This window comes from Phaseolus vulgaris, chromosome 4, assembly GCF_000499845.2.
Source record: "Phaseolus vulgaris cultivar G19833 chromosome 4, P. vulgaris v2.0, whole genome shotgun sequence".
Classification (NCBI taxonomy): domain Eukaryota; kingdom Viridiplantae; phylum Streptophyta; class Magnoliopsida; order Fabales; family Fabaceae; genus Phaseolus; species Phaseolus vulgaris.
In genome coordinates, this window is record NC_023756.2 from 19,656,708 (window position 1) to 19,728,796 (window position 72,089).

General features: G+C 36.1%; 2 protein-coding genes, 3 long non-coding RNA genes and 2 pseudogenes across 5 annotated transcripts in view; 2 read left to right on the forward strand and 5 right to left on the reverse strand.

The window, feature by feature from the left end:
• Positions 1-12,888: 12,888 nt before the first annotated feature.
• LOC137838433 (probable CCR4-associated factor 1 homolog 9) lies at positions 12,889-13,846 on the reverse strand. The gene has a single exon (XM_068647679.1). It carries the CDS (start codon positions 13,816-13,818, stop codon positions 12,889-12,891), a length of 930 nt encoding a protein of 309 aa, XP_068503780.1. The 5' UTR covers positions 13,819-13,846.
• Positions 13,847-23,835: 9,989 nt separating this feature from the next.
• LOC137837402 (uncharacterized) lies at positions 23,836-24,913 on the reverse strand. Its single transcript, XR_011085450.1, has 2 exons — positions 24,768-24,913; positions 23,836-23,990 (listed from the first exon to the last, which is right to left on the reverse strand). It is a non-coding gene; the product is annotated as an uncharacterized lncRNA (long non-coding RNA).
• Positions 24,914-29,940: 5,027 nt separating this feature from the next.
• LOC137837403 (uncharacterized) lies at positions 29,941-31,031 on the reverse strand. Its single transcript, XR_011085451.1, has 2 exons — positions 30,886-31,031; positions 29,941-30,109 (listed from the first exon to the last, which is right to left on the reverse strand). It is a non-coding gene; the product is annotated as an uncharacterized lncRNA (long non-coding RNA).
• Positions 31,032-37,612: 6,581 nt separating this feature from the next.
• Positions 37,613-38,440, reverse strand: LOC137838434 (probable CCR4-associated factor 1 homolog 9; annotated as a pseudogene).
• Positions 38,441-43,336: 4,896 nt separating this feature from the next.
• LOC137838435 (uncharacterized) lies at positions 43,337-44,470 on the forward strand. Its single transcript, XM_068647681.1, has one exon. The coding sequence runs from the start codon at positions 43,337-43,339 to the stop codon at positions 44,468-44,470; it is 1,134 nt and encodes a 377-aa protein (XP_068503782.1).
• A 24,859-nt stretch (positions 44,471-69,329) lies between these two features.
• LOC137836554 (probable CCR4-associated factor 1 homolog 9) lies at positions 69,330-70,155 on the reverse strand (annotated as a pseudogene).
• A 1,669-nt stretch (positions 70,156-71,824) lies between these two features.
• LOC137836458 (uncharacterized) overlaps positions 71,825-72,089 on the forward strand; it is a 1,442-nt gene continuing 1,177 nt past the window's right edge. Inside the window, exon 1 of the long non-coding RNA XR_011085286.1 lies at positions 71,825-72,078. This is a non-coding gene — a long non-coding RNA (uncharacterized lncRNA). The remainder of the gene's footprint in view (positions 72,079-72,089) is intronic.

The window sequence follows — 72,089 nt, forward strand, 5'->3', positions numbered from 1 at the left end:
TTTTAGCAAGGAGACCATAGTTTCTCCCCCTATCTTTTCTTCATCCAACAGTTCAAGTTGGTCAAATGATTGCTCAAGAGGTGGATTTGGTAGAAATATTATTTCTTCTGTCAAGAGCAAACCTTCCAGACGTTCCAAAGATACATTCACAAATATCCATCAACCCCATGACCACCAATGTGGTTGTCATTCATAAAAAGCTTTGAATTTCAAGGAAAACAAAGAATATATCTCTTTATGATCTAATTCGGAAGCACAAAAAATGCATATTTGACTCATAATGGGTTATGAAAGAAAAGAAACAGCTGTAATCATGCACAAGAAATTATAACAGCTTTATTCAAATGTGTCAGAGGTAAAACAATCGGTTGATTCGTGAAAACAATCGGTTGTTTTTCTGAGACAGCAAGAAAATGTTATTTTTCAAACCAAATCATCTTTCAAAGTGATGGGAAATGCATAATGAAATACATTTATACCTTTGCATTACCTCAAGCATGATTAGAATTTCATTTGGTCTTATGAAGCCAAAAGCATAGGAAGAACATATACAACTTACTTTACATAGGTCATGAATTTTGACTTGTCAAGAATTTGAGTAAGGTGTCTGCTCTTGAACCATAAGCATCACTTTGATTATTCTTCATCATAGCACATATACTTGAAAGGTTATGCAACACAGAATTGGTGCATATATAAAGCATGTATAGTAGTAAGATAACAAGACACACACAAACTGGTTTTCTGCATATACAACATTTGTAGAAAAACCAGAAAAAGTGAAATCTTCAAGTGCTTTCAAGTGCAGAAAAGCAACAACATAATGCACAGTTTTAAAGCTATCTATACAACCAAATCAAGCATAGACTTCTTCCCCTATTTGTTCTCACAAATAGACAATGAGAAGGGTTGTACAAAGCAGAAATCAGAATGATAAAACAGTAGTTCAGCAGTACAAACAATGTTGACATTTTAAGAATAGAACATGACATAGAGCTTTCAAAGTGGATATAATCTTTTATTATCAGATTCTGAGGCACATTCAATGTATATTTGTCCAAATAAAAGATTTCAAAAAGAGGAATGGTTTAATCATGCATAAGCAAACTTGGCAGCATTATACAAAGATGCCAGAGGAAAAACAATCGGTTGTTTCGAAAAAACAATCAGTTGTTTTACTGTGACAACAAAAAGAACATTTTTCATAACCAAAAATTACCTTTTAAATTGATGAAAATGCAGTATGCAATTTGTTCATACCTTTGCACAGAGAACCCCAATAGATTCACTCAAAAAGAAGACTTTCAGATGTTCATATGGTCACAAGGCATACTTACATAAATTGAGAAAAAACAACACATACTCTCTTTGAAGTTTCTTTTGATCAACACTATGCATGTGGAAAGGATGTCTCTTGACATTCAAAGAACCTTCAAAACATATACAATTGAAAAGTGTACGTACAAAAATTGTCTTTGCTCTTGATATTCTTCCCTTTAGCAGTCATTCTTCAAGTCCAAAAATGATTTTTGGCTGCCAAGGATACCTACAAGAAAAAATTAAGAAGCAAGATTTGCTCCCCTGATGAATTTGGGTCCAATGATGTTAGTAGGAACCTTAGTGATGGAGGAAGGCCCAAGCTCACCACACTATGAAAGCCAAGCTTCCAAGACCAAGACCGTCTAGCCTTCCAAAAGGAGCGTCTAGCCTCACAAGGAGCGTCTAGCCTCACAAAGGGAGCGTCTAGCCATGATGAGGAGCGTCTAGGCCAAGGCTACATGAGGAGCATCTATGAAGAGTCCTAGACCGTCTAGCTTCACACACACAAGGGCCAAAGCTACGGTTTGGGAGAGAAGAGGCTTTGTTGCATAAAAGGCCCATTAGGGGTACTTAGTAAAATAGGTAGTGTAGAAAGAACTTTGTGAAGGAAACCTTCTAGAACCTAGGGTTGTGTGGCCGGTCATTGCATGGCACATGGCTTAGAATTTAGATTTAATTTTGGTTTTCTTTTCCTTAGAAATGTAGCTTAACATTTAAGCCCAAATAGCCTATAAATAGGAAGGCTATCTCTTTGTATTTGACAAGTTTATTTGAGTATTGTTATGCTGCCCATTTTGTGCACTAGCTTTACTTCTCCTAGAAATCTAGGCTATAAACTTCACTCCCTTCACCTTTCTTCATAGAGCTGGCCGAACCTCTCTAATCCATACTCATCATGCACCTTCAAAGCCATCACAACTCCTAGGAGGGCTTTGTTTCACTCACCCATTGCTTCCGCATCCATTTTACTACTTTGATTCAAGAAGAACACATGAAATGCCATCATTTGGTATCATGAGCTTTTGGTTCTTCAAGATGAGTAGCTTGTCTTTTTAATTTCAGTTCTTCTTTATTTTCATCTTTGTCATTTCAATTCCTTACTTGTCTTGCTGTTTTTATATTTTAATTTGTTCTTGGTGTGCTTTGTGGAAGATCCAACCCAAGCACTCTTGTTCATTTGATCTTGAACAAGTTCTTGTGCAATTTGTGATAGGATTCCATACACCTTTGTGTTGCTATTTTGTTTTAGGCTTTGAGTCTTTATTGCTTTCATTATTTTGCTTCATATTATGCTTTGAGTTTTTAATTTTCTGAATCTATACATGTTTTGTCAAGTCATGTTCATCCATATTGTCATCAATTCTTAGTAGTCCTATTTTTTTGGCTTGATTGTTTCTTGTTTTGGGTCTCTTTATATTGCTTTAATCTGCTGTTATTTTGATCCTTTGGTGCTTTTTATTTTTAGTTTGAGTTCATAATTGTGTCTTAGTTCATACACAATTTCCTTTCTCACATTTTCCATTGTGTTAATTTTGGTTATCTTGCTGTTTTCTTCCAGTTTTCCAGATTTCCCCTGTATCACCTCTCTGTTCTGGGCTGTTTTGTTTAGCAAAATTTTTCTACCCATAGGAAAATTCTGAATTTCTGGAAAATGCAAGTTTAAGGTGTTATAGAAAAGACAAAAAAATAATGAGGTCAAAAGGAGCAACAGAAAAAAAATGATAAATCTCACAAAATCAGAGTGCAAATCTTGAGCGTTACAGCTGGCCTAACTGCACACCAAATTTGCAAAAATTATTAAAAAAAAATGGTGCATGCGTTTTAGGTGATTCCAAAGCCAAAATTTAGCTAAGATCCTGAATTTTCTTGTATCCAAATTTTAGAAACAAATCTTACAATTACAGCTCAGCATAAATCGGGGAACAAAACTGTTTTCTGGCCCACAACATTTTCCAGTGGTGCTGTTTTTTTATTTGGTCATCTAATCTAGTGCTTTTCTTTAGGAATTCCTTTTGTGTGCCAACTTTTATTGAGTACCTTTAATTGTTTGATTTAATTTCTTGAATCTCTTTCTAAGTTGTCATATTATAAATCCTTTTGGTGGTACTGTTTTCTTTCAATTAAATTTGTTTCTTGCTTTTGTTTCTTGACCTCTCTTTTATGGGTGCTGGAAATTAATTCTCTCTTGGTGCTTATGTGCATGGAAATTGACTTGATTTAAGGGTAAGCCCTTGTGAATAGGTGCTGGAAATTGGAGAATTAAAACCAACTTTCTAAGGAGGAGTCAAAGCTAAGGCGAAACAAGCTTCTTGAAACAAACACTACAAACACCTAGAAGATCAACAAACAAGACAACAAAGAAAGTGCACTAACCAAAAAGAGGAACAACAAAGGGGGTTTTCTTATCTCCTTTACAACTTGGTTTATTGTTAATTACCTCTTTTAAATTACGTTTTAGACGGTGAGTGTGTCTTCAAGGGCTCAAAGTGTCCAAGAAGCCTCACCTAGGGCCGAATAGCATAGTAAATTTTGCTTAGTAATTTGTGGTTGTTTAAACTTGTCTTTCTTTGTTTCGGTAGAAACGTTTTGCATGTTTAGCTTTGTTTAATTTTGTGCTATACCAACTAGTTTGCTGCATATCTAGCTTACATAGTTTTCTTGCTTTTTGATTTCTCAACTTCTTGTGTTCTAAGTGTTCTACTAAGAGAAAATTTTGTGTGAAGTCATTGGAGGAAAAGTTTTTGGCAAGGAAAAGGCTTGGTACTTAAGTAGTCCATTGTGACTCACCTCCCTTACCTGGAAAACTCCCTTCTCTAACTTTCCTAAACTTTCTCCAAGTAAAACACCTATATACACAAAGTTTTAGCCATGTCTTCTTCTTCTCACTCTCCAAAGTCTATAGAAAGTGAAGTAAAATCTTTGAAAACTCTTTTAAAAGAAGTATCCCAAGCGGTACAATTAATATCTTTTAGACAATTGGAGAATGAGAACAAAATCAATGAGTTGGCTAAAGCTCAAGAAGAGAAGTCACAAAAATCACAAAAATAAAAAAAAAACTCATGCATCCCAATCGCAAAGTATTGAATCTCTAGGGGAGGGAAGCCGTAGAATCAATGATTATTACCAACCACCCCCTAGAAGAACTAGGCAAAGGGAACAAGAGGTGCCAAGGGAAACAAGAGTAGACCTACCTCATTTTCATGGAAAGGAAAATGTAGAAATATATCTAGATTGGGAGATGAAGGTAGAGCAACTCTTTGCTTGCCATAGGGTAAGTGAGGAACGTAAGGTACCCTTAGCCACCCTTAGTTTCCAAGGAAATGCTATGTATTGGTGGACCTCTTTAGAGAGAGACCGACGTCTTCATAGGGAACCTCCCATAGAATATTGGAATGACCTTAGGGGAGCCCTAAGACGTCGACATATACCTTCTTACTACCATAGGGAGTTGATGGACAAGCTCCAAAGACTCCAACAAAAGAATATGAGCGTAGAAGAGTATAGACAAAAGATGGAGCTCTACATGATGAGAGCCTCCATTAGAGAAGAGGAGGAAACCACCATATCTAGGTTCCTTAGTGGCCTATCACTTTAGATAAGAGATAGAGTAGAACTATTACCCTATCAAGACTTGAATGATTTGGTTCAACTTTGCATTAAAGTTGAACAACAAAATTTGCGCAAAACTTCAAGTCAAATGGTAGGTTCTTACTCCAACTCTTATCCCAAGAAAGACTTTAAAAGGGAGGGTAGTACACCTAGAGACGAATCCAAAGAGACTACCAAACCCTTAGTGAAAGATGCCTCCACCCCATACATCCGTACTAGGGACACCAAATGTTTTAAATGTTTTGGAAGAGGGCATGTGCAAGCACAATGTCCAAACCAAAGAGTTTTGTTTTTAAAAGGAGAAAATGAATACACAAGTGGTGAAGATGAACCTAGTACCCAAGAAAAAGGGGAAGGAGAAAGGATAAATCCTTTGGAGGGGGACTTATTGATGATTCAAAGAATCCTCCACAATCAACCTAGTGCATCCATTGAAACACAACGAGAGAACATTTTTCATACTAGATGCAATGTTTTAGAAAATATATGCTCTCTTATTGTGGATGGTGGGTCATGTTGCAATTGTTGTAGCACTAGATTGATTGAAAAATTAAAACTACAAGTAGTTCCTCATCCAAAACCTTACAATTTACAATGGATCAATGAGGATGGAGAACTACGTGTAGACAAACAAGTGGAGATCGAGTTTTCTATAGGCAACTACAAAGACAATGTTTTATGTGATGTAGTACCTATGGAAGCTTGCCACATCTTATTAGGTAGACCATGGCAATTTGATAAGAAAACCACGCATAATGGTCTAACTAACGAGATTTCTTTCATCCACAAGCATAAAAGGTTTGTACTTAGCCCTTTACCACATTCTCAAGTGGTAAAAGACCAAATGCAAATGAAACACAAAAGGGATGAAGAAAAAATAGAAAAAGAACAAAATTTTGGGAAACAAAAGGCGTGGGAGAATAGTGTTCCTTCCCACAAGGTCATCCAACAAGACAAGCACCTTGAAAATACCATTACAAACATGCTTCTTGTTGAACAACCTAGCCTTCCTTTTTGTAAAGGAACACCTGCAAGCATGAGCACAAAAGAAAAGTCTTTAAAAGAAGCTTGCATAGATCAAGAAGGAGAACTCATGGGGCCAAAGAGAGTTGACCAAAATCTAGAGCTTTTAAGAGGAAAACTTTTGTCACCCATGAGCAACAAAGTTCAAAGACATTACTTTAGGTACCACCCTTGTTTTCAAACTACACCTAAAGCAACGTCCCACGAACTCTATCCTCCTTCACCTTTTGTAAAAGATCTTTGGGAAGACACACATTCCATTTTGGCGCTTCCTAGGACAACAAAGGGTTTTTCTTTCTTTAAGGATGTGGATAACCTCTTCCTAAGAAATGTGACAAGCCTCCATGATTTATTTTCCAACATAATAGATAGAGCTCCAAAATTTGAAAACATAGCTCTTTCTTCTATGTTTCACGAAATCATGAGAGACACTCACAAATCTTGGGATAAGAATCCTTTCCCTTATAAGCATGCATACAAAGGAGTAATCCACAAAATTACTCATATTTCTCCATTCGAAGTTGTATGTGTTCTATGTCCTCTTGCCTTTATAAAGTTGTTACTCTGTCTTAAAAAGATTATGCCTAAGGGAAAAGTAACTCCTTTTGAACATTTTAGAAAACATAAGAGGATTAGAGGGCACCTACAACCCTCAAAAGGGAGGTATAGTGAGAAGTTGGCCACAACAAGAGAAAAACAAAAATGGCAACTTCCCACATTTATTTGTTTTTCAAAAGATCACCCTCACTCCTTTGCTTTGTTTCAAGGGTCACATAGATTGACATTTGATCCGGGAGGACACACCTTGACGAAGCAAGAGGCTGCTATCCGAGATCAAGAATGCAAATCTGAGGATAGATCTTCTCAAGCCGGAGGAGATGATGGACACCATCCAGCCACAACCACCCCCTAAGCAAAGCCTTGGATTTGAGGACAAATCCTTTTCAAGAGGGAGGGGATGATGGAGGAAGGCCCAAGCTCACCACACTATGAAAGCCAAGCTTCCAAGACCAAGACCGTCTAGCCTTCCAAAAGGAGCGTCTAGCCTCACAAGGAGCGTCTAGCCTCACAAAGGGAACGTCTAGCCATGATGAGGAGCGTCTAGGCCAAGGCTACATGAGGAGCATCTATGAAGAGTCCTAGACCGTCTAGCTTCACACACACAAGGGCCAAAGCTACGGTTTGGGAGAGAAGAGGCTTTGTTGCATAAAAGGCCCATTAGGGGTACTTAGTAAAATAGGTAGTGTAGAAAGAACTTTGTGAAGGAAACCTTCTAGAACCTAGGGTTGTGTGGCCGGTCATTGCATGGCACATGGCTTAGAATTTAGATTTAATTTTGGTTTTCTTTTCCTTAGAAATGTAGCTTAACATTTAAGCCCAAATAGCCTATAAATAGGAAGGCTATCTCTTTGTATTTGACAAGTTTATTTGAGTATTGTTATGCTGCCCATTTTGTGCACTAGCTTTACTTCTCCTAGAAATCTAGGCTATAAACTTCACTCCCTTCACCTTTCTTCATAGAGCTGGCCGAACCTCTCTAATCCATACTCATCATGCACCTTCAAAGCCATCACAACTCCTAGGAGGGCTTTGTTTCACTCACCCATTGCTTCCGCATCCATTTTACTACTTTGATTCAAGAAGAACACATGAAATGCCATCACTTAGGAACCTCAGAAACCTTAGGAACCCATTTCAAAATACCTTTAGGAACAGAAAAATTCCTTATATTGCAGAATCTAATTGAGTGGTCTCTCTTAATGCAATAAAAAACATGTAACAACCGTGTTTCGATTTTTCAATCGGTTGTTTTTCTTACAGTTTTGAAAAAGACTTTGAAAACTCAGTTTTCTTGCTATGTGGATTAAAACCTAAACTTGTTTTTCCAAAAGCAAAATTTTGAGATGGCAAGAAGTCTCAAAGTTAGATTTACCCTTTGAAAGTTTATCCACAGTTTTCACAAGGTAGTGAACCTTCTTTTCAAGAGATTCACAATTTTCAAAAACAAGTGAGTCACACTTGCAAGAAGAGTTCTTGTAAAGCATTTCTAGATTTTCAAAATCAGTTTTTGAATTCTCCAACTCTTCTTCTAGTGCCTTGACTTTGTTTTCAAGCCAGTTATTCAACCCTTTTAACCAGTTGTTCAAGATTGCCAATCGGTTAGCTTCCTCGTGTGTTTCTTTAAAAGCTTAAAGAAGTTGACTATAATTTTCAGCATTTAAAGAAGTACGAGAACTTACACTACTTGCATCATCTTCTTCCTTGTCCATCAAACATAGATTGACTTCTTTTTTATTTTGTTTTCTTTTCTTTCTTGCTTGACTTCTTCTCCTTGCTCTCTTTATTTCATTGGTTCCCTCGTGAGTTACTTCAAGTGTATCCCACATCTCTTTAGCAAATCCACATTTTGAGACCCCGAAAAACTCATTAGAATTTAAGGCAGAGGTGATAATATATTTTGCAATGCAATCAAGCTTTGCTCTTTTACTTTCGCTCTCAGTCCATTGGGACCAAGGTTTTTCAAAGAAAACATTATCTTTTTCAAACATAGGAATAAAAGAACCCTTTTCTATTGCATCCCAAATTCCTCTATCTAGTGATTCAACAAAAATTTTCATTCTAACCTTCCAAAACTGATAGTTCAAACCACAAAATAAAGGTGACCTGTTTATTGAGGCACCCTGCCCAAAAGGTAATTTTTTAGCCATAAGAAAAAGGTTTTTAGGATCAAACTTGAATATCTTTTAAGAACCAAGCTCTTGATGCCAATTGTTAGAATATATGACCTTAAATAAGAAGGGGCGTGAATTTTTTATAAAAGATTTTCGAAAACTTTGAAGGTATAATGAAAGATAATGAAGAATCACCGAGAAAGAAACTAAGGAAAGCAAAACACAAAGTTGTTTTAGTTGATTTCCAGAAAATAAACCGGTTGTTTTTGCAATTCAACCGGTTGTTTTTATCAACAGTTAATAAAAAACAACTTAAAACAGATATATGGGAGATCAGGGAAAGAGAGAATCACACAAACAAATTTATACTGGTTCACTCTTACACCAAGAGCTACATCCAGTCCTCAGAAACCATTGGGTAATCCACTATGCAATCAAAACCAGATTACAAACACCACACACCAAAGTAATGACCTTGAACTCCTCAAGAAACACACTACCTTTGGCAAACCACACTAAGAGTGTTGATCTTGAACACCTCAAAAACACACAACACTCCTTAGCAACACAAATACAGAAATACAGTAATCAAGGAAGAAGAGAATGGAATACACCTGGGTATTACAAAGCTTAAAGTTCAGAATACAACCCAATCTTATTCCACACACTTAATAATGATCCAAAGCTCTTTCAAATCTTGGAAAAACTATTTTTGATAAACTTTTTTTTACTTCCATATTAAGAGCATAAAACCACCTTTATATAGACCAACCAAGTGGTCAAAAACATTTAATAAAAGAGCCAAGGTAGTTAGGATCATTTAAAACATATTAAAACCACTTAACAAAATTTGGTTAAGGTTTTCAGAAAAAACAATCGATTGTTTTGTCGAAACAATCGATTGATTTGGTTTGACAGCAAAGTCAACCAAGTCAAACAACTTTCAATCTTTTTCAAAAACCTCTAAGAGCAAAACAACCTGTTGTTTTGAAATTTCAACCTGTTGAAATTTCAACAACTTTTTATAAAACCCATATTTTGAAAAGGTTAAAGATTCAAATGGACTTGGATCATCTTAAGGAGTGAATTAACAAGTTTCAAACAACTAGACACACACTCAACAACAACAAGGTCATCAAGCTTTCCACTTGGATTTGGAGACATCTAAACATCTTGTTCAACAAACAAACCTTATGGTAGCATCTAGAAAAACAATATTTCTTATTTTGTATGGGAAAGTGAACACAAGACATATTAATGGGCCAAACTAAAATAGCATAAACATATTCACTAAGAAAATTTTCCAACACCTACGAATTTTAATTTGTATATAAATTTTAACTTACCTAAGAATTATTATTAGTAGATAAAATTGAGTTATTTATGGATTTTTTTTTGTACATAAAAGTGAAGTAGTTTGGTGGAAAAAAATTGTAAGTAAAATTCATGCGTAATTTTGACGGATCAGGATAAGAAATTGTTTCCTACGGATATTACCTACGGATATTACGTACAACCTTTTACCTATAGATATTATCCATATATTTATATGTAGGTAATAATGCACGAATTTAAATATGTAGATAATTACATATTGATATTATTAGTATTATATTATTATTAATATTATAAATATAATTATTAGTATTATTAATTTATTACAATATTATTATAAATATAATATTAATAAATATTATTATAAATATAATATTAATAAATATTATTATAAATATAATAATAATAATAATTAATATTATTATTATTAGGATTTTTTTCTGTAGGTAACGTTATCTAAGCCGAATTTACTTACGTATAGTTTTTATAGGGAAAATGTAGATAACACTATTTTACCTACCAATTTCGGCAGTAGGTCGTTTGTAAAAAAATAATTAGTGATTGCTTATCATTAACTAAATCAAAGGCATAAAATAAACTTGGCAAAGATGATGGAGTTATTATTGTTGTACTCCAACCATGTAATCTTAAGTGTTGATACTTTCGTCTCCTCGTAACTTTAATCATATGCAACAACATTGTTTTTTCCAAGATAATACTTCCACTAAAATTAATAATCTTTTCAAGCTCCATCCATCTTCTCCAAAAGGAATTTTGCATATTTCATTCCTCAGTCTACCACAATCCAAATTCGATTATGTACTCTCATTGTTTGTGGAAAAGGAACCACACATAAACAACACAACTCTATTTATACTTAGTCATGTCCAATGATTGTAACATTATCTCAGGTCTTTGATACTCCACTTCAGTCTTTTATAAGCCAAACAAACAAGGACATATGGAGTCATTTTTTCTTCATGTTCAACCATACAAAAACTTATTCAAATATTATATTAGTTATGCTTGATGTACATTAAATCATTTTTATAACTTTTATACTAGATTATATTCTCTAACTTCTTGTTTACAAATACAAACGACTTATCCTAAACCTCATAACTCCCCATTTACTTTCATCATGAAATTCTCAAACCACTTAGTTGTTAACACTTCATTAATTTGAGTTTTTAACCATTACATTTGACACTTGAATTGTCTTCTTGCTCATGCTAGTTCAACCAAATTTTCCTTTCTTGGATGACACATAAACTTGAAATCTTACTCCCTTAATAACTTCACCAATATCTTTGTCTTGTGTCTAGTCTCTTCTGATCAAACAAGTACTTAAGATTCTTACAATATTGAATGTAACTAATCAACCTCTTGTAACAATAAATTAAATCCACATAACTTTTCGTTTCCATGATAGTCTTGTAACGACATTGTTATTCACTCTTATCGATCATTTGGATTTATAGGTTGTTTTATACACACCTTCACTATTTTCTTGTTTTGGATACCCAAATCTCATGTCTACTTAGAAAACATTGATGTTTCATGCAACTTTTTTTTTAATCAACAATGTTTCATGCAACTTGATCCATCATCACTCAACAATCTCGTTTTTCTTTCGAAAATCCACACATAATCTAGATTCTTTCGATAAGAGTGTTTTCAAGGGATGGTTCTGAATGCGTGAAATGCTGTGCCTCCAAAATTGTTAAAAGCAGTATCCGGTGCCTCCCAAACTCAATGTTAAAAAACGCCGAAAATGAAAATAAAGTGAGGAATTAATAAAATATGTTCCCATTTTTTAAAAACTACCAATACTTACTAGGGGTTTAAAAAACCTCTTCTGTACACTTATCTTATTAGAGATTTTTTAAACCTCAGTTAACAAACCTCTCTTAAAAATAAGATTTTCTGTATTGTAATTATTTTATCTATTTTATGTTCCATTTCTTTTTGTCAATTTTTAAAATTTTAAAAAAATTCTATAACCAAAATTTTAGTCATATGATAAAATAAACAAATACATGTACACTCTACACATATAATCAGATAGTCTGTTAGCTACATATTACAATTTATTAGACAATCGTATAATTATCAATCTGTCATCTTATTATATTATCACTTAATTTTGACTATAAACTCCATAACAGAATAAAAAAAATGTCATTACATATTTTTAACTTTAATTTAAATTATGAGATTTGAATAACTGTTTTTACGTTGGTGAATGTTAAAAAATAAAAATAACCAAAAAATATATAGTTAAGTAATTGTTAAATAACATTAGAAACAAATATAAAATAAAGTGCGGGATGGGTAAGATAACCTTTATATCTTTAAAATCTTTTTTTTTTTCACTCCCGTAATTTTTTCATAGTCTCATATCTAAAAAAAATTAAAATTATTTATTCAAAATTCCACTATCTGTAATATGTGAGGGCCACACACAGCAAAAAGATAGTCCATGCATGGTGCGTATTCAAAGTTTAACACTTTTAACATTTCACAATGAGAATTTTCGTCTTCGTTTCTACTGCTTATTTGAAGTCAAATAATTAGTTTTAAATAAACTAAAATTAATTGAGAAATAAAAATAAAATATGATATATTGAATCGTCATCTACCTAGAAGCAATCAATTTCATAGGTTGGTTGAATGTATTTAGAAGACACCGAGAGAACCCAACACTCATTTCAATTACTTGGCCACTGTACAATGAGTTTTCAAAAGAGTATACATTTCTTGATTGATTCTATCACAACATAAATGTATTACTAAAGAAGAAACATATATAAGGGGAAAAAAAAAAAGAGAGATAGTTAGAATAAAATGGAGTGATATATATTATTGTAGAATCTGGAAATATATTGTATTGCAAAGAATAGAAGTACAAAGATGGTAAAAAAAATAATCAAGGCATCTCTAAGCCATAGAATACACCTGCATGTTCTGGTAAGTCAGGTTGTGTATGAAAATAGAGAGTTTTAATTTTATTAAAAACATGGAGAGTGACTAAGCTATCGGAGCCTGCATGATGACTTTTTCTGGCATTATTATCCAAACCTAGGAACTCAGAAACTCTGTCTAAACTACCATGAAGGTTGGGACAAAATCTGATGAGATGTTTGACGTCGTATACTCTGTATCCAAAGAAGAATTTAACAAGTTGAAGAAAGTCACCTAAGTTGGGAGGTAAAAATGGTTGCATATAAAAAAAGCGTTGGCTCAATATCTTCACCATGTACCCAAAATCATAGGCACTGTGAAAAGCAATCCACTGAATATTATTGTTGCAGAGGAGTCCTGAGAGCATCATCAACTCGGCAAATCGCACAATGCTCACTCCATACTTTCGATTCTTGTCAAAATCCATGCCTTGACTTCGGAGGAGGGTGATGGAGTCAGGAGCATGAGCATGGCGTGCCACATCAAACTCACAAAAGTTGAATTCCCAAATGAAGCGGTTTGAGGTTCCAAAGGTTGGAAGGTTGCCCTGACTGTCTGAAAAGGTGAGACCCACTTGGATGAGATGCATACCGTCTACATTAGCTTTCATCACTGCGTAGTTATTTTGTGGTTGTCGGAATCCTGGATGCGATTGAAAGATGACGCCGGGGAACTCTGTATCCATAGAGATGAAAGGATACAAGGCAATGATGGAACGAATCAACTCGAACTCCAATTCAAGGTTGTAAGACCATACTGATCTCGTTATTACAGAACCGCAAGGGAATGCCATGTTGCTTTCTCTTTCTGTCTCTCTTTCTCTTCTTATATCTCTTTCTCTTTTGATCTCTTTTTCTCTTCCCTTCAAGAACAACAAAACAACCACACCAACCATCCTGACTATACTATTTTTATAGCCCAAATCACACACAACTTACAAAAGATATAATTGGTTTCTGCAATCTTATCTTATAATCACATTTATTATTTCTTTATGGTATGATTCAATATATTAATTAAATATATCAAGATAAGATTAAGATTGCATTTTCCCTTTTCCAGTTTCTCAGATTTAAAAAAATATTAGATTACATTCCTCAAATCTAATCTTACTTCATCCACTCTACTCTTTATTTCATATTTATTTACAAACTTTTATTTTTTTAATACATATTTTAGGTGTTGAAAATTTCAGAATCAACCCACAATTAGATTTAATTATCTTATTTATTTTTAAACTAGATATAAATAAAATATAAATATTTTTTTTAAGGATATGATTATAAATTAATCATAACTAGCTTATCTATTTTATGAGATTGATATATTTAAATTGCAGAATACTCATTTTATCTATTTTATGTTATTTTTTTAAATTTTTTTGAAAATATTAAAATATAATACCAAAATTTTAGATATATGATAAAATGAAGAAGTTATATGATAAAATAAAAGAAAAATGTTGTAATGTTTTTCTGTTATATTTGTTGTGCATCCTACCTCTGTTTAGGTATATCAATTTAATTGACAGGAATTAATTTATTATGAATTAATTTGTTATTAAGCTAAAACATTGCATGGATTCGTTATTAAAAAAAACCCCAGACTTTTTATTCTATGAATAATTAAACTTTCGACACTTTATTTATTTATTTATTTTTATTATGAAAGATGTTTAATATGTTTAACTATATCTAAATAAATTATTGTTTGTCGACAAAAAATAAAATTCCCTTTAAAAGATATAATTGATTGATAATATATAATATCTCACATATTTTCCCATTTTTAATAAGGTATATTATTTATAAATTGTCAATAAAATAAAATTTTAATTATTAAAGTATTTGTGACATATAAAACTAATTTAAATACTTTTAATACCTTTATTCATTTTATCAACAAAAATAATTTAATATAAAAAAAACTAAAAATATTTGTATTATATAAATACAGATTTTTAAAGATGTGTAAATATAGTTTATATTTTACAAAATAATTAATTTTAAATAAACTAAAAGTTAAGTTGTATAAAAATACGAAATTGATGTATTAAAATTAAGATTTGAAAGTGCAAATACTTAAGTCTGACCGAATTAAATTCTAGATAATTATTTTATCTATTTTATGTTACTTATTAATAGAGTTTGATAGACAATAAAAAGTCCTTTTTTGCTGAATAAGGGTTAACAGGTTTCATTTAATTTCATTGTTATTTGTCAATAAAAAAAACTATTTATATTATATTATTTTTCTCAATTTTTAAAATTTTAAAATCTAAAACTAAAGTTTATATTTAAAATATTATACATTATCGATCTTTAACCAATTAAAGAATTTTTTATAACTCAATAATATTGATGTGGTTAATAAAATAAAGAAATCCATGTAAACCTACACATATAAATCAGATAGTTTGTTATCCACATATTACAGTTCATACTAGAGAATCATATAATTATCAACCTGTCATCTTATTATCAACATAATTTTGACTATATATTTTTAATTCCACAATATTTCATATTAATTATATACTATATTATAAAAATTATAGAATTAGTAAAAAAGAAAAAAGAATACATATATATCAGATCAATTAACAACATTTTTGTGTTTTAACAGAGATCATATCAAAATGATTAACAGAATGTATATTTGTGACAATTGTATTAAAATATTCTCTAATTGACAGGAAACTAACGTAAGTAACTATTTTTATTTATTTATTTGTTATCAAGGCTTTTAATCTGAATAAACTTTTCTCCTGATTTTGCTTAAAGATATTATTGATCAATAATATATAATCACTAAAATATTTTACAATTTTAATTCAAATATATTATTTATAAATTGCCAATAAAATAAAATTGTAAGAATAAAAGTAACTTTAACATCTAAAGTAAATTTAAATACTAGTACGGTAATACTTTTATCATCGCCAAAATAATTAAATTTAATATAAATTAAATAAAATGGAATGCCCGGTGTCCTGTTTTGAATATATTTTATTTTTCTTAAAGTGATCTATTTTTAGAACAAACCAACCACAATAAGAATTGAAATCTATCAATATAAGTTATAATAACAAGTACTTAAAATAAGAGGATAAAATTAGTTTTTATTTTGAAAAGATAAGTGAGGAAGAAAAAAATACCGATGAATTGCGGAAATTAATTCGAATAAGATAAATTAGTTATGATTTTTAATTATCCATAATTCAAATATAATTAGTTCTAAACATAAAGATAATATATTTAAATTTCTAAAGTAACATTATCCGTAATTCTAATATATCCTAATATTAGATATAATATTAAGATTATCTACCTTCAAACAAATACTTCTAAAATCTCTTAGATAACTGATATTATAAATGATGAAAACGATAAAAACATGATTTTTTATTTTAAAATATCTTAATTTCTACTTTAACTTTTTATTTTCACTAACCCTTCGTCGTTACATCCAAAAGTCTTCAATTATCTTAAAACATTGGATTTTTGGAAGGTAGTACTAAAAAAATGACGAGGTTCCTAAACGTTTTGAAAATCTAACTCAAATAAAGTATAATAAAGAAGACAAAAATATGTCTTTATATATATATATAAATATTTTTACAATAACTATAAACTTCAAATCTATACTTTGTAAGTAAAAGAATCAAAGACTTTTAAGTGCAAGGAGACAAAAATAATTAAAAGTTATATGGATAAACTTTTGAGTATAACAAATAAAGTTAAACTTCTCAAGAACCCTTTTTCTGATGAAATAATATTGTTAAAAAATTATGATTACTATATTAGAAAAGTAAGAGTAAAAAATCTCCACTTTTGAGTGAAAGATATGTTAACTATCAATTTGTAAATGCCTTATAGGCTAGAGAACAAAAAAATGATATGATGAGATGAGACTATACAATGTGTTTTTCATGTAAAAGCACAAATTTTTAAAGGTGGAAATAACAAAGAACAATAAATGGAAGAAAAAGATGAAAGAAGGTTCCAAAAATCAATAATGTGAGAACTTTCTCTCTTATCCAAATCGCAAAAAGATAATTTAATGTTGGTGGAGGCTAGATGTCAAGTGTAAAAACTACAGTGATTTGGGATGTGTAAAATGAATCTGCAAGTCTAAATCAAAAGGGGTAAAAGTTATTGTGGAGGAGCAAGAAGATAAGCAACTCTTTGTTTCAACATGTTTTGCTACAACCAACACTTTTAATAACTAATGGTTAATAGACAGTGGTTGCAGAAACTATTTGACCAACGATGAAAAGCTATTTAGAGAGCATGACAAAATCATTATTTTTAAAAGTGAAAATTGGAAATGATTATTACATCATAGTTAAAGGAAAATGGATCATTGTTATTGAAAGCTTAACAAATTTGAATTATATATTTGATGTTTTATGTGTATCTAACAATCATCAAAAATTCCTTAGTGTTGCACATATTGTTGAAAATGGGCTTCAAAGTCTTATTTGAATTGAACTGGTGTTTGACTAAAGATGTAAGGATTGAGAAAAATAGTCTTAGAGTAGAAGTGGTAAAATTAAAATGACACCTCAATATTTTATTATTAAATTTAAAAGAGCATATAAATAGAAATTTTGTTATTCAGGTTTCATTTTAAAAAGAACCACCATCTCTCTAGAAAGTTCTTTTCCTTTCCTCTCCCTTCTCTCTAAGATTCTGACTTCCTCGTTCATCAATTCGACGATCAGAGTCCACCATCAGACTCCTGGCAGTGAGTACTACAAGACTGCCCGATCAGAATCTCTGATAGAGTAAGTTCATTTTTGCTCTTCTCTTTGAGTCAAATTTGGAACTTGTTAGGTTGTTTTTGTCATTGCTTGCATGTGACCCTTTTAGCTTTAGGGTTAATCTCTGTTAGCTTAGGGTCCTAGTGATATAGTTAGATTTTTTATTAGGACTCTGTGTTACAGGTTAAGTTACCTTTGGGTTCTTGATGGTTTTGGAGCTCTTAGCGAATATCTACTAATTTTCAGGTAAGGGAAGCTAGCCTTAATCTCCAATAGAACACTAGGCTAGAAGATTTGAAGGTGAAATTTGATATATGGTTGCTGTTATACAATTATAATGTTGTTGAGTCTGGGTTGTTTGATGTTGATTAGAGTAATTTTAGCTATAGCAGGGTCTTTGTTAATTTGAGTGCTCTCTGATGTGTTTTCGATCAACATAAAATATTTTCGTTCAATCCAAAATTTCTGGGTGCTCTCTGGTGTGATTTCGATTAACCTAAAATATTTTCGTTCAAACCAAAATTCCTGGGTGCTCTCTGGTGTGATTTCGATCAACCTAAAATATTTTCGTTCAATCCAAAAATTTGTATACATATTTGAATATTGCTATTTTATTATTTTAGCATAGTTTATTTTAGATTACTATTGTTAAATAACTTTTTGGATATATTTGGATTGTTAGAAAGTTTAAATTATATATTATGATTGAATGGTGTATTGATGTGTTAAATGAAGTGTGCAATGATTTGAAAGTGTGATCAAGACATAGTATTTTCAGGAAAGGAAATCCCGTGTTGAGATTGTTGTTAGGGTGTATTGATCTGTCAGGCCCGTAATAAGACATCCTGACTCTACTGATATAATGGAATCACATAGATGAAGTTATTCAGTTGGTGAGAGTCGATGGAGGTTCATATGACTTTGTCTGGGGTTTGAAATATAATCTGGTCTTTCAGGTCATATGAATTTACCCTGTCATACGAGATAATGAGATATTGAGATGTTTATGCGCATGGTTGTGTGGATTCACAACGAGTAGTATGACAGGTGCAGGTCTCAGGATTCTAATTTCAATACACGAGTCTTCCGGAAGTAGAGTCAAGTGTCTGTGATATGAGTCAGTGGAAGTCTGACATGTGAAAAATGAATATTGAATGTTAATAGACACTTGATGATTTGAGAATTTGTGTGACACTTGATGATTTGAGAATTTGTGTGACACTTGATGATTTAAGAATTTGTGTTGATTTGAGAAATTGTATGAAACTTAATAATTTATGTGTATTAATTTCAAATTGAAATTTTATATAGAATTTTGTTTTATATAGCTAGCTTACCCTGTTATTTGTTTGTGTTGTTTCTTATCTGTGATGATCGTGTATTTACACGGGAGCAGATGATGTTACAGGTGTTTGAGCTCCTCCTTACTGAGAAGCTGGATGATGAAATTATTTTAGATGAAATTTGAATATTTGTTTTAATTTTATGTGGATATTGAAGTTTTATAAAGAGAGTTATGTTTGTAATATTTTAAGAAAGAGTGGTGGACATATTTGTATTATGTTTATATTTTATTTTTAATATTTTATACAGATTTTAGTTTTTAGATGTGTGAAAATCTAGGGATGTTACAAAAGACACTAAACGTAAAGATGTGTTTAGAGTTAAAATGAGATCTAAACAATATGCTTTAAATCTAATTGATCTATGACATAAAAGACTTAAACATTTTCGTCTTATGCAACTGTTATATATTTCGAAACATGCCTTGGTCAAAGGTGTCTTGGTGATTGAAGACAAGTTGGTAGGTTGTGTGGCTTGCCAATTTTGTAAGCCAATAAGAAAAACATTTCCTCAAACCATCGAAAACCATTTCCTCATACAAATGTTGGGGGACCTCAAAGAGTATTGTTTGTAACTGGTAATAAGTGTTATGTTACTTTTACTGATGATTATATCAGATATTGTTGGATTTATATTTTTATATCCATGACTAAGGTTTCCAGTATCTTCTAGAAATATAAAACATTTGTAGAGAATCAAAGTGATTGCATTTTAAAAGTAATAAGGTTTAACAATGCAAAAAGAATATGCAATTGATTTTTTTTATAAATATTATGAAGAATCTAGCATTGAACATCAACTTACACTGTCATATCCCCCACAACAAAATGGTGTAAGTAGAGGGAAAATAGAAGCATAGCGGGATAACAAGGTGTATGTTACATGAGAAGGATTTGTCAAACAAGTTGTGAGTGGAGGCTGCAAGCACAATTGTATTTTTTCTGAACAGGTTATCAACTATAGTTTTAAACAAAACAATCGATTTGAAGACTGGTTTGGGTACACACCAGATTTACAAAATTTGAGATTTTTCTGGATGTGTTTGTTTTTCTTATGTTCCATATGTTAAAAGAGACAAACTTGACAAAAAAGTTGAAACCAAATTTTTCATTGGATATATAGCATCTCTAAAGCTTACAAAATTTTCTAACCATAAAATGAAAAAAAATATTGTGAGTATAGATGTAAAGTTCATGGAAGATCAACAATGGAATTGGGATGAGCAATAAGAAAGCAATTTCCGAAAACTCCACACTTCTTTGATGTTGAAGTTGATGAAATTCTTGTTAGAGGGACAAGATCTCTATGTGATATTTATCAAAGGCGTAATGTGGATGTTTTAGAACCTATTGAATTTGAAGAAGCTGAAAAAGATGAGAAGTGGATTAATGATATCAAGAAAGAATTAAAGATGATTGTAAAAAATTGACACTTGAGAGCTAGTGAATTGACCTCAAAATAAACAATCCGTAGAGTGAAATGGGTTTATAGAACTAAACTAAATGCAAATGGTTCTATACAATAAATACATGGTCAGATTGGTGGTGAAAGGATATGCTCAAGTGTTTGGAGTAGATTTTTCAGAAATATCTAGATATCTAAGTCCAAGTTTGTGTTCTTGATATCTAGATATCTAAGAAAGCTAAACTTATTACTCCAATTTAGTTTTCTTTATGTAACGATCGAGGCCAGATGAACTACGTCACCCAGTATCGGAGGTTTTCTGACTGTATAGAGTTAATGCAACAAGGTAAAATAGGGAGATACACGATAAATCAGGTAATGCCCTTTTAGGAAAGATACACATTAAATACAACCCATAAACGAGATAACCCATTATAAACACTATAAATAAGCACGATTGTACAAGAATAAAGTACGTTTCATCGGTATATTACTCACTCTCATGCAAAACATTTACTTGATTGTCGGAGAATCTTTTGCAGGTCCACTCCTGACCGACAGCTAAGGAGCGAGTAAGAGAAGGGAAGAGAAAGAGGAATGACCGAGGGATGAACATCAATTGTTCAACCAATAGTAGTTACTATCTAGGCCTTATACAAGTACAATTGGCACTCACCGTGGGACCGAGATAGAATTGAAAGACAACAAATGGTACCAACAAGGTTGATGGTAAACAAGAGAATGACTAACGCCGAGCAGATGGCTATGTTCCAAACCTTGCATAGAAAGATCGCGGAGAGGCACCAAAAGAACAAAAGGGAGATACGAATCATGCGTGAAAAGAATGAGGAGGAGATATGAATCCTTTGAGAAAAAAATGAGCAAATGAGGCAACAACTAACCAAGATCATACTTGAAACAAGGCATAAAGGGTCCGAACCAAAGGCCAGAAGGCCACCTTCACTGGAGAAATCCGATGACACACAAAATCAGGAGAAGACATCCACTTTGAAGACCAATCCATACTTAGAACTTACTGAGAATGACTCATGCATCATCGAGACTCAACCATTTGATACATATTGTTATCTTGGAATAGGAACCCAATGGGCATCCCTTCACTGATCACATTGTGAGACACAATATCCACCAACTTGGAAAGGGTTAAAAATTGACTGGTATGACGGAACTACGGATCTGGACGAACATGTGGATGTGTATACCACCCAGATGCGCCTATATGCATCTGACAATTTGGTGCTCTGCCAAGTGTTTCCCACTTCACTGAAAGGAGAGGCGCTTAGTTCGTTTACAAGTCTCACTCCCAATTTAGTGGATTGCTTTTAAAAAACTATTGTCCAAATTCGAAACCCAATTTGCTACCAGCCAATCACACCACTTAACATCCATTGCACTTATCAACATACAAAAATAGAAAAATAAGTCACTTCAAGCTTTCATGGAGAGATTTAGCAAAGTATCTTTGAATATCCAAAATCTAAGCCTTAAACTAGACATGGATCATATGGTAACAACATTAATGTCAATACTATTCACCGATAGTTTGTATAAGAAACCGGCAACACACTTGGACGAATTATGGCAAAAGGAAACAAAATTTATGCAGTTGGAAGAGTTACTTGATTACTGAAATCAAGTCCGAGCAGAGAATGGCGGTGAAAAGGGGAAAGAATAAGAAAAAAGTGGTCATAATATGTTCGAAAAAAATGATAAATACAGAGAGAATCGAAGACCTCGATTCCATAGTTACACCTCGTTAAATGCTGACAGGGGAAAGATTAGGGACAAGGCTTTGAATGCTGATCTAACTCCTATACTCAGAAAGTTACAAACTCCTAAAGATGCCAATACATATAGGAATTGTCGATACCATCACAACTTCAGACGATCGAAGAGATGCAGGCATTAAAAGATAATATTAAAGAGCTCATTCAAGTCGGGGACTTGCACTAGTTTATACAAACCGACAACACAAGTTCAAATAAATCTCCTCAGTAGAGAGAAAAATATTATGAATGAAAGGTGTATTATCCTTGTCAACATCACAATGATGACCGATGATCAGGGAAACAACCATGAACGAGTGAACCTTTAAGAAGAGATGAGTCTTTACGTCATAGTGGTAGACAAGTGATTAACACAATTGGTGGTGGTTTTGCATGCGGAGGATGCTCAGGATCTGTTTCGAAGAAGCATCTTCGATCTATTCAGTCAGTGAATTCAACTTCGATCATTCCCTAATCGAGGATCCCTCTGATACTCTTCACAAGTGATGACGTTTAAACAATCGACCCGACACAAGATGATCCTATGGTCTTCACAGTGGAATTCGATAATTTAGGAATCATGAAACACTTGTGGATCAAGAAAGTCCAGTGAATATCCTTTATTGGAAGACTTTTAAAAAAGTGAGGATTCTGGAGACCAAAATCCAAGCATATGATGATCAAATTGTTGGCTTTTCTAGGAATGACTGGACACTCAGGGGTATATTGATCTATATACCATGTCTGGTGAAGAGAAACATCTAAGTGGAACTATCAAAATAAGATATTCGAAAGTCAAAGGTAACACTTCCTATATTATCTTGCTTGGCAGACCCTCCCTCAACATCATTTAGGCAATCGTGTCAACTCCAATTCTGGCTATGAAGTTTTCATCCACATCCGGTGATATAGTCACAATGCACGTAGACCAAAAGGTGGCTCGAGAATGCTTTATAGTCAGCCTAAGGGTAGAACCTACCAATAGGGCACAATATTGAGAACTGCACAGGGATCGTTCCCCAAGAACCTCAAGGGAAACAATATCGATGGTCTCTTAAAGAAAAATCACGAGTTAAGCAGAAAATGACCTCGAAAGTCAGGGCCCCCAAGAAAAAACACATGGTCGCCCTTCTTCACCTAGACCCCAAAATGAATGATGCTCGTATAGAACCAGTTCGGTACCGCTACAGGATGATAAGTGATATGTGCCATAATTTAGAAATATTTCATACAAAAAGATATGTAGTTATGGGCTTTAATTGATAAAACAGTATAATTCAATCCCTAATTAAGGTATTTGAACCTTTATACATATTTTTGGATTATAAGATGAATGTGAATCAGAGACAAATGTCTGATTCTAACCCATTGATAATAGCAGTCCTCAATAATATTGAAGATTTAGAAGAATGGGAAGAAAAGAAGTCAAAGATTGCATACAAGACTTAGAGAAAGCAATATCTCAATTGAGCGACATGTCACTTAGCCCAAGCCTAATTAGGTTAAATAAAAGGTGTGAGGCCTAACCCTAGACACCATTGGGAGGATATTGAGAGATAGAAAACCACAAATAAGGCAACCATTGTAACACCCCATAATTTACGTATAACTATTACAATAAAAGTTCTACCAGTTTCTATACAAACTTGGAGTTTTTCAAAAACATTCCTAATACATGATTAGGATTTATAGAAATACAATTTACATATCCACAACTCAAAATAAGACTCTGAACCCTCTAAGGCTCTCCTGCACCTGTATGGTCATCTGCTCGTGTACATAGTACAATCATTGCAGTTCAAACACAACAAGAAAAGCAAGGGTAAGCTAGTGAAAATAGAATTTTATAATATACACAATTAAATCAAAAGAGAAAACCAAATTACATGATCAATTTCTCAAATTATTCAACTTTCTTCAAATCTCAACAATAAACAATCACATAGATCTCACATGGATCTACACATCCAGAATATTCAACAAACAACGTCTTCCGGAAGACCAGTATTAAGTAAGTCCTACCAGAGACTAACACCTGATCCAAAGATTACCAGCGAATCCAACAGAAAGGATCAGGGTAAGTTCAATACAACCCAAGCCGTGCATCTCATATGTCACGGTGTGCATGAACTCCCCCATCAGCTTCTCACCACCTGATATCTTAGTCTATGTGACTTAGATCATCAGTGAAGCTCGGAGATCTCTGTTACCACATAGGCATCAATACTTAATACACAGCAAACATCAGTCCATACATTATCCCAAATGCATGAATTCAATTCCATGCCATCCCGTCATACAATATCATTCCAAACACGATCCACAACATTCAAAAACGTAATTAAAATTAAAAAAACAACACTTAAATATTAAACCATTAAAATATAATATTTTTACAAATTTAAATAATATATAAACAAACAACCTAATATATATAACACACAACATCCCTGCAAGAAAAATTGAATATTGGGACCACGTCCCTTCCGCAGTCAGATCTTCTATCCTAGGGTGCTATAAAAAATTAAATTTAGCTTCCCTTACCTCAATTGCTTGCTTTCCAAGCAACTTTTAGAATTTTATTCCCCGCCGTTTGGATAAGCTTCAAGATTTACGGGCTCTGTTTGAAAATCTGATCGGGTAGAAATGTTCCTTAACTCCTCTGCTACAGCGTGGTATGATCAGATTCTAAAATAGATGAAGATTGGGAGAGAAATTAAGAGAGAGAGAGAAGAGAATTGGAGAGAGAGAGATAGAAGAGAAAATGGCATGGGGGGAGGGGGTCTGTAGCTTTTTCTAAAAAAAGCGTCGTTACATTATCTCCAACTACAAAAATTTTCGTCCTCGAAAATGAACTTACCAAGAAAGAGATTAGGGTATGATGCTCGTATCACTTCTTCAATTTCCCAAGTGGAATCTCCAGAGGTGAGATCCCACAATACTTTCACCATGGGAATACTCCTTCCACGAAGTTGTTTCACTTGTGAATCTAAAATTCTGATTGGCTTCACTTCAAACGACAAATTTTCTTTGACCTGGATGGAATCAGACTCTAGAATGTGGCTAGGATCAGGTACATACTTTCTTAGCTGGGATACATGGAAAATATCGTGAATGTTAGCTAAAGAAGGAGGCAAAGCAATTTCATAAGCCACAGGGCCTATTCTCCTGAGAATTTGATAAGGTCCTATGAACTTAGGAGTCAATTTCTTGGATTTTAGTGCTCTTCCTACACCAGTGAATGGTGTAACTCCTAAAAAGACATGTTCACCCGCAGAGAATTCTAAAGGTCTTCTTCTTTGATCTGCATAAGATTTTTGCCTGCTGAGAGATGTTTTCAATCTTTCCTGAATCATTTTGATTTTCTCATTGGTTTGTTGTATTAATTCTGGTCCAATTAACACACTTTCACCATCCTGAAACCAACACAGAGGTGTCCTACACTTTCTTCCATATAATGCCTCGAAAGGAGCCATTCCTATGCTAGCTTGGTAACTTTTATTGTAAGTGAACTCTACCAAAGGTAGAATTTCATCCCAACTGCCCAAATGATCTAACACACAAGTCCTAAGAAAATCCTCTAAGGAATGGATAGTTCTCTCTGATTGTCCATCAGTTTGAGGATGATACGCTGAACTAAGTCTGAGTTTAGTCCCCAAAGCTTCTTGAAGTGTTTGCCAGAATCTAGAGGTGAATCTGGGATCTCTATCTGAAACTATGCTGGAGGGTACACCATGCAATCTGACTATTTCATCTATGTAAATTTGGGCCAACTTCCGTATAGAGATTCTCAAGTCTATAGGTAGGAAGTGTGCCGTCTTTGTTAGCCTGTCCACTATGACCCAAACAGAGTCATGCTTCCGCAAAGTACGTGGTAAGTGGGTAACAAAATCCATTGAGATATTGTCCCACTTCCACACTGGAATGTTTAACTGAGTTAACATGCCTCCAGGTCATTGATGTTCAATCTTTGATTTCTGACAAGTCAAGCAAGCAGCTACAAACTTGGCTACATCATTCTCCATGCCATGCCACCAATAAGACTTCTTCAAATCTTGATACATCTTGGTCATTCCTGGATGTAAACTGAGTTTGCTTTTATGACCTTCAGATAATATTGTTTGCTTTAGTTCATTATCTTCTGGTATACATATTCTATTTTTGAATCTCAAAATACCATCCACTCCTAAAGAGAAGTCTTTAGCTTTGTCAGTATTTAGTAAGCCCATGAAGTTCTTCAATTTTGAATCTTCCAACTGCTTCTCCTTCACCTTCTCCAGAAATTCATTAGTTATAACAAGTGTATTACAACTAATGCAATTTGAAGACATGGAAACCTCCAAATTCATACTCCTGAAATCTTCAATCAATGCTAGCTCTCTAATCATAAGCGACGACATTTGTATCTTTTTACGACTCAACGCATATGTAACAACATTTGCTTTCCCAGGATGATATATTAGCTGGAAATCATAGTCTTTTAAAAATTCAATCCATCTCCTCTGCCTCATATTTAACTCCTTCTGATCAAACAAATACTTCAAGCTTTTATGATCACTGAACACATTAAAACTAACTCCGTAAAGAAAATGTCTCCATATTTTTAAAGCAAAGACAACTGCTGCCAATTCTAGATCATGAGTTGGATAATTTCTTTCATGCACCTTTAACTGACGAGAAGCGTAGGCAACAACTTTCTTATTCTGCATCAAAACACAACCCAATCCCTGATAGGAAGCATCACAGAAAACTTTAAAAGACTGATTGGTATCAGGGATTGTCAATACAGGAGCATTAGTCAACCTTCTTTTCAACTCTTCAAAGCTTTTCTCACATTGTTCAGTCCATGCAAAAGGATGATCCTTTCTAGTCAATTGGGCCAAAGGAGCCACTATTTTAGAAAAGCCTTCTATAAATCTCCTGTAATATCCTGCTAACCCGACAAAGCTTCTAATTTTTGTAACTGTTTTAGGACGTTCCCACTGAAGTACAACCTCCACTTTAGAAGGATCTACTGATATTCCCTGTGCAGAGATGACATGTCCTAAAAATTGTATTTCTGACATCCAGAAGTCACATTTTGAAAGTTTAGCATATAACTGTTTTTCTCTCAAAATGTCCAGGACGATTCTAAGATGTTCTGCATGTTCTTCCCTTGTACGAGAATAGATCAAGATATCATCTATGAACACTACCACAAACTTATCAAGAAAAGGTCTGAATATCCGATTCATATAATCCATGAAAATAGCTGGAGCATTAGTCACCCCAAATGGCATAACCAGAAATTCATAGTGACCATACCTTGATCTAAAAGCAGTCTTCTGAACATCTTCCGCTTTCACTGAAATTTGGTGATAACCTGAGCGCAAATCTATCTTAGAAAAGACAACTGCCCCATGCAACTGATCCATCAAGTCATCAATTCTAGGAAGAGGATATTTATTCTTTATTGTTAACTTGTTTAATTGTCTGTAATCTATGCATAGACGTGACGAACCATCTTTCTTCTTCACTAATAGCACTAGAGCTCCCCATGGAGAAACACTAGGTCGAATGAATTGCTTCTCCAATAAGTCTTCTAGTTGTTTCTTCAATTCACCTAACTCCGCTGGTGCCATCCGATATGGAGAAATTGACACGGGGCCTGCTCCGGGAATCAAGTCTATTGCAAACTCTATCTCTCTTTTAGGTGGAAGTCCAGGAATCTCATCAGGAAATACATCCATAAACTCCTGAACTACAAACATATCTTTTTGTACTTTATCAGTAACTATAGAACAAGCCAAGAGCATAAAACATTCTGCACCTTCTTGTATCTCTCTCTCAAACTGATGAGCTGAGATAACCTGCATTCCTTCTAATTTAGGGAAAATTAACTTCTTCCGACCACAATCTATAAGGATATGATTAGCAGACAACCAATCCATTCCCAATATAACCTCCAAATCTTTTAGAGGTATACAAATCATGTTGATCTTGTATCTCTGCCCATCTATAATTACTGGACACTCAGCACACATGGAAGAAGTTACTATAATACCTTCTGTTGGTGTAGATACCACCAACTCAAATTCTAATTCTCGGACTGGCAACTTAAGTTTCTTAGCACAATCAAAAGATATAAAAGAATGGGTTGCCCCAGAATCAAACAATACAGATAATTGTGTTCCAAGGATAGAACAAATACCTCTAACAAGGCTATCAGACTGTGAAGCTTCAGCTCCACTAATATCAAAAACTCTGCCAGCAGCTTTGGGTTTTTGATTACTATTTTGTCGTACTTGCTGCACTCCGCCAGAATTTGGAGCTCCCAATTGGACACGACAGTCTTTTGTTGCATGACCCTACCTGTGACATCTATCACATGTCACATTTGACACTGGATAAGGGCAAAATCTAACAACATGTGGCCCACCGCATCTAAAACATCTGAAACTAGGTGGTGATTGAGAACTGGATCTTCCACTGCTATAAGATTGAGGTTTGAAATAAGGTTTCTTTCTATCTTCATATTTAGGCATGCTTTTAGAAGGTCCTCCCACTTGAGGCTTAGCAAGTCTGCTACTATTTTTCGAACTCTCCACTACTTTTGCTTTCTCCACTAGAGCAGGGAAATCTGTAATGGACATAGGAATCACCACTTCTTTAAGTTCTTGCTTCAATCCAAACTCAAATTTTCTACATCTCCAAGCCTCGATCATGGTCTGGGTGTAGAATCTAGCTAGGTGTTTGAACCTAGTAGCATATTCAGTGACTGAAAGATTTCCTTGTTCCAGCTGCATGAATTCAATTTCTTTTGCATACCTGACACTATCAGGAAAATACTCCTCTAGGAATCTTACTTTGAAGTTCTCCCAAGTAGCATCTTCACCTTTGTCTTCCATCATTTGCTTCATGCCTATCCACCAAAACTCAGCTTCTTCAATAAGCATATAGATGGCATAAGATAACTTTCTCTCTTCAGGGCATTGAGTAGCTTCAAAGATTCTTTCTATGTCTCTCACCCACTGGTCTGCTCCATCTGGATTTACCTTGCCATTAAATTTGGGTGGATTGTGTCTCAAAAAATCCTCCAGACTAAAGGTATGGGGTTGTTGATGAAGTTGAGATGCTTCTGCTGCTAATCTAGCTGTTTCTAATTGATGAAGGGCGGCCTGAAGCTGTTGTGCCATAGTAGCACTCTGTTGTTGCAAGGCTGTTGCCATCATCTCTATTGCCCGAGCTAAGTTGGGCATATCTACTGGTGGAGGAGGAGTAGGTGGTCTACGTGCCATCTTCTAAGCACATAAAGAATTGGATTAGAAATTACTAAAAATTTCCAACTACATCTTTAAGACAAATTAACTTCAAAGAAATAATCATATGAAACAAGTAAAAACCAATCAAAACTTATCCCTAAAATGTACTCTAGCTACTTAGAATTAAGATAGAAAATAATCTTGATCTAGTCATGAGTGTGCACCCTCACCACTCTATCAAGATTCTTTTCATTCTTAATACTTTCATCTTTATTCATAACAATTAACTTGACTCGAACACAAACAAGATTTCAGGAAAAACAACTTTGTCAAACATCTTATTAGAAACTTTTAACTAAGTCTTGAGGCTAGACGTAAACAAAAATCTACACGCAGGAGAAACAGAATAAACCCACTACCCTCAGGTTATCCTAAGGATGAACCGCTCTAATACCATTAAATGTAACACCCCATAATTTACATATAACTATTACAATAAAAGTTCTACCAGTTTCTATACAAACTTGGAGTTTTTCAAAAACATTCCTAATACATGATTAGGATTTATAGAAATACAATTTACATATCCACAACTCAAAATAAGACTCTGAACCCTCTAAGGCTCTCCTGCACCTGTATGGTCATCTGCTCGTGTACATAGTACAGTCATTGCAGTTCAAACACAACAAGAAAAGCAAGGGTAAGCTAGTGAAAATAGAATTTTATAATATACACAATTAAATCAAAAGAGAAAACCAAATTACATGATCAATTTCTCAAATTATTCAACTTTCTTCAAATCTCAACAATAAACAATCACATAGATCTCACATGGATCTACACATCCAGAATATTCAACAAACAACGTCTTCCGGAAGACCCGTATTAAGTAAGTCCTACCAGAGACTAACACCTGATCCAAAGATTACCAGTGAATCCAACAGAAAGGATCAGGGTAAGTTCAATACAACCCAAGCCGTGCATCTCATATGTCACGGTGTGCATGAACTCCCCCATCAGCTTCTCACCACCTGATATCTTAGTCTATGTGACTTAGATCATCAGTGAAGCTCGGAGATCTCTGTTACCACATAGGCATCAATACTTAATACACAGCAAACATCAGTCCATACATTATCCCAAATGCATGAATTCAATTCCATGCCATCCCGTCATACAATATCATTCCAAACACGATCCACAACATTCAAAAACGTAATTAAAATTAAAAAAACAACACTTAAATATTAAACCATTAAAATATAATATTTTTACAAATTTAAATAATATATAAACAAACAACCTAATATATATAACACACAACATCCCTGCAAGAAAAATGAATATTGGGACCACGTCCCTTCCACATTCAGATCTTCTATCCTAGGGTGCTATAAAAAATTAAATTTAGCTTCCCTTACCTCAATTGCTTGCTTTCCAAGCAACTTTTAGAATTTTATTCCCCGCCGTTTGGATAAGCTTCAAGATTTACGGGCTCTGTTTGAAAATCTGATCGGGTAGAAATGTTCCTTAACTCCTCTGCTACAGCGTGGTATGATCAGATTCTAAAATAGATGAAGATTGGGAGAGAAATTAAGAGAGAGAGAGAGAAGAGAATTGGAGAGAGAGAGAGAGAAGAGAAAATGGCATGGGGGGAGGGGGTCTGTAGCTTTTTCTAAAAAAAGCGCCGTTACAACCATCAAGGAGAAATATCTTGGATCTTCTTTTCTTGATTTCCATGCTTGTAATGGCCAATATAAGTGACTAATTATTCCTTTTGGGGTTGAGAGTAATTTTTTAAACTCTTATGTATTGAGGTGATATTTATTTATAATATTTTGTTCTTGATTGATGATTGGTATTGTCATTTTATTATTAAGGTTTGAATCTTTATTCATCATTTTGATCCTTAGATTTAATTGAAAAAGTTCTTTATTCCTTATACAAACAACCATTCAAACAAACTTTTACATATATTTTCATATTTAGTGAGTTCAATATCCGTCCTTAAGGAAAAATTACCAATTTTGACTTTGTACACTTACCGTAAAATAGTCATAAAGTTTTCGGCGCCGTTCTTGGGGAACTGTTTTAAATTTTAGAGTATGAATTCCTAGATATTGTTAATATTTTAATGGTTTATTTTTTTAAGTTTTTTATTTGATTTGATTTGATTGATTTTTTATTTGTTTTAAATTTGATAGTTTCTAAATTTTATTATTTTTATTGCTAGTTACTCCTTGTGCTAGTCCTTGAGTAAATTGTCTTATATGATACTAAGAGGACAGGTTTCTAAAGATCAATTGCAATTTGAATCGGAGATTGAAAAGGCTACTCGAAAGAAAAGGGTTAAAAAGAGAAAGAAAAACAAAGAGAAATTAGAGAAGAATCATCAACGACCTATACTCTTCACATTGAAATTTTTCAGAAAAAAAACATGGTTGAAGAGCAACCACCACAGCCCAAAAGAACACTTGGAGATTACGCTATGCAGCAAGGGCTAAGGCATTTTTCTAGTATTGCAATACCTACTATCACTAAGGACTTGGAGATGAAACATGCATTCCTCAATTTGATAAGTACCCATCATTTTAACACAATGGACCATGAGGATCCATATACACATTTGTTTACACTATATGAATTGGTAGGAACAATAGGATCCATATACGTATCCTTATCTGGGAGTAGAGCTTTATCATCCCTAAATGAGTTAGCCCTTAGAGGAGAGGTATGACGTGATGGAGATGGTACATCCACAATAGTGGAGACCTCCACACGATGACCATCAATAGGAGTCGTGACGTCCTGTGAATCTACGACAAGTTGTAAATCTAAGCCCTTGGGTTGCATAGCAGCCTGTGAATCCCCTACCATCCCCGATTTTGAAACCCTAACTATATCAGAAGTGGGACTGGACAATCCCTGCATGGGTGATGACCTCTCATGATCTGAGGCATCCTCAAGAAGAAACATATCTGCAAAATCATCCTCACCTCCATCAGTTTTATCAGAATCAAGTGGACCCAAGTGTGACCCTACATTAGTCCCTCCAGGAACATCAATTGTCAGATTACCGATAGGGCCTTCCACGAGCATCTGCTGCGGATCTTTCTTCCGATACTCTTTATGTTTTTTAGGAACCACGGGGTCCCCCACAACCTTCACATGTTCCCGTTCATTAGGAATTTTCTTTTGAGAAGACTTATGTTGAGGTCCAGTAACACGATCCTGAGAATGAATCACGCAACACTAAGCAAGTTCATGTCCAATCATCTTATAGTGAGAGCACAATGGAGGGAACCATTCATATTCCACGTCTGCTATAAATGCAAAGCCTAAACCTTCAACCAATAGCTGATTTGGAAGAGAGGACAAAAGATTAATATCCACCAACACTCTAGTAAACAAACTCTTATTCGTTTTCATGGTATGATCATCCAAAGACAAAAGAGTACCAATGCCTCTAGTGATGGAAAATATCGCCCTTGGTCTCCAATATTCCAAAGGCAAATTGTAGATTTGAACCCGTACTCTTCATAGTAGATGGAACAAAGTCTTTTGTCCAGGCAAACAATCTCAAGAAGTCAAGAGATAATTGCTAGGAACCCATCCCGGGTACCCATCCATGTCTTCTAAAGAAGAAAAGTTAAACTCATAAAATCTCTTCCTAAGAGGGATTGCTTTCCACGGTCCAATAGCCTTCCACACAAGTTGCAACTTTTTAGTTAAATCAAGATGTGTGAGAGGTTTATCCCCTTTAGATAGAATAGTCAGACCATGTAGATGGGTCTTACAATCCTCAAGACCAGCCAAATAATCTTCCAAGTCAACTCGAACAACAACCATGTCTCCCTTAATACAAAGAGTAAGTAGCTGGGACAAAGGAATGTCACATGTATTTCCCAAAGTCTGAGCAAATATCTTCCTTTAACTTGCCATGGCAGATGTTTTCTTATCCATTAAACAACCTCATTGGATGAGGAAACCTGTAAAGTCCTCCACCATCCTCAAAGGCTAACCTAACCGCTCTGAAACCTTCGAAGGAGAGAGAACGAATACTTTTCTGTATAACAAAGCTTCCCCAAACAAGATTGAAAACAAAGAGTAACACATTTTGCACTCCGACCCGTTTGAAAAACGCAAGTGTCTCTGCACACGTCCACAAACCTAGCTGCAATAAAAAGAATCCACTGCACCCAGAACAAAGCAGAACACCACAATCTGCAACCGCTTGGAAGAACCGCCTCACGCACTCCAATCCAGTAACCCCCACACTCATGAAGTCATCGCTCCCGCAATTCAAAGCAAAACTGCAGTGACCACACCCTCACTGCACCGCTCAAGAATAGAAGGCACTGAACCACCAATTCCAGACCTCAAAAAGAAAGTTGACTACACCAAACCAGGCACACCTAGCGCTCCACTCCAGTACCAACCTGCACAAAAACGTTGATTCTCAATCCCGCACCAAACCCACCACGAAATAGGACTAACACCACAACGCCACCTGCATAAATATGTAACACTGCGCATCAACCCTCCACGAAACAGCCCCCAACACCACAGTGTCACCAGAGGAATACTGCAACAAACACACCAAGAACCACCAAACAAGATACGATCAGCAGCCAAGAGACGTTTTATTTATTTTAAGTAAGTTTTTATTTTTTTAATATTTTTCTTATTTTGTTTTCATTTTTTTTAGTTTTATTATTTTCTTTTATTTTATTCTTAGTTTTATTTGACATAAGTTTTTGTTTTTTTATATTTCTTATTTTTTATTTTTCTGAATTTTTTTTCTCTTATTTCTTATTTTCTTTTTTTAAGATTTTTTTAGCTAATTTTAATTATACGCTTCTGGTTTTATTTTTCTTTTTTTCTAAATTTTTAAAAAAGATTATTTATCTTTCATCTTCTTTATTCTAAATTTTCTATTTTTATTTATTTTTTGAAAAAAATAATAATATTGTACCGACCCGTCTTCGGGCGTTGACCATAGTCAACATTTGGTAGGACCCACTAGGGGCTCCAAGAGGAAAAGGCAATATGTTGACCGCCTTGGGTGTCGCCAGCTTTGGGCATCGCCAAGTATGGGCGTCGCCAGCTTTGGGCGTCGATAGGTTTAGGCGTCGCCCACCTTGAAGGTGTAACCCGTTGTCCTAAGAGCGTGATTTGGCCCAGATGGTGCCACTCCCCCCGATACCCACAAGTAGGAGTGACCGTGGAGGGGGCGGCATAGACGGAGGCGGCACGGTAGAAGCCTGGATGCCTCGGGCCTCGCTATGTCAGGAAGTGAGCATAGCTGTGAAAGGTGGATTTAAAGTCACACCTTCAGTACTAGCAAGAAGAGCCCCAATCCACGACTTATCCGCGCATGAGGTGTAGGAATGCGGCAGAACGCACCACCGCTGATGCCCTCTGGAGCAGATGCGACCTATAAGAGGCCACGCCCCAGAGGGGCGTCTACATGCAGGGTACGTGAGCAACTCAGGGGACTCCAAGGGGAAGTGACTCAGAGACGGGTGCATCAGTTGGCTCCCATGCAGTCACCCCTGGGTGCGCCAGCACTCCAACAGGGCTACCGCACGCGCTAGGATATTCCTAAGTCTGGAATGCAGCGTCGTGGGGTGCGCTCGTTAGTAAGCTTAAGTCAAAGAAGCCACGTGGCAGAGACGCGAGCAAAAGTATATAAGGCACAAAGAGAAACAACAAAAGGTACGTTTTCCAGATACTCTGTCATTTGGCAAACTGTACGCATTTGTCAACTTGAGAGAGAATAGGAGAGAATTCAGTTACGCAGCTCCAGAGCACGGTTGTTGCCCAGTTCTGATACGAAGGTGCACAGTGTTTTCTGCCTCGTTTACTAACTTGAGCGTCGGAGTGCAAACGGTCGCGAGCGCGCTATTTTGCCTCTGTGTTGCAGGAAATCTTCACAGGAGGAGGAGTGGTCTCGAAGATCCGCGTTCCACCGTTAGAAGATACGCACGAAGGTGCTCGAGTTTATGGAAGGAACAAATATATTTTTTCTTTACTTTTGTGCTAATACTTACTTGAGTTGTCTTATAATATATATGATATTAAGAGAAAAAGTTTCTAGAGATCAAGGTGAGAAGACAACTAGGAAAAATGTAAGTAAGAAAAGAAAAGAAAGAAGAAGTGAGAGAGGAGTCCTCTACATCTACCCATCAACTTGAGATAATTTATAAAGAAAGTAACATGGCTGAGGAATGACAACCACCATCTAGAAAAACACTTGTAAATTATATGGATCGGTGGGATTGGAGGACCCAGGAAAAAATGCATCAAGCTATATGACATTAAACAAGCGGTTGCTGAGAGACAATCCAGTATTTTAATTACTATGTTTTGTTTTTGTGTTTTTTGTTTAGTTTTTGTTTAATGTTATGTGTTGTGTGGTGAAACTGAGTTTGATGACCCCAGAACATGTATAACCTAGGGACATGTATTCTTTTCCTAGAGTATGTCCAACAGATGAAACAAGACCATCTACAACTGTAGATGGAGATTTAAATACAGCTGGATGAGTTGCTAGGAAGAGATGATTGAGCACAAAGTATGGTTATCTTTCTAGTTATTATTTCCTTTTAGTTTGTTTTATTTACTTTTTTTAGTTGTTTAATTTTCTTATATTTTTAGTTTTATTTTATTTGTTGAATTTTCTTTCTAGTTTTATTTTGTTTTTAAATATTATTGTGAGAACTGGAATATTAATTTTGAATTGAAAAATTATTAAACAGACTTTGTGTCTAAAGATTAAAACAATGAAATGATATAAACACGGGTTGAAAATTCAAATGTGTTGAATCCATATTCAAATGTGGTTGATATTGTAGTACATGAAAATTAGATTGGATGATTAGTTGGAACATATAATGACAACAATAAAGAATTAGACTAATTAAGCTAATAAGTGTGTACGGAACTTAAACAGTTGAGAGTTTCACTGATTAATCGACAATTATGATTGCTTGATTTTTATTTTTTTTTATGTTACATCATAAAAGAGCATGAAAATCAGTTACAAAATTTGTAAACAAATTTAGAACAATTTTTTACACTTCACATCAAAATTCCCAAATATTAGACATACATCTTGAACTAATTGAGAAATTGAGAATGCGTGAAATGATATGCCTCCAAAATTGTTAAAAGCAATATGTGGTGCCAACTCAATGTTAAAAAACGCGGAAGTGGGAAATTAATAAAATTTGTTGGATTTCTAAAAAACTGCCATTACTTACTTGGGGTTTAGAAAACCTCTTTTGTACACTTATCTTATTGGAGAGGTTTTTTAAACCTTTGTTAGCAAACCTCTCTTTAAAAATAAGAGTTTTTGTATTGTAATTATTTTATCTATTTTATGTCCCATTTCTTTTTATCAATTTAAAAAAAAAAATCTATAACCAAAATTTTAGTTATATGATAAAATAAAGAAATACATGTACACTCTACATATATAGTTAAGCAATAAAATAATTGTTAAATAACATTAGAAACAAAATATAAAATAAAGTGCGGGATCGGGGTAAGATAACCTATATATCTTTAAAATCTATTTTTTTTTCACTCCCGTAATTACCGAAAATTTTATTTTATGTAGTCTCATATTTCTAAAAAAATAAAATTATTTATTCAAAATTCACTATCTGTAATATGTGAGGGCCACACACAGCAAAAAGAGAGTCCATGCAAGGTGCGTATTCAAAGGCTAACACTTTGAACATTTCACAATGAGAATTTTCGTCACCGTTTCTACTGCTTATTTGAAGTCAAATAATTAGTTTTAAATAAACGAAAATTAATTGAGAAATAAAAATAAAAGTTGATATATTGAATGGTCATGCACCTAAAAGCAATCAATTTCATAGGTTTGTTGAGTGTATTTAGAAGACACGGAGAAAACCCAACACTCATTTCAATGTACAATGAGTTTTCAAAAGGGAATACATTTCTTGATTGATTCCATCACAACATAAATGTATTACTAAAGAAGAAACATATATAAGGGGAAAAAAAGAAAGAGAGATACCTAGAATAAAATGGAGTGATATATATTATTGTAGAATCTGAAAATTCTATCGTATTGAAAGAGAATACAAGTAGAAAGATGGTAAAAAAGAAAAATCAAGGCATCTCTAAGCCATAGAACACACCTGCATGTTCTAGTAAGTCAGGCTATGTATGAAAATAGAGAGTTTTAATTTTATTAAAAACATGGAGAGTGACTAAGCTATCGGAGCCTGCATGATGACTTTTTCTGGCATTATTATCCAAACCTAGGGACTCAGAAACTCTATCTAAACTGCCATGAAGGTTGGGACAAAATCTGATGAGATGTTTGACGTCATATACTCTGTATCCAAAGAAGAATTTAACAAGTTGAAGAAAGTCACCTAAGTTGGGAGGTAAATATGGTTGCATATAAAAAAAGCGTTGGCTCAATATCTTCAACATGTACCCAAAATCATAGGCACTGTGAAAAGCAATCCACTAAATATTATTGTTGCAGAGGAGTTCTGAGATCATCATCAACTCGGCAAATCGCACAATGCTCACTCCATACTTTCGATTCTTGTCAAAATCCATGCCTTGACTTCGGAGGAGGGTGATGGAGTCAGGAGCATGAGCATGGCGTGTCACATCAAACTCACAGAAGTTGAATTCCCAAATGAAGCGGTTCGAGGTTCCAAAGGTTGGAAGGTTGTCGTGGCTGTCTGAAAAGGTGAGACCCACTTGGATGAGATGCATACCGTCTATATTAGCTTTCATCACTGCGTAATTATTTTGTGGATGTTGGAATCCTGGATGCGATTGAAAGATGACGCCGGGGAACTCTGTGTCCATAGAGATGAAAGGATACAAGGCAATGATGGAACGAATCAACTCGAACTCCAATTCAAGGTTGTAAGACCACACTGATCTCGTCATTACAGAACCGCAAGAAAATGTCATGTTGCTTTCTCTTTTTGTCTCTCTTTCTCTTCCAATATCTCTTTCTCTTCTTATATCTCTTTCTCTTTTGATCTCTCTTTCTCTTCCCTTCAAGAACAACAAAACAACCACACCAACCATCCTGACTACACTACTTTTATAGCCCAAATCACACACCACTTACAAAACATAATTGGTTCATGCAATCTTATCTTATAATCACACTTATTATTTCTTTATGGTATGATTCAATATATTAATTAAATATATCAGGATAAGATTAAGATTTCATTTTCTTTATTACATTCCTCAAATCTAATCTTACTTCTTGCACTCTACTCTTATTTCATATTTATTTACAAACTTTTATTTTTAATACATATTTCAAGAGTTGATCATTTCAGAATCAATGATAGTTATCTTTTATATCTCAACCCACAATTAGATTTAACTATCTTATTTATTTTTGAAATATATATATATATACATTATAAATATTTTTTTGTTAGGATATGATTATAAGTAAATCATAACTAGCTTATCTATTTTATGAGATTGATATATTTAAATTGCAGATAATTATTTTATATATTTTACGTTCCATTTTTTTTTCAATTTTTAAAATTTTAAAATATAATACCAAAGTTTTAGCTATATGATAAAATGAAGAAGTTATATGATAAATTAACTATCTTATTTATTTTTGAAATATATATATATATATATATATAAATTATAAATATATTTTTTGTTAGGATATGATTATAGGTAAATCATAACTAACTTATCTATTTTATGAGATTGATATATTTAAATTGCATATAATAAGTTTATCTATTTTATGTTCCATTTTTTTTTCAATTTTTAAAATTTTAAAATATAATACCAAAGTTTTAGTTATATGATAAAATGAAGAAGTTATATGATAAAAGAAAAGAAAAATGTTTTAATGTTTTTCTGTTATATTTGTTGTGCACCCTACCTCTGTTTAGTATCCTGCCTCGCTATATCAATTTAATTGACAGGAATTAATTTAGTATTAAGCTATAACATTGTAGGGATTCGTTATTAAGAAAAACCCAGACCTTTTATTCTATGAATAATTAAATTTTCCACACTTTATTTATTTATTTATTTTTATTATGAAAGATGTTTAATATTTTTAACTATATCTAAATAAATTATTTTTTATCAACAAAAAATAAAATACCCTTTATTTGATTAAAGATATAATTTTTCGATAATATATAATATCTTACTTATTTCCCCATTTTTAATAAGGTATATTATTTGTAAATTGTTAATAAAATAAAATTTTAATTATTAAAGTAATTGTGACATATAAAATTAATTTAAATACTTGTAATACTTTTATTAATTTTTATCAACAAAAATAATTTAATATAAACAAAAAAAAATTAAAAATATTTGTATTATATAAATACAGAGTTTTAAATATGTATAAATATAGCTTATATTTTACAAAATAATTAGTTTTAAATAAACTAAAAGTTAAGTTGTATAAAAAATACGAAATTGATGTATTAAAAATTAAGATTTGAAAGTGCAAATACACAGAATTAAATTGCAAATAATTATTTTATCTATTTTATGTTACATTTTTTTATCAATTTTTAAAATTTTAAAATCTAAAACTAACGTTTATATTTAAAATATTATACATTGTCGATCTTTAATCAATTAAAGAATTTTTTTATATCAAAATATAACTCAATAATATTAAAGTGGTTAATAAAATAAAGAAATCCATGTAAACTTACACATATAAATCAGATAGTTTGTTATCCACATATTACAGTTTGTACTAAAGAATCATATAATTATCAACTTGTCATCTTATTATCAACTTAATTTTGACTATATATTTTTAATTTTTAATTCCACAATATTTCATATTAATTATATACTATATTATAAAAATTATAGAATTAGTAGAAAACTAATAATTAAATATACATATATATATATATATATATATATATATATATCATCAATTAACAACATTTATGTGTTTTAACGGAGACCATATATATCAAAATGATTAACAGAATGTATATTTGTGACACTTGTATTAAAATATTCTCCAATTGATAGGAAATTAGCGTAAGTAACTATTTTTATTTATTTATTTGTTATCAATATTTTTAATCTGGATAAACTTTTCTCCTATTTTTTGCTTAAAGATATTATTGATCAATAATATATAATATCTGAAATATTTCACAATTTTAATTCAAATATATTATTTATAAATTGTCAATAAAATAAAATTGTATGAATGAAAGTAACTTTGACATGTAAAGTAAATTTAAATAACTTGTACTGTAATACTTTTATCATCGACAAAATAATTAAATTTAATATAAATTAAATAAAATGGAATGCGCAGTATCTCGTTTTGAATATATTTTATTTTTCTTAAAGCGATCTATTTTTAGAACAAACCAACTACAATAACAATGAAAATCTATCAATAACTTATAATAACAAGTACTTAAAATAAGAGGATATAATTAGTTTTTTATTTTGAAAAATTAAAACAAAAGTAAAAATATAAATTATACATAATCATCAATATATTTTTATGATAAAAGATAAGATTAAATAAGATTAAAGAGAAATGAGGAAGAAAAAGATACCGATGAAGTGCGGAAATTAATTAGAATAAGATAAATTAGTTATGATCTCAATTATCCATAATTTAAATATAATTAGTTCTAAACATAAAGATAATATATTTAAATTCTTAAAGTAACATTATCCGCAATTCTAATATATCCTAATACTAGATATGATATTAAGATTATCTACCTTCAAATAAATACTTCTAAAATCTCTCGAGACACTGATATTATAAATGATGAAAACGATAAAAACAAGATTTTTTATTTTAAAATTTCTTAATTTCAAACTTAATTTTTCATTTTCAATAACCCTTCGTCGTTACATCCAAAAGTCTCTTCAATTATCTTAAAACATTGGATTTTTGGAAGGTAGTACCAAAAAATGACGAGGTTCCCGAACGTTTTGAAAATCTAACTCAAATAAAGTATTATAAAGAAGAAGACAAAAAAAAAAACAAAGAGATGTATTTTTTTTATATATCAAAAATTATTTTCACAATAACTTTAAACTTCAAATCTATACTTTTCATTAAAAGAATCAAAGACATGTAAGTGCATGAAGGAGACAGAAATTGTACCGACCAGATCATCAGTTGTGATGACGTGTCTGGCACGTGACCGTGTGGGGCGTGCTCAGCAGAACACGTGGACAAGAGAGAGATGAATGGTTCAGGAGTGAGCATAGTCGCCGACTCATGGAAGTGGCGTGTCGCAATGAACATAGCCGGTTGTCGCCGGGTTTGTATGACATCGACGTGTTAGACAATGGAAGACCGGGTGGTCAGACATCGCCAATGGGGGCACACCGCTGGATCTTCCAGGAAACCTAGTTAAAACTGTTGGAGGCTCAGAAGAGTAGTTTCAAGCGAGTAAGTCCAGTAAGATGGTTGTTGCACCAGCATGGGGAACAAAGGTCGAGTAAGCTGGGGGGAACACCTTGCTCATCGGCGACGGGACTCCCAGAGTGGACATTCGTTGGTGGCAAGGCTTCCCCAGCTAGAACGTGTACGGCGTAGCAATAAGGAGGGTGGCACTCACGACAAGCGATATCACAGAGATGATGCACTTTGTTGCATCTGATACTCGCCTTGTCATGTGGTGTTTCATAGCGTAGTACGTGCTAGATTACTCCTCGAATAGGGGACTTGGTCGTGCGGCTGGTCACTACGCACAAATAATATTCAAGTTACCTCAACCCAGATGATGACACGTGTAGGGTTGGGTGCTTCCTGTCATTCCAACCCAGATGATGACACGTGTAGGGTTGGATACAGTGTAGAAATGACGCTCGAGTTACCTTAGCTCAGATGATGACACGTGTAGGGCTGGGTGCTACCTGCTACCCCGGCCCAGATAGCGACACGTGCTGGGTTGGATGCGAGCCACGCGTCCAAAGCGTAACTGCCTGGAGAGAGAAAAAACCTAGCTATAAAGGTAAACTTAACAGAATTTGCAGAGGTACATTTTTCATTACGGCTCATTGCTACGGTTGCGTGCACTTTAGTACGATCCTACAGAGTATAGTTTTCTCTCAGTTTTTGGGTGTTCTTGTTACTGACTTGAGCGTCGGAGCGCCACCGGCCGCAGAGGCGCCATCTTGTGTTTTCAGGTTCTCAGAGAGACTATCTGTGGTGTGGACTTGAAGGGCACGTGGTGTCAAGCTGGTGAGGAAGATCGAGACGAGGCCACGCTCTTGCGCTAGGTCAACCGGCAGGATCATCTGGCGCCCACCGTGGGGTCGTATAAAAGGTGATTCCCAACCACAGTTCGTGTTTGCTGATGTGTTGGTGTTTTCTGTTCGACTGCTTGTTGTCGCAGTCGGTTTTCGAAGTTTTACTGTTCGTTCGGAGTTCCTTTGAGTTGCTGAGCTTGCTGGGAAAGGATGAGGACGACGCGGTCTAGTTCAGGCGCGCCGTCAACAGATGAGGATGTTGTGTCTATGACGCAGGTGATGGACATGATGAGGACGCTGCAGGAGAACGTAGCTGCATCACGTTCTGAACAAGAAAGAATGCACGAGGCGCTAGTGGCCTCGCAAGCTAGGAATGAGGAGCTCAACAGGATCAACGAAGAGTTGCGTAAAGCTCTTCAAGAACGGGAGGAGCGCGCGGTTGGGGACGGATCTGCACCCCCATCCCCATCGCGTAGCTTTCCCATGCCATTTTCTCAAGAGATCATCGACTCGGTGGTTCCGGCAAATACGGTGGTGGTGAAGGCGTCTTTCACCGGAGTGGAGGACCCTGAGGCTCATCTCACGGCATTCCACACCTAGATGATGCTCTCGGGGGGTCGGACGCAGTCTACTGTCAGTTTGCCTACTCGCCACATTACCACGTTTCAGCAGTTTTCCAAGATGTTCGTTGAGCAGTACATAGTGAATAAGGCACCGCCGTTGGTGTCTTATGATTTGTTCGACGTAAGGCAGTACCAGGGGGAATCCCTGAAGGATTTCTTGAACAGGTTCGGAGCTCAAATAGTCCGCTTGCCAGGTAAAGATGAAGAGATGTTTGTACATACCTTCAAAAAGGGCGTTTTGCCTGGGCCCTTTAGTGAGTCGCTTATTAGGTCTCACCCAGCCACGTTCGCTGAAATCCGGCGACGTGCCGTGGCTCACATCGCCACTGAGAGCGAAGTCTCCGAGAAAAGGGGAAACGTGGCCCCAGCTAAACCACGCGCTCAGACAAGGATCCAGCCGCAGAGGGTGATGGAAGCGGTGGCGGGAAAGAGGGATCAGAGGACGCGCCATCCTTATAACCCAAGGAAGGGTAAGGGAAAGGGGCCAGGGAAGCCCAGAGAGGCTAATCGCCCGCCAAGGTATGAATTCGTGATGGGGTTGGCGGACCTGATCGCCATCCCAAATATCGCGGCCAGGCTCAAAGTACCCGAGAAAACAACAGACAAGGTGTTGGGACCAAAACCAGACGCATGGTGTGAGTTCCACAAGAGCTTTGGCCACTCTCTCAACTCGTGTTTGGCTTTGGGGCACCAGCTCGCTAAGTTGGTCAAATGTGGGTTCTTGAAGGATTACTTGCTGGAGAAGCAAGCGGGCCAGTCATCAGGCTCCCAAACGGCGGGTGGCGAGGGACAACAGCACGAGGTACCCATCCACAGCGAGATCCACACCATAGCTGGTGGATTTTCGGGTGGCGGGTGCACCGCGTCACAGCGAAAGAAGTACGCAAGGTCTGTGATGTCAGTGGAGGTTTTTGAAGACCACTCGCCCGACGTGGACATCACGTTCACAAAGGACGACCTTAGGGAGGTCGTGCCTCACGACAATGACCCTATCGTAATCTCGCTCGTCACGGCAAGAAGGACTGTTCATCGAGTGCTGGTCGATCAAGGAAGTTCGACATATGTGATGTTTTGGCCGACCTTTGAGAAGTTACCACTATCCCCTGACTAGCTAAGGCCCTATGGGGGTTGCCTGTACGGTTTCGCCGGTGACCAGGTGGAAGTCAGGGGGTATATTGAGTTAAGGACGACGTTCACAGATGGCCTGGCCTCGCGCACAGAGAAGATCAGGTATCTCGTCGTGAATGCTCCGTCGGCATACAACATCCTGTTGGGGAGGCCAACACTCAACGGGACAGGAGCTGTGCCTTCAACAAGGCACATGAAGGTCAAACTACCATCAATGGAAGGGATGATCATCACCATCTGTTCTGACCAAAAGGAGGCGAAGAAGTGCTATGAAAACAGCCTCAAGAACAAGAGATCTGTATGCCACGTAACCACAACGCCACCCCCGGGCGTGGAGCCTGAGCCGGGGAACCGGCGAGTTGTGGATGTGGCGTTGGAGATGGCAGTCTGAGAGCGCCGCTCGGGTGGGGGAAGAGAGAAGCTGCCCCGAGACCGCCAGGGAGTCAGGTATCGCAAGGGCGCTGATCGCCAGCGAGAGGAGGCCTCAGCCGGTGGAGGAATGGCTTGAGAAGAAGATCAACGGCAAGACGTTCAAACTGGGGAAAACCTTAGACAGTGAGACACAAGACCAAATTGCCCGGGTTATAAGTAGACATCTGGATGCGTTTGCATGGTCTACTTCTGACATGCCGGGGATTGATCCCGATTTCTTGTGCCATCGTTTAGCTATGGATCCCAAAGTCAGGCCAATCCGCCAAAGAAGGAGAAAGTTCAATGAAGAGAAGAGGCAGACGATCAAGGACGAGACGCAGAAACTCGTGGCAGCAGGCCATATCAGGGAGATCCAGTTCTAGAATAGCTCGCTAACGTCGTTCTGGTCAAGAAGAGCAGCGGGAAATGGCGGATGTGTGTTGACTTCACGAATCTGAATAAAGCCTGCCCAAAGGATTCTTATCCTTTGCCAAGTATAGACGCCCTGGTAGACAGTGCGTCAGGGTGTAAGTTGCTCAGGTTCTTGGACGCCTTCTCAGGATACAACCAGATTAAGATGCATCCCATGGATGAGGAAAAGACTGATTTCATGACAGAAAGGTCATGCTACTGCTACAAAGTGATGCCCTTCAGGCTGAAGAATGCGGGGGCCACGTACCAAAGGCTAATGGACAAGGTGCTCGCCCCTATGCTCAGAAGGAATGTGCAAGCGTACGTTGACGACATGGTCGTAACATCCCTGGAGAAGAGCAGGCACGTCACTGACCTAGAAGAATTGTTCACATTTCGGCGTAAATCTTGAGAAGTGCATTTTCGGCGTGGAGGCAGGAAAATTTCTGGGTTTCCTCTTGTCGGAGAGGGGAATCGAGGCAAACCCCGACAAATGTGCCGCCATTCTGGCGATGAGGAGTCCTGCCACTGTAAAGGAGGTGCAGCAGCTCACAGGTCGGATGGCCGCCCTGTCTCGGTTCGTGTCCACCAATGGAGAGAAGGGTCACCCATACTTCCAATGCTTAAAGAGGAATAACAGGTTTGTCTGGACGAAGGAGTGCGAAGAAGCTTTTGTGAGGCTCAAAGAATACTTGGCGAGCCCGCCGGTCCTGTGTAAACCCCAAGTGGCAACGCCCCTCAGGTTGTACTTTGCCATAACTGAGAGGGCGATAAGCGCAGTCCTTGTCCAGGATCAAGATCAGGTCCAAAAACCCATCTATTTTGTTAGCAAGGTGTTGCAGGGCCCAGAGGTGAGATATCAGGCTTTAGAGAAGGCGGCTCTGGCAGTCGTATTTTCGGCGAGGAGGCTGCGCCATTACTTTCAGAGCTTTACAGTGTTGGTAATGACTGACCTACCCATCCAGAAGGTTTTGAAGAAACCGGATGTGGCTGGGAGAATGGTGAAATGGGCGGTGGAGTTGTCGGAATTCGACATCAAGTATGAGCCCCGAGGACCGATCAAGGGTCAAATCTTCGCTGACTTTGTGGTCGAGCTATCCTCCGAGGCCGTGCAGAACGCCGGAGATTATTTTCGTTGGGTGCTCTCGGTGGATGGGTCGTCTAACCAGCTGGGTAGCAGGGCCGGAGTTATTCTGGAGGGACCCAACGGTGTGTTGATAGAGCAGTCCCTGAGGTTCGCTTTCAAAGCCAGCAACAATCAGGCAGAATATGAAGCTTTGATCGCCGGCATTCTGTTGGCAAAGGAAATGGGGGCAAAGGTGCTGATGGCCAAGAGTGATTCATTGTTGGTCACTGGGCAAGTAACCGGCGAGTTTCAGGCCAAAGATCTGCAGATGGCAGCTTACTTGGAGTATGTGCAAGAGTTGAGGAGGTCCTTTGTTTTGTTTGAAGTGGTGCACGTGCTAAGAGAGCAGAATGCCCGAGCTGACCTGCTAGCCAAGCTCGCCAGTTCAGGCAACGGGGGCAGACAGAGGACCGTTATACAAGAAACTTTGAAGACACCTCGGGCTTTTGTCGCGGATCACCAGGTCCTTCACATTTGCAGATCGATGGAAAGGACGGCGAGGAGCCATAGATCTCTAACACAGGAGACTTTGAGGACGCCGAGGGTCAGAGCGCGCCGAGCGGAAGAGGTAAAAATGATGCAAGTTTGCGCTATCCACGAACCAGATACGTGGATAACGCCATACCAGCGCTACTTGGCAGATGGCGTGCTCCCAATGGACTCAACAGAGGCCAGAAAGATAAAGAAGAGCTCCAGCAAGTTTACCCTCATCGATGGCGAGCTGTACAGGTTCAGATTTACACACCCTCTTCTTGTATGTGTACACGGAGAGAAGTGCACGAGAATTATGGCTGAGCTCCACGAAGGGATTTGTGGGAGCCACATCGGGGGTCGAGCTCTGGCAACAAGGACTGTCCGCGCAGGATATTACTGGCCCACAATGAGGGAAGATTGCAAGAGATATGCCCATTGTTGCAAGCAATGCCAGCAGCACGCCGATTGGCACAAGGCGCCCCCAGAAGAGCTAAAGTCCATCTATAGCCCCTGGCCTTTCCACACGTGGGGAATTGATATTTTGGGACCCTTCCCGTTGGCGATCAGGCAAGTGAAGTATTTGGTTGTGGCGATCGAGTACTTCACGAAGTGGATTGAAGCAGAACCAGTAGCCCAGATCACCGCGCACAAAATCCAGAGTTTCGTGTGGAAGAATATTGTGTGTCGTTTTGGTGTGCCCAAGCGTTTGGTATCAGATAATGGGACTCAGTTTGCAAGTCACCTGTTGAAGAAGCTGTGTGAGGACATCGGAACACAACAGGTGTTTGCTTCTGTGGAGCACCCACAAACGAATGGGCAAGTGGAGTCGGCCAATCGGGTTCTGCTGAGAGGTCTGAAGAGAAGGTTGGAAAAGGCCAAGGGGTCTTGGGCTGAAGAAGTTCCCCGCATAGTGTGGGCATATCATACCACTGAGCAGTCGGGAACCCATGAAACCCCGTTTAGCTTAGTGTATGGATGCGATGCGATGATTCCAGTCGAAATCCAGGAAAGCTCGCCGAGATTCCAGAACTTCGTGGCGGAAGACTCGAACGAAGAAAGGAGAATGAACTTGGATTTGCTGGATGAGGTCAGGGAGGAAACACGGGTGAAGGCTGAAGCGGTAAAAAGAAGAGTTGAACGCAAGTACAACTCTAGAGTAAGACCAAGGCAATTCAGAGGTGGCGACCTGGTAATGAGGAAGGCCCACCAGTATGAGATGGAGAACAAATTATCGCCCAAGTGGACAGGACCGTTCAGAATAACCGAAGCACTCGGGAACGGCGCCTACCGCTTGGAGACGTTGGAAGGAGGGGCGATTCCTCGCACTTGGAACGCCACCCATCTCAAGTTTTATTACAGTTAAAAGCATTGTAAGTAGCGGTTACTTTGAACAGTTAAGAATGTTTCAGTTTGAACAGTTTTTCAAGGGGGCACTATTTTTCCCTAAGGAGGGTTTTTAACGAGGCCACCCAATAAAGAAGTTTTCGAAGTTTATCAAAGTTTCCCAGTTATTAAGTTTGCATGATCATCGTTTTTTAAGCTTTTAGAAAGAGACTTTATCGCCCTTGTGTAGTTTTAAACAATGGTGAATCCAAATTGCATGCATCAAATACAAAGTTCTCAAAGTATGAAGCTTTAAACCTTCATCGCCATCCGGTGATCGAAGGCACAAGCATAAAATTTTCTGGCCGCCATCTGGCGAGAAAGAGTTTGAAAAGACCTCCTCGCCCCGAGCGAGCGTAGGCGAGAAAGAGATTAAAAAGACCTTATCGCCTCGAGCGAGCGTAGGCGAAAAAGAGTTTGAAAAGACCTCTTCGCCCCGAGCGAGCGTAGGCGAGAAAGAGATTAAAAAGACCTCCTCGCCTCGAGCGAGCGTAGGCGAGAAAGAGATTAAAAAGGCCTCCTCGCCTCGAGCGAGCGTAGGCGAGAAAGAGGTTAAAAGGACCTTCCTCGCCCCGAGCAAGTGAAGGCAATAAAAGATTAAAGTCCTTCTCACCCTCGAGTGAGTTCAGGCCAGATGAAACTAAAAGGTTAGGGGTGTTAATGATCTTAAGTGTGGGAAAGGAAGGTTGGAGATTGCCTTCCCCCTTGAGTGAAACGTCAATATTGATCTAGTAGGACCAGTTAAAGGGTGGTTGGGGGAGGTTCGCAGAGGACACCTCACCACCTAAATCATTGTTCTAAAACTCAGGGAGGTAGAGAAGGATCCGAAAGGCGGCTCTACCCCCAGATGAGGGGACAATGATTTAAGTTATCTCAGGTAAAAGACTCGGGAAGGTTAGGGGGAGATCCGGAAGGCAGCTCTCCTTCCAGATGAGCAAAGATGAAGTCATGTGATGGCCTCGCAGGGGACATTTTCAGTTAAAGGAAAACGGCATCGCCGAAAGCGCATGGGTTGGGATTGAAATAGAAAGAGCATTACACGGTGAGAGCCAGATCAACGAAGTTTTGGTCGATAACGTAGAAATACGCTTGTCCTTTGGCAGATCGGGCGAATGAGATTTCAGATACTAAGATCGACCTACGCCCTTATTGCTAAGTAAGTGATTTCGCGTTAAACGTTATTGCTGCAGACTAACCGTTTGTTCAAGTTAAGGTGATTTCCAAAGAATTAAGTACCAATTTGTGCGAAGTGCGTTGGGTTGAGTAAAAACCAGCCAGTCATACCAGGTGATCGAACAACAGATAAGTTAGAAGACCATATGTATATGCACACGTGTGTCAAATAGTTCAAGCATAAAGAAAATTATTACATACGAGTCAAGATTAAATACAAGAGTTTCAAAAGCGGTAAAGTTGAAGCGGCAGATGGGAGCAGCAGTTAAGTTGGAGGCATAATTTTGCCATCTACCACTTCATTGTACACCGAAAACTCGGAAAGGTCAAGATCAACAAATTTACAGGCGAACTTCTGCAAAACTGCTCCGAAGTCGGAAGTAAGAACTTGGGCAGCCTCAAGCTGAAGCTCGTCGATCTTCGTCTTGAACGCGTTGTTCTCTTTACGAACCTGGGTGATTTCAAGTTGAAGCTCGTTGTTCTCTCCGCGAACTCGGGTGATTTCAAGCTCAAGCTCGTCGACTTTCTGCTTGAACCCGTTGCTCTCTTCACGAACTCGGGCAAGCTCGGTAGCTGTTTCACTCAATTCTTTGTTTGCCTTATCCCGATCTTGTTCAACTTTGCCCAGAAGAGTTTCCCGTTCGGTCGACCTTTTCTCTAGTTTGGACATTTGATCTGCGTCGGTCCTTTGGGCCTCCTCCAGCTTTGCGATTCGCTTCCTCATAGGAACGATTTTGCTCTCCAGCTCAACGGCGTTCTGTAGCTTGTCGTGCAGTTTCTTGCGCAATTCTTTATTGTCCTCACGCAAGCTTCGGAGCTCTTCGTTGAGAGCGTTTTCGATCCGCGAGAACTCTAAGCCTTGCATCATCATGTCGCATTTGACTTTCTCGGCTTCAGCTCTCGCGGTGCTTGCCATCTCCTGATGGATGCGGCAATCGAGCTCAAGTTTGTCCAAGGAGCCTTTTAGCCCTTCGCCGACGATTTGAGGAAGGCATTCGTCGACCATGGCGTGTAGGCGCACGTTGAAAGATTTCAAGGCTTCCTGGTGGGAAGTTGGAAGGCCCGGTGTTGGAGGAGGAGGTAGGGGTTGGTGCTCACCACCACCCTCGTAAGGTTGGATGGTGAGGGGAGCCTCGAGGCGTGGTGGTGAGGCTGGTAGTTCTGTTGCAGCTTGGGAGGAAGCTTGTGTATCAGCAAGCTGTTCAGGCGCAGCTTCAGCAACCAAGGTGTTGGACGCGAGAACGTCCCCAGCGGACTCAAAGGGCGTGGAGGCACTAGGGGATTCTCGGCGTAGTCAGGAGGGGCGACCTCAGCTGCTGGTGGCTCAGTTGCAACTCCCCTTCTCCTTTTGCAAATCAGCCCGTCCTCGGTGCTCTCGTCCGCTTCCTCGTCTGATACAACCCTGGGGGCTTTCCTCTTAGCCCTTTTGGGTGGTAGTTTTTTTCGCTCAGGGGCGGGAAGAGCAACAGCGTTGGACGGGCCAACTGGCGGAGACTGGCCTTGGGCAGCGGCGATCTCTGCGACAGAGTTTGGGACAGTTTGGGAGCCCGCCGCAAGATTGTGGAGCTTGGCTATGGAGCGTAGCTCAGCCATCCTATCCTTCCCCAGCATCATATCTGCATAAAGGGGCCAACAGTTACCAACCAGCACAAAGATTCGACAGTTAATAATGCCCATGAAGATAAGCATTGTAAGTCAATGCGTGGAAAAAGTTAAAACCATACGCAAATCAGAACAACAACATCAAAGTAAGGACAAGGTGATGCAAGTTTGAATTAGGGGAACTCAAAGACTTAAGGACAAACCTATGTGAACATCCAGTTGGCCTTCGAGAAACTCGTAGGTGATGATGGAGGAAGTAGGCACAGTCACGTTGGAAGAGGCAACTCCTTTCCAGAAGTTGCATAAGTCTTTGCCGAGCTCCCCCATTTTTTCTGGCCCCCTGGCCTTCCTGAAGCTCGACTCCTTCTTTCCCTTGTTCACCCAATACAAGGGAAACCCGTCGAGGAGGGAAGGGTCTCGGTCGTTGCAGCGAACGCGCACGAATTTCCCCTTCCAGTCCTTATACGATTTCTGGAAGATGGAAAGGATGGACCTCCCAGCGACCCCGTTGAGGCTAACCCATAGACGATCGCCCGGGTTCTTGGCCTCGAACAGGTAGAGGAACACGTCCACTGAAGCCGGATATCCCAAGTGTGCACAAATGATTTGGTAGGCCCGGACGAACGCCCAGCTGTTGGGATGAAGCTAGGCGGGGGCTATGTCAAGCTCGGTCAGGAGCTCCCTCTGGAAGCGGGTGAAAGGGAATCGGAGCTTGACTTTCTTGAACATTGTGGTGTAGATGAAGCAGAAGGGGTCGTCGTCGCTCCCCTGGTTATCGATGCAAATAGGCTCTCAAGGGGGACAAGGATGCACAGATACCTTGTCATCGTCTTCCTTGCTGAAAGAAAGGTGAGTTTGGTCACCTTTTTGAAGGCGGAGGATGTCGCGGTCGGTGTTGATGGAGGAAGTCTCACCCAGCAGGGCTGAAGAGGCCCAAGGGTATAGTTGCTTGTAGTTTGAAAGGGACCTCACAGCTGCGCTGGTGTGAGGTGGGTTTGGCTGCGGTTGGCTGGGTCGAGAAGACGCGGGTCTCACGACCTGGCTTGAAGGGACGTTAGGATCCCTTGGGGGGTCGCGGGAAGAGGAAGGGTTTGCCCTACGGGTGTTCGTCGGAGGGTTGCGAGGAGATGGAGGAGGGTTTGGTGTAACTTTGGAGCGAGCCATCGGAGAAGCTGCAAGAAGACGAAAAGGGGAAGAGATGAGAGTTTGTAAGCAGAGAGACTCAACAGAAGAGAAGGAGATAGAAGAACAAGGGGGGCTCGCAGAGAAAAGGTTTAGAAACCCTAAACGCAGAAAAGAAAAAGCAAAGCAGAGAAATCATCCCACAACGTACGCTCCAGACAGTTAATGGATGATGCAAACCGATTAAAATGCAGCAAATATCAGTGGGAGTGATAAAAAAGTTACCTTTTGATGATCAGAAAAGTGTTCAGTAAGATGGAGATTGAGGGAGTCGAAGCGTTCACTGAGGTGTTTCGAGAGTTTGGAGTAAGGAAGAAGATAATGAAACAGTGAAGTGGCGCGAAGTGTTTAAAAGTTTTGAAGAGTCTCGAACGTTGCGAGAAGCGCAAGCGACACGGAATTATGGTCGTTGATAGGTCCACGTGTCGAGCGATTGAAGGGGTTGGTGAAGTGTCAAATCGATGAACAGAATGAGCGCCAACGCGCAAGGCCACGCAGGTCGCCGGAAATTTAACCCTATAGCCTTTTCGAAGAACAAGTCGCAGCTCAAGACTGGGGGGCTTGTGTACCGACCAGGTCATCAGTTGTGATGACGTGTCTGGCACGTGACCGTGTGGAGCGTGCTCAGCAGAACACGTGGACAAAAAGAGATGAATGGTTCAGGAGTGAGCATAGTCGCCGACTCATGGAAGTGGCGTGTCACAATGAACATAACCGGTTGTCGCCGGGCTTGTATGACATCGACGTGTTAGACAATGGAAGATCGGGTGGTCAGACATCGCCAATGGGGGCACACCGCCGGATCTTCCAGGAAACCTAGTTAAAACTGTTGGAGGCTCAGAAGAGTAGTTTCAAGCGAGTAAGTCCAGTAAGATGGTTGTTGCACTAGCATGGGGAACAAAGGTCGAGTAAGCTGGGGGGAACACCTTGCTCATCAGCGACGGGACTCCCAGAGTGGACATTCGTTGGTGGCAAGGCTTCCCCAGCTAGAACGTGTACGGCGTAGCAATAAGGAGGGTGGCACTCACGACAAGCGATATCACAGAGATGATGCACTTTGTTGCATCTGATACTCGCCTTGTCATGTGGTGTTTCACAGCGCAGTACGTGCTAGATTACTCCTCGAATAGGGGACTTGGTCGTGCGGCTGGTCACTAGCACAAATAATATTCAAGTTACCTCAACCCAGATGATGACACGTGTAGGGTTGGATGCTACCTGTCATTCCAACCCAGATGATGACACGTGTAGGGTTGGATACAGTGTAGAAATGACGCTCGAGTTACCTTAGCTCAGATGATGACACGTGTAGGGCTGGGTGCTACCTGCTACCCCGGCCCAGATAGCGACACGTGTTGGGTTGGATGCGAGCCACGCGTCCAAAGCGTAACTGCCTGGAGAGAGAAAAAACCTAGCTATAAAGGTAAACTTAACAGAATTTGCAGAGGTACGTTTTTCATTACGGCTCATTGCTAGGGTTGCGTGCACTTTAGTACGATCCTACAGAGTATAGTTTTCTCTCAGTTTTTGGGTGTTCTTGTTACTGACTTGAGCGTCGGAGCGCCACCGGTCGCAGAGGCGCCATCTTGTGTTTTCAAGTTCTCAGATAGACTATCTGTGGTGTGGACTTGAAGGGCACGTGGTGTCAAGCTGGTGAGGAAGATCAAGACGAGGCCACGCTCTTGCGCTAGGTCAACCGACAGGATCAGAAATAATTAAAAGTTATATAGATAAACTTCTGAGTATAACAAATAAAGTTCAACTTCTTAAACTCTTTCTGATGAAATAATATTGTTAAAAAATTATGATTACTATAGTAGAAAAATATGAGTAAAAAATCTCAACTTTTGAGTGGAAGATATGTTAACTATCAACTTGGAAGAATTTGTAAATGCCTTCTAGAGAACAAAGAAAAATGATGAGACGAGACTATAAAATGTGTTTTTCATGTAAAAGAACAAGTTTCTAAACGTAGAAAAAAAAAGAATAATAAATGGATGAAAAAGATGAGAGAAGGTTAAAAAAAAATCAATAATGTGAAAACTTTTCTCCTTATCCACTTTGCAAAAAGATAATTTAATGTTGGTGGAGGCCAGATGTCAAGTGTAAAAACTATAGTGATTTTGGACATGTAAAGCGAATCTGCAAGTCTAAATAAAAAGAGGTAAAAGTAATTGTGAAAGAGAAAGAAGATGAGAAACTTGTTTCAACATGTTTAGCTACAACCAACACTTCTAATAACTCATGGTTAATAGATAGCGGCTGCAGAAACCATTTGACCAACGATGAAAAGCTATTTAGAGAGTATGACAAAATCATAAGTTTTAAAAGTGAAAATTGGAAATGATTATTTCATCTTTGTTAAAGGAAAATGGATCATTGTTATTTAAACTTAACAAGTTTGAATTATATCTCTGATGTTTTATGTGTATCTAACATTGATCAAAATTTCCTTACTGTTGCATAGATTGTTGAAAATGGGCTTCAAAGTCATATTTGAATTTATCTGGTGTTTGACTAAAACAACTAAAGGTAAATATATGTTCAGAGTTAAAATGAGATCTAAACAACATGCTTTAAATCTAATTGATCTATGACATAAAAGACTTGAACATTTTTGTCATATGCAACTGTTATATATTTCAAAACATGCCTTGGTCAAAGGTGTCTCGATGATTAAAGTCAAGTTGGTAGATTGTGTGGCTTGCCAATTCTGTAAGTCAGTCAGAAAAACATTTCCTGATACCACAGAAGACCATTTCCTCATACAAATGTTGGGGGACCTCAAATAGTATTGTCTTTCACTGGTAATAAATGTTATGCTACTTTTATTGATGATTATATAAGATATTGTTCGATTTATATTTTTATATCCATGACTAAGGTTTCTAGTATCTTCTACAAATATTAAACATTTGTAGAGAATCAAAGTGGTTGCAGTTTGAAAATAATAAGGTTTAACAATGCAAAAGCAACATGCAATTGACGTTTTTTAAAAATACTGTGAAGAAGATAGCATTGAACACCAACTTACACTGTCATACCTCCCACAACAAAATGGTGTTAGTGAGAGGAAAAATAGAAGCATCGCAGGATAACAAGGTGTATGTTACATGAGAAGGATTTGTCAAATAAGTTGTGGGTAGAGGCTGCAAGCACAATTGTATTTTTTTCTGAACAGGATCAACTATAGTTTTGAACAAAACAATCCATTTGAAAGCTGGTTTGGGTACATACCAGATTTACAAAATTTGAGATTTTTGTGTGTGTTTATTGTTCTTATGTTCTATATGTTAAAAGAGAAAAACTTGACAAAAATGTTGAAATCAAATTTTTTATTGGATATAGTAACATCTCTAAAGCTTACAAAATTTTTGAACCATAAAATGAAAAAAATCTTGTCAATAGAGATGTAAAGTTCATGGAAGATCAACAATGGAATTCGGATGAATAGTAAGAAAGCAATTTCTGAAAAATCCACACCTCTTTGATGTTGAAGTTGATGAAATTCTTGTTATAGGGACAAGATCTCTATGTGATATTTATCAAAGGTGTAATGTGATGAAGACAATCTCCCCCTATTTGATGAAGACAAATCCTTGGTTTGCTTGTGATGTGCTTGTGATGTTCTGTTTGATTTTGTTAGTACCTGCAAAACATAATTTGTGCATGTATCAACAGTAATCATATCCATATATCATTAGCACCACATAACCAATTTTCACTATGTGATTCTCATAAGGAAAACCAGCAAAATCAGTGTGAAAACAAGTGAAAACAAGGTGCAAAATAAGAGTTATGCAACAACTAACTAAATCATATAAACCCAGTTTTAAAGTAGATATGTAGCAGATACATAGCAACATACATACAAACCATATAATTCTCCCCCAATTTGTCTTCACAAATAGAATAGAAGAAGGAGTAAAATCAGAATTAAGAAAAACCAAAATACCAATGTGTGTAGCAGCACCATTGCAACAACAAACCTGTGATACCATATCAGAACTGCAGCAACATTCTACGGTGTATCAGAGCTATGACCGCAGCAAAATCAAAGTACCATAGACCCCAGAAATTTCAACAAGGAGACCACAGTTTCTCCCCCTATCTTTTCTTCATCCAACAGTTCAAGTTGGTCAAATGATTGCTCAAGAGGTGGATTTGGTAGAAATATTCTTTCTTTTGTTAAGAGCAAACCTTCCAGACGTCCATCAACCCCATGACCACCAATGTGGTTGTCATTCATAAAAAGCTTTAAATTTCAAGGAAAACAAATAATATATCTCTTTATGATCTAATTCAGAGGCACAAAGAATGCATATTTGACTCATAATGGGTTATGAAAGAAAAGAAACAGCTGTAATCATGCATAAGAAATTATAACATCTTTATTCAAATGTGTCAGAGGTAAAACAATCGATTGTTTCGTGAAAACAATCGGTTGTTTTTTTGAGATAGCAAGAAAATGTTATTTTTCAAAGTAAATCATCTTCCAAAGTGATGGGAAATGCATAATGAAATACATTCATACCTTTGCATTACCTCAAGCATGATTAGAATTTCATTTGGTCTTATGAAGCCAAAAGCATAGGAAGAACATATACAACTTACTTTACATAGGTCATGAATTTTGACTTGTCAAGAATTTGAGTAAGGTGTATGCTCTTGAACCATAAGCATCACTTTGATTATTCTTCATCATAGCACATATACTTGAAAGGTTCTGCAACACAGAATTGATGCATATATAAAGCAAGTATAGCAGTAAGATAACAAGACACACACAAACTGGTTTTCTGCATATACAACATTTGTAGAAAAACTAGAAAAAGTGAAGTGTTCAAGTGCTTTCAAGTGCAGAAAAGCAACAACATAATGCACAATTTTAAAGCTTTCTATAAAACCAAATCAAGCATAAACTTCTTCCCCTATTTGTTCTCACAAATAGACAATGAGAAGGGTTGTACAAAGCAGAAATCAGAATGATAAAACAGTAGTTCAGTAGTACAAACAATGTTGACATTTCAAGAATAGAACATGACATAGAGCTTTCAAAGTGGATATAATCTTTTATTATCAGATTCTGAGGCACATTTAATGTATATTTGTCCAAAAGCAAGATTTGAAAAAGAGGAATGGTTTAATCATGCATAAGAAAACTTGGAAGCATTATACAAAGGTACTAGAGGAAAAACAATCGGTTGTTTCGAAAAAAACAATCAGTTGTTTTACTGTGACAACAAAAAGAACATTTTTCATAACAAAAAATTACCTTTTAAATTGATGAAAATGCAGTATGCAATTTGTTCATACCTTTGCACAGAGAACCCCAATAGATTCACTCAAAAAGAAGACTTTGATATGTATATATGGTCACAAGGCATAGTTACATAAATTGAGAAAAAAAACACACATACTCTCTTTCAAGTTTCTTTTGATCAACACTATGCATGTGCAAAGGATGTCTCTTGACATTCAGAGAACCGTGCAAGACATACACAATTGAAAAGTGTAGGTACAAAGATTGTCTTTGCTCTTGATATTTTTCCCTTTAGCAGTCATTTTTCAAGTCCAAAAATGATTTTTGGCTGTCAAGGATACCTACAAGGAAAAATTAAGAAGCAAGATTTGCTCCCTTTATGAATTTGGGTCCAATGATGTTAGTAGGAACCTCAGAAACCTTAGGAACCCATTTCAAAATACCTTTAGGAACAAAAAACTTCCTTATATTGCAGAATCTAACTGAGTGGCCTCTTTTCATGCAATAAAAAATATGTAACAACCGTGTTTCGATTTTTCAATCGGTCGTTTTTTTGGCGGTTTTGAAAAAGACTTTGAAAACTCAGTTTTCTTGCTATGTGGATTAAAACCTAAACTTGCTTTTCCAAAAGCACAATTTTGAGATGCCAAGACAGTCTCAAAGTTGGATTTACCCTTTGAAAGTCTATCCACAGTTTTCACAAGGTAGTGAACCTTCTTTTCAAGAGATTCACAATTTTCACAAACAAGTGAGTCACATTTGCAAGAAGAGTTCTTATAAAGCATTTCTAGATTTTCAAAATCAGTTTTTGAATTCTCCAACTCTTCTTCTAGTGCCTTGACTTTGTTTTCAAGCCAGTTATTCAACCCTTTTAACCAGTTGTACAAGATTGCCAATCGGTTAGCTTCTTCATGTGTTTCTTTAAAAGCTTCAAGAAGTTGACTATAATTTTTAGCATTTAAAGAAGTACAAGAACTTACACTACTTGCATCATCTTCTTCCCTGACCATCAAACACAAATTGACTTCTTTTTTATTTTCTTTTCTTTTCTTTCTTGCTTGACTTCTTCTCCTTGCTCTCTTTATTTCATTGGTTCCCTCATGAGTTACTTCAAGTGTATCCCACATCTCTTTAGTAGATCCACATTTTGAGACCTTGAAAAACTCATTAGAATTTAAGGCAGAGGTGATAAAAGAACCCTTTTCTATTGCATCCCAAATTCCTCTATCTAGTGATTCAACAAAAAATTTCATTATAACCTTCCAAAACTGATAGTTCAAACCACAAAATAAAGGTGACCTGTTTATTGAGGCACCCTGCCCAAAAGGTAATTTTTCAGCCATAAGAAAAAGGTTTTTAGGATCAAACTTGAATATCTTTTAAGAACCAAGCTCTTGATGCCAATTGTTAGAATATATGACCTTAAACAAGAAGGGGCGTGAATTTTTTATTAAAGATTTTCGAAAACTTTGAAGGTATAATGAAAGCTAATGAAGAATCACCGAGAAAGAAACTAAGGAAAGCAAAACACAAAGTTGTTTTAGTTGATTTCCAGAAAATAAACCGGTTGTTTTTGCAATTCCATCGGTTGTTTTTACCAGCAGTTAATAAAAAACAACTTAAAACAGATATATGTGAGATCAGGAAAAGAGAGAATCACACAAACAAATTTATACTGGTTCACTCTTACACCAAGAGCTACATCCAGTCCTCAGAAACCACTGCGTAATCCACTATGCAATCAAAACCAGATTACAAACACCACACACCAAAGTAATGACCTTGAACCCCTCAAGAAACACACTACCTTTAGCAAAACCACACTAAGAGTGTTGATCTTGAACACCTCAAGAACACACAACACTCCTTGGCAACACAAATACAAAAATACAGTAATCAAGGAAGAAGAGAATAGAATACACTTGAGTATTACAAAGCTTAAAGTTCAGAATACAACCCAATCTTATTCCACACACTTAATAATGATCCAAAGCTCTTTCAAATCTTGGAAAAACTGCTTTTGATAATCTTTTTTTTCTTCCTTCTAGATTAGGAGCATAAAACCACCTTTATATAGACCAACCAAGTGGTCAAAAACATTTAATAAAGGAGCCAAAGTAGTTAGGATCATTTAAAACATATTAAAACCACTTAACAAAATTCTGTTAAGGTTTTTCAGAAAAAATAATCGGTTGTTTAGTAGAAACAATCGATTGATTTGGTTTGACAGCAAAGTCAACCAAGTCAAACAACTTTCAATCTTTTTCAAAAACCTCTAAGAGCAAAACAACCTGTTGTTTTGAAATTTCAATCTCTTGAATTTTCAACAGCTTTATATAAAACCCATATTTTCAAAAGGTTAAAGATTCAAATGAACTTGGATCATCTTAAGGAGTGCATTAACAAGTTTCAAACAACTACACACATACACAACAACAACAAGGTCTTCAAGCTTTCCACTTGGATTTGGAGACATCTAAACATCTTGTTCAACAAACAAACCTGGTAGCATCTAGAAAAACAATATTTCTTATTTTGTATGGGAAAGTGAACACAAGACATATTAATGTGCTAAACTAAAATAACATAAACAAATTCATTAAGAAAATTTTCCAACACCTACAAATTTTAATTTGTATATAAATTTGAACTTACCTACGAATTATTATTAGTAAATAAAATTAAGTTATTTATGGATTTTTTTATACATAAAAGTGAAGAAGTTTGGTGGAAAAAAATTGTAAGTAAGATTCATACGTAATTTTGACGGATCAGGATAAGAAATTGTTACCTGCGGATATTACGTACAACCGTTTACCTATAGATATTATCCATATATTTATATTTAGGTAATTATGCACGAATTTAAATATGTAGATAATTACATATTGATATTATTAGTATTATTGCGAATATTAATAATATTATTATTAATATTACAAATATAATTATGAGTATTATTAATATTATTACAATATTATTATAAATATAATAATAATAAATATTATCATAAATATAATAATAATTATTATTATTATTATTATTAAGATTTTTTTTCGTAGGTAACGTTATCTAAGCCGAATTTACTTACGGATATTTTTTATAGGTAAAATGTTGATAACACTATTTTACCTACCCATTTAGGCAGTAGGTCATTTGTAAAAAATTAATTAGTGATTGCTTATCATTAACTAAATCAAAGGCATAAAATAAACTTGGCAAAGATGATGGTGTAACACCCCAGAAAATAACATCTAACTATTACAATACAAGTTCCACGTATTTCAATACAAACTTGGAGTTTTTCAAAACATTCCTAATACATGATTAAGATTTATAGAAATACAAATATTTACATATCCATAGCTCAAAATAAAACTCTGAAACCTCTAAGGCTTTCCTGCACCTGTATGGTCATCTGCTCGTGTACATAGTACAGTCATCGCAGTTTAAACACAACACATAAAGCAAGGGTAAGCTAGTGAAAATAAAATTTTATAATATACGAAATTAAATTAAAAACAGAAAACAAAGGATATTTAGAGTAAAAATGAACTTACTCTGTTTAAAAATCTGATCGGGTAGAAATGTTCATTAACTCCTCAGCTACAGCGTGATATGATCAGATTCTAAAATAGATGAAGGTTGAGAGAGAAAATTAGGAGAGAGGGAGAGAAGAGAATATGGAGAGAGAGAGAAAAAAAAAGAAGAAAATGGAAGGCACTGGTGGTGGTGGGGGGGCAAGACTTCTATTGGTGTTTTTTAAAAAAACACGCTATTACATTATCTCCAACTACAAAAATTTTCGTCCTCGAAAATGATTAGAGTATGTTGCCCGTATCTCCTCTTCAATTTCCCAAGTGGAATCTCTAGAGATGAGATCCCATAATACTTTCACCATGAGAATATTTCTTCCAAGAAGTTGTTTCACTTGTGAATCTAGAATTTTGATTAGCTTCACTTCAAATGATAGATTTTCTTTCACCTGGATTGAATCAGACTCTAGAATGTGACTGGGATCAGGTACATACTTTCTTAGCTGAGATACATGAAAAATATTGTGAAGGTTAGCTAAAGGAGGAGGCAAAGGAATTTCGTAAGCCACAGGGCCTATTCTCCTGAGAATTTGATAAGGTCCTATGAACTTAGGAGTCAATTTCTTGGATTTGAGTGCTCTTCCTACACCAGTGAACGGTGTAACTCTCAAAAAGACATGCTCGCCCGCAAAGAATTCTAAAGGTCTTCTACTTTGATCTACATAAGATTTTTGCCTGCTGAGAGATGTTTTCAATCTTTCCTGAATCATTTTTACTTTCTCATTGGTTTGTTGTATTAATTCTGGTCCAATTAACACATTTTCACCATCATGAAACCAGCACAAAGGTGTCTTGCACTTTCTTCCGTACAATGCCTCAAAAGGAGCCATTCCTATGCTAGCTTGGTAACTATTATTGTAAGTGAACTCTACCAGTGGTAGAATTTCATCCCAACTGCCCAAATGATCTAACACACAAGTCCTAAGAAAATCCTCTAAGGACTGGATAGTTCTCTCTGATTGTCCATCAGTCTGAGGATGGTATGTTGAACTAAGTCTGAGTTTAGTTCCCAAAGCTTCTTGAAGTGTTTTCCAGAATCTGGGATCTCTATCTGAAACTATGCTGGAGGGTACACCATGCAATCTGACTATTTCATCTATGTAAATCTGGGCCAACTTCCGCATAGAGATTCTCAAGTCTATAGGTAGGAAGTGTGTCGTCTTTGTCAACCTGTCCACTATAACCCCAACATAGTCATGCTTCCACAAAGTACGTGGTAACTGGGTAACAAAATCCATTGAGATACTATCCCACTTCCACACTGGAATGTTTAACTGAGTTAACATGCCACCAGGTCATTGATGTTCAATCTTTGATTTCTGACAAGTCAAGCAAGCAGCTACAAACTTGGCTACATCATTCTCCATGCCATGCCACCAATAAGACTTCTTCAAATCTTGATACATCTTGGTCATTCCTGGATGTAAACTGAGTTTGCTTTTATGACCTTCAGATAATATTGTTTGCTTTAGTTCATTATCCTCTGGTATGCATATTCTATTTTTGAATCTCAAAATACCATCCACTCCTAAAGAAAAGTCTTTAGCTTTGTCAGTATTTAATAAACCCATGAAGTTCTTCAATTTTGAATCTTCCAATTGCTTCTCCTTCACCTTCTCTAGAAATTCATTAGTTATAACAAGTGTATTACAACCAATGCAATTTGAAGACATGGAAACCTCAAAATTCATACTCCTGAAATCTTCAATCAAGCTAGCTCTCTAATCATAAGCGACGACATTTCTATCTTTTTACGACTCAACACATCTGCAACAACATTTGTCTTCCCAGGATGATATATTAGTTGGAAATCATAGTCTTTTAAAATTCAATCCATCTCCTCTGCCTCATATTAATGTCCTTCTGATCAAACAAATACCTCAAGCTTTTATGATCACTAAACACATCAAAACTAACTCCATAAAGAAAATGTCTCCATATTTTTAAAGCAGAGACAACCGCTGCCAATTCAAGATCATGAGTTGGATAGTTTCTTTCGTGCACCTTTAACTGACGCGAAGCATCGGCAACAACTTTCTTATTCTGCATCAGAACACAACCCAATTACTGATAGGAAGCATCACAGAAAACTTCAAAAGATTGATTGGTATCAGGGATTGTCAATACAGGAGTATTAGTCAACCTTCTTTTCAACTCTTCAAAGATTCTCTCACATTGTTCAGTCCATGCAAAAGGATGATCCTTTCTAGTCAATTGGGTCAAATGAGCCACTATTTTAGAAAAGTCTTCTATAAATCTCCTGTAATATCCTGCTAACCCGACAAAGCTTCTAATTTTTGTAACTGTTTTAGGACGTTCCCACTGAAGTACAACCTCCACCTTAGAAGGATCTACTGAGATTCCCTGTGCAGAGATGACATGTCCTAAAAATTGTATTTCTGACATCCAAAAGTCACATTTTGAAAGTTTAGCATATAACTGCTTTTCTCTCAAAATGTTCAAGACAATTCTAAGATGTTTTGCATGTTCTTCCCTTGTACGAGAATAGATCAAGATATCATCTATGAACACTACCACAAACTTATCAAGAAAAGGTCTAAATATCCAATTCATATAATCCATGAAGATAGCTGGAGCATTGGTCACACCAAATGGCATGACCAGAAATTCATAGTGACCATACCTTGATCTAAAAGCAGTCTTCTGAACATCTTTCGCTTTCACTAAAATTTGGTGATATCCTGAGCGCAGGTCTATCTTAGAAAAGATAATTGCCCCATACAACTGATCCATCAGGTCATCAATTCTAGGAAGAGGATATTTATTCTTGATTGTTAACTTGTTTAATTGTCTATAATCTAAGCATAGGCGTGACGAACCATCTTTCTTCTTCACTAATAACACTAGAGCTCCCCATGGAGAAACACTAGGTCGAATGAATTATTTCTCCAATAAGTCTTCTAGTTGTTTCTTCAATTCAGCTAACTCTGCTGGTGCCATTCAGTATGGAGAAATTGACACATGGCCTGCTCCAGGAATCAAGTCTATTGCAAACTCTATCTCTCTTTTAGGTGGAAGTCCATGAATATCATCAGGAAATACATCCATAAACTCCTGAACTACAAACATATCCTTTTGTACTTTATCAGTAACTATAGAACAAGCCAAAAGCATAAAACATTCTGCACCTTCTTGTATCTCTCTCTCAAACTGATGAGCTGAGATAACCTGCATTCCTTCTAATCCAGGGAAAATTAACTTCTTTCGACCATAATCTAGAAGGATATGATTAGCAGACAACCAATCCATTCCCAATATAACCTCCAAATCTTTTAGAGGTATACAAATCATATTGATTTTGTATCTCCATCCATCTATAATTACTGGACACTCAACACACATGGAAGAGGTTACTATAATACCTTCTGTTGCTGTAGATACCACCAACTCAATTTCTAATTCTCGGACTGGCAACTTAAGCTTCTTAGCACAATCAAAAGATATAAAAGAATGGGTTGCCCCAAAATCAAACAATACAGATAATTGTGTTCCAAGGATAGAACAAATACCTCTAACAAGGCTATCAGACTGTGAAGCTTCGGCTCCACTAATAGCAAAAACTCTGCCAGCAGCTTTGGGTTTTTTATCACTATTTTGTTGTACTTGCTGCACTCCGCCAGAATTTAAAGCTCCCAATTGGACACGACAATCTTTTGTTGCATGACCATACTTGTGACATCTATCACATGTCACATTTAACACTGAATGAGGGCAAAATCTAACAACATGTGGCCCACCGCATCTAAAACATTTGAAACTAGGTGGTGATTGAGAACTGGGTCTTCCACTGCTATAAGATTGAGGTCTGAAATAAGGTTTCTTTCTATCTTCATATTTAGACATGCTTTTAGAAGGTCCTCCCACTTGAGGCTTAGCAAGTCTGCTATTATTTTTCAAACTCTCCACTACTTTTGCTTTCTCCACTAGAGTAGGGAAATCTCTAATGGACATAGGAATCACCACTTCTTTAAGCTCTTGCTTCAACCCAAACTCAAATTTTCTACATCTCCAAGCCTCAGTCATGGTCTGGGTGTAGAATCTAGCTAGGTGTTTGAACCTAGTAGCATATTCAGTGACTGAAAGATTTCCTTGTTCCAGCTGCATGAATTCAATTTCTTTTGCATACCTGACACTATCAGGAAAATATTCCTCCAGGAATCTTACTTTGAAGTTCTCCCAAGTGGCATCTTCTCCTCTGTCTTCCATCATTTGCTTCATGCCTATCCACCAGAATTCAGCTTCTTCAGTTAGTACATAAATGGCATAGGATAACTTTCTCTCTTCAGGGCATTGAGTAGCTTCAAAGATTCTTTCTATGTCTCTCACCCACTGGTCTGCTCCATCTGGATTTACCTTGCCATTAAATCTGGGCGGATTGTGTCTCAGAAAATCCTTCAGACTAAAGGTATGGGGTTGTTGATGAAGCTGAGATGCTTCAGCTGCTAATCTAGTAGTTTCTAATTGATGAAGGGTAGCCTGTTGCTGTTGTGCCATAGTAGCACTCTGTTGTTGCAAGGTTGTTGCCATCATCTCTATTGCTCGAGCTAAGTTGGGCATATCTACTGGTGGAGGAGGAGTAGGTGGTCTACGTGCCATCTACTAAGCACGTAAAGAATTGGGTTAGAAATTACTAAAAATTTCCAACTACATCTTTAAAACAAATTAACTTAAAAGAAATAATCACACAAAATAGATACAAAACCAATCAAGACTTATCTCTAAAATGTACTCTAACGGTTTAGAATTAAGATAGAAAATAATCTTGATCCAATCATGAGTGTGCACCCTCACCACTCTATCAAGATTCTTTTCATTCTTAATACTTTCATCTTTATTCATAACAATTAGTTTGACTCGAACACAAACAAGATTTCAAGAAAAACAACTTTGTCAAACATCTTATTAGAAACTTTTAACTAAGTCTTGAGGCTAGACTTAAACAAAAATCTACCCGCAGGAGAAACAGAATAAACCCACTACCCTCAGGTTATCCTAAGGATGAACTACTCTGATACCATTAAATGTAACACCTCGGAAAATAACATCTAACTATTACAATACAAGTTCTACGTATTTCTATACAAACTTGGAGTTTTTCAAAACATTCCTAATATATGATTAAGATTTATAGAAATACAAATATTTACATATCTATAGCTCAAAATAAAACTCTGAAACCTCTAAGGCTTTCCTGCACCTGTATGGTCATCTGCTCGTGTACATAGTACAGTCATCGCAATTTAAACACAACACAAAAAGCAAGGGTAAGCTAGTGAAAATAAAATTTTATAATATACGAAATTAAATTAAAAGAGAAAATCAAATTACATGGCCAATTTCTCAATTATTCAATCTTCTTCAAATTCCAACATAAATCAATCACATAGATCTCACATGGATCTACACATCCAGAATATTCAACAAACAACGTCTTCCGGAAGACCCGTATTAAGTAAGTCCTACCAGAGACTAACACCTGATCCAAAGATTACCAGCGAATCCAACAGAAAGGATCAGGGTAAGTTCAATACAACCCAAGCCGTGCATATCATATGTCACGGTGTGCATGAACTCCCCCATCAGCTTCTCACCGCCTGATATCTTAGTCTATGTGACTTAGATCATCAGTGAAGCTCGGAGATCTCTGTTACCACATAGGCATCAATACTTAATACACAACAAACATCAGTCCATACATTATCCCAAATGTATGAATTCAATTCCATACCATTCCGTCATACAATATCATTCAAAAAGTGATCCACAATATTCAAAAGCGTAATTAACATAAAAAAAACACTTAAATATTAAACCATCAAAATATAATATTTTTACAAATTTAAATAATATATAAACAAACAACCCAATATATAAACACACAACATCCCTGCAAAAAAAATTGAATATTGGGACTCTGTCCCTTCCGCATTCAGATCTTCTATCCTAGGGTGCTATTAAAAATTAAATTTAGCTTCCCTTACCTCAATTGCTTGCTTTCCAAGCAACTTTTAGAATTTTATTTCCCACAGTCTGGATAAGCTTTAAGATTTACGGGCCTAATGCAAGTTATCCAAACATAACAAAAATTCAGTATAAAGTAGAATAAGTTGAGAGGATTAAACTTCTCAACTGACCCCACCAAATATTGATGACTAAATTCTAAGGAAAAACAGAGAACAAAGGATATTTAGAGTAAAAATGAACTTACTCTGTTTAAAAATCTGATCGGGTAGAAATGTTCCTTAACTCCTCAACTACAGCGTGGTATGATCAGATTCTAAAATAGATGAAGATTGGGAGAGAAAATTAGGAGAGAGGGAGAGAAGAGAATATGGAGAGAGAGAGAGAAAAAGAAGAAAATGAAAGGCACTGGTGGTGGTGGGGGGGCAAGACTTCTATTGGTGTTTTTTAAAAAAACACACTATTACAAATGTAGTCATTATTGTTGTACTCCAACCATGTAATCTTAAGTGTTGATACTTTCGTCTCCTCGTGACTTTAATCATATGCAACAACATTGTTTTTTTCCAAGATAATACTTCCACTAAAATTAATAATCTTTTCAAGCTCCATCCATCTTCTCCAAAAGGAATTTTGCATATTTCATTCCTCAGTCTACCACAATCCAAATTCGATTATGTACTCTCATTGTTTGTGGAATGATTGTAACATTATCTCAGGTCTTAGATACTCCACTTCAGTCTTTTATAAGTCAGACAAGTAAAGACATATGGAGTCATTTTTTCTTCATGTTCAACCATACAAAAACTTCTTCAAATATTATATTAGTTATGCTTGATGTACATTAAATCATTTTTATAACTTTTATACGATTATATTCTCTAACTTCTTGTTTACAAATACAAACGACTTATCCTCAAACCACTTAGTTGTTAACACTTCATTAATTTGAGTCTTTAACCATTACATTTGACACTTGAATTGTCTTCTTGCTCATGCTAGTTCAACCAAATATTCCTTCCTCGGATGACACATAAACTTGAAATCTTACTCCCTTAATAACTTCACCAATATCTTTGTCTCTTCTGATCAAACAAGTACTTAAGATTCTTACAATATTGAATGTAACAAATCAACCTCTTGTAACAATAAATTAAATCCACATAACTTTTCGTTTCCATGATAGTCTTGTAACGACATTGTTACTCACTCTTATCGATCATTTGGATTTATAGGTTGTTTTATACACACCTTCACTATTTTCTTGTTTTGGATACCCAAATCTCATGTCTATTTAGAAAACATTGATGTTTCATGCATTTTTTTTTTAATCAGCAATGTTTCATGCAACTTGATCCATCATCACTCAACAATCTCGTTTTTCTTTCGAAAATCCACATATAATCTAGATTCTTTCGATAAGAGTGTTTTTAAGGGATGGTTCTGAATGCGTGAAATGCTCTGCCTCCAAAATTGTTAAAAGCAGTATCCGGTGCCTCCCAAACTCAATGTTAAAAAACGCCGAAAATGAAAATAAAGTGAGGAATTAATAAAATATGTTCCCATTTTTTAAAAACTACCAATACTTACTAGGGGTTTAAAAAACCTCTTCTGTACACTTATCTTATTGGAGATTTTTTAAACCTCAGTTAACAAACCTCTCTTAAAAATAAGATTTTCTGTATTGTAATTATTTTATCTATTTTATGTCTCATATTTAAAAAAAATTAAAATTATTTATTCAAAATTCCACTATCTGTAATATGTGAGGGCCACACACAGCAAAAGATAGTCCATGCATGGTGCGTATTCAAAGTTTAACACTTTGAACATTTCACAATGAGAATTTTCGTCTCCGTTTCTACTGCTTATTTGAAGTCAAATAATTAGTTTAAAATAAACTAAAATTAATTGAGAAATAAAAAAAATATGATATATTGAATCGTCATCTACCTAGAAGCAATCAATTTCATAGGTTGGTTGAGTGTATTTAGAAGACACCGAGAGAACCCAACACTCATTTCAATTACTTGGCCACTGTACAATGAGTTTTCAAAAGGGTATACATTTCTTGATTGATTCTATCACAACATAAATGTATTACTAAAGAAGAAACATATATATGGGGAAAAAAAGAAGAGAGATAGGTAGAATAAAATGGAGTGATATATATTATTGTAGAATCTGGAAATATATTGTATTGCAAAGAATAGAAGTACAAAGATGGTAAAAAAAATAATCAAGGCATCTCTAAGCCATAGAACACACCTGCATGTTCTGGTAAGTCAGGTTGTGTATGAAAATAGAGAGTTTTAATTTTATTAAAAACATGGAGAGTGACTAAGCTATCGGAGCTTGCATGATGACTTTTTCTGGCATTATTATCCAAACCTAGGGACTCAAACTCTGTCTAAACTGCCATGAAGGTTGGGACAAAATCTGATGAGATGTTTGACGTCGTATACTCTGTATCCAAAGAAGAATTTAACAAGTTGAAGAAAGTCACCTAAGTTGGGAGGTAAAAATGGTTGCATATAAAAAAAGCGTTGACTCAATATCTTCACCATGTACCCAAAATCATAGGCACTGTGAAAAGCAATCCACTGAATATTATTGTTGCAGAGGAGTCCTAAGAGCATCATCAACTCGGCAAATCGCACAATGCTCACTCCATACTTTCGATTCTTGTCAAAATCCATGCCTTGACTTCGGAGGAGGGTGATGGAGTCAGGAGCATGAGCATGGCGTGTCACATCAAACTCACAAAAGTTGAATTCCCAAATGAAGCGGTTCGAGGTTCCAAAGGTTGGAAGGTTGCCCTGACTGTCTGAAAAGGTGAGACCCACTTGGATGAGATGCATACCGTCTACATTAGCTTTCATCACTGCGTAGTTATTTTGTGGTTGTCGGAATCCTGGATGTGATTGAAAGATGACGCTGGGGAACTCTGTGTCCATAGAGATGAAAGGATACAAGGCAATGATGGAATGAATCAACTCGAACTCCAATTCAAGGTTGTAAGACCATACTGATCTCGTCATTACAGAACCGCAAGGGAATGCCATGTTGCTTTCTCTTTTTGTCTCTCTTTCTCTTCTTATATCTCTTTCTCTTTTTCTCTTCCCTTCAAGAACAACAAAACAACCACACCAACCATCCTGACTACACTATTTTTATAGCCCAAATCACACACAACTTACAAAAGATATAATTGGTTTCTGCAATCTTATCTTATAATCACACTTATTATTTCTTTATGGTATGATTCAATATATTAATTAAATATATCAAGATAAGATTAAGATTGCATTTTCCCTTTTCCAGTTTCTCATATTTAAAAAAATATAAGATTACATTCCTCAAATATAATCTTACTTCATGCACTCTATTCTTATTTCATATTTATTTACAAACTTTTATCTTTTTAATACATATTTTAGGAGTTGAAAATTTCAGAATCAATTATAGTTATCTTTTATATCTCAACCCACAATTAGATTTAATTATCTTATTTATTTTTAAACTAGATATAAATAAAATATAAATATTTTTTTAAGGATATGATTATAAATAAATCATAACTAGCTTATCTATTTTATGAGATTGATATATTTAAATTGCAGATAATTATTTTATCTATTTTATGTTCATTTTTTTTTAAATTTTGAAAATATTAAAATATAATACCAAAATTTTAGTTATATGATAAAATAAAAGAAAAATGTATAAAAAATACTAAATTGATGTATTAAAATTAAGATTTGAAAGTGCAAATACTTAAGTCTGATATAATTAAATTTCAGATAATTATTTTATGTTACCTATTGATAGAGTTGGGACACACAATAAGAAGTCCTTTTGGTTGATAGGTAAATGAAAATGTATTTTGTGAGCATCATTTTGTATAAGGGTTGACCATTCCTGAAGTGGTTTCATTTAATTTCATTGTTATTTGTCGATAAATTTTTTTTATTTATGTTACATTATTTTTCTCAATTTTAAAAGTTTTAAAATCTAAATCTAAAATTTATATTTAAAATATTATACATTATCGATCTTTAACCAATTAAAGAAATTTTTATATTAAAATATAATTCAATAATATTAATGTGGTTAATAAAATAAAGAAACAAATGTAAACCTACACATAAATGAGATAGTTTCTTATCCACATATTACATATGGTACTAGAGAATCATATAATTATCAACCTGTCATCTTATTATCAACTTAATTTTGACTATATATTTTTAATTCCAAAATATTTCATATTAATTATATACTATATTATAAAAATTATAGAATTAGTAAAAAAAATATATACATATATATCACATCAATTAACAACATTTCTGTGTTTTAATAGAGACCATATCAAAATGATTAACAAAATGTATATTTGTGACACTTGTATTAAAATATTCTCTAATTGACAGGAAACTAACGTAAGTAACTATTTTTATTTATTTATTTGTTATCAAGCCTTTTAATCTAAATAAACTTTTCTCCTGATTTTGCTTAAAGATATTATTGATCAATAATATATAATATCTGAAATATTTTACAATTTTAATTCAAATATATTATTTATAAATTGCCAATAAAATAAAATTGTAAGAATAAAAGTAACTTTGACATCTAAAGTAAATTTAAATACTTGTACTGTAATACTTTTATCATCGCCAAAATAATTAAATTTAATATAAATTAAATAAAATGGAATGTCCGATGTCTTGTTTTGAATATATTTTATTTTTCTTAAAGCGATCTATTTTTAGAACAAACCAACTGTAACAGCGTTTAAACCACGCAGAGTTTCTTTCTTCTTCTTTTTCTTCCTTATCTCCATTTCTCTCTCTCTCCATATTCTTTTCTTTCCCTCTCTTTTAATTTTCTCTCCCAATATTCATCTATTTTATAATCTGATCAGACCACGTTGTAGCTGGCGAGTTAAGGAACATTTCTACCCGATCAGATTTTCAAACAGAGTAAGTTCATT

Bases quoted from the DNA above. Each gene is read 5' to 3' on its own strand.
- LOC137838433 (XM_068647679.1), bottom strand. From the start codon at position 13,818: ATGGTTGGTGTGGTTGTTTTGTTGTTCTTGAAGGGAAGAGAAAAAGAG.
- LOC137838435 (XM_068647681.1), top strand. From the start codon at position 43,337: ATGATGCTCTCGGGGGGTCGGACGCAGTCTACTGTCAGTTTGCCTACT.